Here is a 72,089-nt window from a genome sequence, read left to right as displayed (position 1 = left end):
GAATTCGGGTGTGGTGCTTTCTTTGCAATTGAAGGTCGTTCTGTAGATCAGCACCGGTTTCATTTTTGAAGGGGGGGGGGGCACTGTTTACCCCAAGAAACCCAAATTATTCTTGTCAGTACATTTTTTGTCCCCCGCTTTCGCGAAAGCATGAATTAAATTCAAAAAACTTTAACCTTGATATGATTTTCATATTTCATATGTGTATTCCTTGTGAAAGATTAAGAATTGGGTCCAACTTTTACTTTCCAAACTGGATTTTTGAATTGAATATTTCAAATATCAAGTTTTTGATCAGTGTGTTTCATTTAATTTTTGAACAGCTATTTTTAACTTCAAATAAGTTTTCTTGTAAAAAGACCTTTCATTGGATACCAAGAACTTTGACCTTTTGACCTTGACCTTGGAGCTACTTTTTAAGAATTATAACCTTGGTCAATTATATATTCTTTGTGGCAAGGATACAACAATTTTGACCTTTTAACCTTGACCTTGGTTTTTTTAACATCTTTCATTGCATACCAAGAACTTTGACCCTTTGAAAAACTTCTTTCTAAAAACTTATTCTTTTGAAAGGTCTTAGAAATACATATTTTAAATATTTATATTCATTACATTGACCAATAAGACCTTTTGAAAAAAAATAATATTTCGTTCTTTGAATTTGACAAAGTCTTAGAAATCTTAGAAATATCCATATTAATGAGATTTTATTTGAACTTCAGTTTTGATCAGTGTGTTTCATTCAAATCAGCATTTTTAACTATGTTTCTATAACAGATTGAGAACACGTTTGCAATTTCGAAGACCTTCTTTGAGAAACCAGTGGAGATAAAACAGAAGTATGAAAGGCCAGCAGACGACAATCACGGATGGGTGGCCCTAGAGAGAGAAAAGTAACATAAAATTTTAAATTGAGTGAAACAGAACCAGAATACTAAGTTAATTCCTTTCCCCAGGGTATAATTGACGTTTGGTGATTTTTAGTTTGAATCCAGAGAGACCGGTGGCTGATTTGAAAGAGGCGTACAATATGACGTTGATGGATGACCAAGGAGTAAGTATACTATACACATTTACGGGTACAACGTAATCGCAACTTCTTGGGCCTTTCCGACTAATGAAAAAGCAAGTTGTTTTCCGGCCTCTGAAGGAAAAACCCAAGATGATGCGATTGAGATACAAATATTCAGGTCCATGAATGAGCATATACGCAGATACATCAGACGCGGATGTTTTAAAACAAACAAACAAATCAGATTTTTGAAAGAGACGTTGAGCGTAATTTCTTAATATTTCTGAAGTAAATTGGCAATTGCTTATAATTCATAACAATTTTAGTTTTAATTTTCTTTTTATTTATGCACTGTCTGTGAAGATATTCAATTATATAGTGATACATATGAATTCAACAAAAAAAACCCACTTATCTTAGTTAATTTTTATTACATACATAAATGTTCATCAATGCTATTAAGGAAATCGGTATTCAAAACATCAAGCGAAATTGACTGACATCCTCTGCCAAAAATTATATTTAAACCAAATTTAATCTGACTATGCACATTAAATTTTACAAATATTTTCAGACCATGCCTTTGGATATACTCCCAGACTTCTACAAAGTGTTCAAAGAAATGTTTTCATTATCACAAGAACTGGGGAGTCGAGTCCTGGATTTAATGTCCATTGGTCTGGACATAGTATGTAAATTACTTTTTAGAACTCTGTTGGGAATGAATGTAGAAAAATGTAGTAAAATTGTCTAGTTAATTTAATACTTTATATGTTTAATATCAATAGGACCAAACTTACTTAAGGCAGTGCCATCAGAGGATGGGAAACAGTGGAAACGCCACAACTTTACGATCCTTGTACTATCCGCCAATTACTAAAGGTAAATACAATGTATAGTCGTCCAATGCCAAAATTGTTATTGACGTATCATATTGTGAATTTACATAATTTTCAAAAAAAAATATTTCTTTTGATTATTTTTATCAGTTTAAATAATTTTAACAGGGTATCGATTTTTAAACCTAGTATGCAAATAAAATTCCCATTGCTGTTACTTTTATTTTAATTCTCCTCCTTGACATTACCCTTCCAGGTGTTAAACCGGGACAGGTGCGTTGTGGGGAACATTCAGACTACGGGTCCATCACACTGCTTTTCCAGGATGATATCGGAGGCTTAGAGGTGAGGACTTTTTTCTTCACACATACATGTATGTATATCACAGTATATAAAATATGAGTGGCATGTTTGACATCGGAAAATTTTGTTGCAAATTTGTGATTATCTATTTCAATGACAGAAAAGAAGACCATCTGTAAACCTCTGTTGTTCATATTTATGATGGAAGAACTTTTTATAAGCTTTAATTGAAGCAAAATTACATCATTGTCGTCCTGTACAATAATGATTACTTATTTAATACAATATATTCGATCGTACAGAAACATATATTTAAACTTTATTTTAGTCTAATCGATCATAAGAGTTTAAATAATATACAAATTAATCATAATATCACATTTTACCAGCAAAATAGAATTATCAAAAATGCAGCCCATATTACTTAAAAATGACTTTACGTAGAAATGGAAGGAAAATAGCCAATTTTCAGGAAGTTAAAAACGTTTTAACTGCATCAATGCATTTTTAAAAAAAAATAAATTCAGTGTCTGTAGTTTTCCATAATATAGGCATATGGGAATCAGATAAGCATGAAATATAATTCTGTTTTTAGTATAAATCTACTTAAAAGTATTAATGGTTATATTGAATTTAAACGTGAAATGGATGACATTGTGGTGGTTTTAATTTTGCAATGTTTGCGATCAAAGAATTTCTTTGACCAATCAGCCATCGTGAATATTTTCGAAAAAGATTATGCATTTATATACATGTACAATGCATCTTTACACTTTATTTTCCCTTTTTCTATTTGGTGATATGTTTTCATATGTAGCATGCAACAAGAGCAATGCGTTTATTTCAGGTAAAACCAACGGGGTTTGATTACGTCCCAGCTTCCCCAATACATGGTACAGTGTTAGTCAATCTAGGGGACCTGATGCAGCGATGGACGGCAGACAAACTTATTGCAACTGTATGTTAACTTACTATTAAACAGAAAACACAGGATGAATCTTTGCCATTTAGTCAACTTATAATTACATTTGACTGAAACTAAAAGTTTACTGATATGTGACTGAATGGATCTGCCATTCAGTGACAAAGCCATTCAATGACCATTCAGATTTTTAATTAAGTGACTATTCAGTTAATTTATTGGTGAATTTTCATCCTCTGCAAACCGACGTTAAATATTAAATGATAAGTTGTGGATTTATGGAGAAATGTAGCCTTATAAAACATTATCATTAAACGTTAATGCCTTTTACAGAAACACCGAGTCCTCATTCCTGAGAAGGAAGTCACGCAAAAGAAGGGGAGGCAATCCTTGGCATTTTTTGTTCAACCTGACGATGACGTCATGATAAAGTGTTTGGACGGTTCCGGGAAATACGAGGAAATTTCCAGCATTGATTATCTGAACATGAGGTTTGCTGCGACCTATTCACAACGACAGACTTAGAGAGGAACCGATTAACGTTCCCTGATTCTTGTGCAATACTCTAGTATATGTTCAGATGATACATGTAAAAAGTTATGCATGTGTGCAGACAAAAAGGACTATATGTCACATATTTTACATAACATTATAGGTGAAAAAGTTTTATAAACAGTAAAGCTATATTAAAATCTAAAAAGTGGAAAAATACGATATAATAGCGTTTTATTGTAATTTTTTTTTATAACTTTTTATTCACCGTTACTACAAATACCGATCGAGTGTAGTTTTACATTTTTTTTCTAGATTATTCCACTGAAATGAAACGTTACTGTGTCCTAAAAGAATGTTTCACATAAATATCTTCACTTCGCTACCAATAATACGATTTATCTAAAATGGACTTATAAATATTCTTATATAAAAAATATCCTATACCAAAAATACGCTTGTGTGCTAATAGGTATGAAGTTATTATTTATTTTTTATATAAGATACAATTGTAGTGTCAAGAGCCTTTACTGATTTAAAAAAATAAACAATCTGTCGAACAACAGTTCAGATTTGGCTTTTAATTCTCGATTGGAATTATTGTTACCAGTTTCTGTTATCTCCTCCTTTCTTTCGCTGCAATTCTTGCTCTTCCTTCTGTATCTTTCCGCTCTCTTTCGCTGCAATTCTTACTCTTCCTTCTGTATCTCCTCTGCTCTCTTGTGCTGAAATTCTTGCTCTACCCTCTGTATCTCTTTCGCTCTCTTGCGCTGCGATTCTTGCTCTTCCTTCTGTATTTCCTCCGACCTCCGCTCTCTTTCGCTGCCTCCGCTCTCTTGCACTGCTATTCTTACTCTTCCTTCTGTATCTCCTCCGCTCTCTTGAACTGCAATTCTTGCTTTTTCTTCTGTATCTCCTCCGCTCTCTTGAACTGCAGTTCTTGGTAGTTCTTGCTCTTCCTTCTGTATCTCCTCCGCTCTCTTTCACTGCAGTTCTTGTCCTTCCTTCTGCATCTCCTTCGCTCTCTTGCGCTGCAATTCTTGCTTTTGCTTCTGTATCTTCTCTGCTCTTCTCTTTTTGTTATTTGCCATTTTCGCCACCATTTCTTTCTCTTTTGTTTTCTTTCCTGTTTCAGAATTTACCATCTGTTCTTCTGTAGCTTCCTTTTTTATCTTTTTTTTTTCTCTGTCTTCTCCTTTCCTTGGTGTTCCTATCTTTCTTTAATATCTTCTGTACTTAAATTCTACTTTAACCTTTCAACCTGCCTTTTCAATATTTTTTCCTTCATGTTTTCCTTCATTCTTATCTTCGTCCTTTTTGTTCTCGGATTATTTTCTTTAAGATATGCCCTTTGGTTTGATTTTCTCTTTATTTTATCGTCCTTCTTTTTAATCATCCCATCTTTTGAAGTCAGAAAGCCCATATGTTCTTCCTTAAAATTAACTCATTTAAAATAAAGATAACTAATTGTCATATCGATATGTTATAATTATAAAGGTATAACGCTTTTGTTTGTGCCAAGCAAAGTGTTCTTCAGAATAGTGATATAAAGAATTCAAGATGGAGAGGAAAAACAGCTGCACGAGGAACAAGCTAGTTTCAGAATAGGATGGAGTACAACACAACAACTTTTTACCCTCCGTAACAGCATATAGCAATGTATCGAATGGAATTCAACATTGTTTATAAATGATTTTAACTTTGAAAAGGTATTTGATTCCATTCACAGAGAGAGCCTTTGGTCTATCATGAAGTTTTTTGGCATCCCAGACAAACTGGTCCGAATGGTGAAACTCCTATATAAATCATTCCAATGTGCAGTCCTAGAAGATGAGGAAGAAACGGACTGGTTCCGGGTAACAACAGGGGTGAATCAGGAATGCACAATGTCTGGATTCCTATTTCTGTTGGTCATAGTTTACGTAATGAAAAGAATTACAGAAGGAAAAAACCAGGAATAAGGGGGAATTTCACAACAAAACTCGAAGATCTAGACTTCGCAGATGATCTTGCCTTGCTTTCCTCAAAATTTCAAGACATCCAGCAAAAGACACAAAGACTCAAAGAAATTGCTGGACAACCTGGCCTCAGAATATTAAAACATCAAGAAAACCAAAGTGATGAAGGTCAACACTGACTTAAAAGAGGCAGTAAAGACTGATGGACAAGACCTGGAGGATGTAGAGACATTTATTAGTACTTACCTTGAACTTGTGATAAAGACAAGGGGAGGATCTGATGAGGACAATACCAACAGACTGGGAAAAGCTATAAGTCTCAATTTGGAAAGCTCAGAAAAATCTGGAAACAAAAGTAAAGTTATTTAACAGCTTGGTCCTGTCAATTCTAATGTATGCAAGTAAAACATGGAAAACAACGGAGACAGACAAAAGGAAAATTGACACCTTCCAGAATAGATGCCTTAGAAAGATCTTGAGAGTAAGATGGCCTGAGAAAATGTCAAATGAAGAACTCTATCGGAGAGAGACAAAAGAAAAATTGACATCTTCCAGAATAGATGCCTTAGAAAGATCATGAGAGTAAAATGGCCTGAGAAAATGTCAAATGAAGAACCCTATCATAGAACAAAGACAGCTAGAGCAAGTAAAATAATAACTATGAAGAAGTGGAATTGGATTGGCCATGTACTGAGGATAGATAACACCAGGATATATACCACGGCATTAAAGGTGCATGGAAACAGATTTGACGTTAATACTTTCTGTATATTATCACGACTTATCTATTCTAATAGCATTTCACACAAAAATTTATTAAAAATCTTATTTCATCTAAAAGTTACTAGAACTTCAAATTTTTAGACGGTTTGATTGACACATCCTTGCACTTTCACAAATTTTAATTTTATTCTTAGTACTTAAGAAACGTGGCAATCTTGTCGTGTATTAATGGAAATATTAATGTATATGAGAGAGCAAGGATGTGTCAATCAAATCCATCCAAAAATTTGAAGTTTCAACAACTTTTAGATGAAACAAAATTTTAAAAATATTTTTGTGTGAAATGCTATTAAAATATGTAAGTTGTGATATTATACAGAAAATCTGTGTCCATGCACCTTTAACATGGCATCCAGAAGGAAAGAAAAAAGTAAGCAGGCCAAAAACAACGTGGCGAAGGACCACGGAGCAAGAAAGTTACAACTGGGATAGAATGGCTGGGCGTCAGCGAGGGCAGCAGCCAAGGAGAGAGGCAGGTGGAGGCAATGTATTAGGGCAGAGTACATGTGAGGATTGTCATGGTGCAAGTGTCATGCAGTGTGAAGCTTTTGTGTAATGTTTGTATTACTAAATTTTATAATTATAAAATAATTATAATTATAAAGTTTACTGTCACCAAATTTTAGGTGTGTTACTGCACATGCATTCACAATGATACCAAATGTAGTTAGGAAAAAAATATCATGTACCCACCACAGTATTTTAGTGTGTGCACAATGACACTATATAAGAAAGAGTCCGTGAAAGTCTCATTCAATTTCATTTAGTGGTAAAAGGGGAGTTGTGGATAAGAGATGGGTACCTCAAAGCGTAACGGACGGACATCCTGATTACTATATAACCTCCCGATTTTCAAGCGAGGTTATAAAAGGTCAAATGCGCGATAAGACAGATTTGTTTTTTTGGAAGGGGGGGGTTAATATCATTTGTCATAGATGTCAGATAGAAAATTTTCTGATAAGCCAATTGCGAAAAAATGAACTATTCCAAACCTAATAAAAACCCTTTTCAATGAGTAAGATACATGACTTCTTACATTTTTAAGATTTCATTTAATTGTGGTACATGTACTAAATAACGCGTATATAAAGTGATAAGTCCAGATCGCGAAGGGATTACAAAAGTAGCCGGACAATAAATAAAAAGTTCAATGTTAATATCGTGGTAAAAATAAATGAAAGACTTTTTGAATATACTCTAAGTATTTTTTTTATGTGGCCTTTAAGTTTGATCTACTTTGGACAGAAATTAGTTTACACGACTTAATATACATGTGGCATTATTCTCCAGAAATAATAAGAGGTACTTTGAGCATGAGCTCGATCACTAAATGATACCCCCGCCTCCCATATTAATATATTGGCAAAGTCCATGTTTTGCTCTGGGAAACACGAAATAAGTGTCCGATCAGAAAGTAAAATTGGAGGTGAAAATGATATTATGTAATAAAGAATCTGTGAAAGTTTCATTCAAGTTTATTCAGTGTTAAAGGTGGAGTGCAGATAAGTGATGGGTACCCTTCAATATTATAGAAAGAATGGCAGTGTCAATGTTTTGGTTTGGAAAACCAAAATGTGTCCGATCAAAAAGTAAAATAGAAGGTGCAAAAAGGAAGTATGTAATAAAAAATCTGTGAAATATCATTCAATTTTATTCAGTGGTAAAAGAGGAGTTGTAGATAAGAGATGGGCACCCTTTATTATTTAGAAAAAAAACAGATTCCATATTTTGCTATGGAAACCAAAAATATGTGTCAGATCAAAAAGTAAAACTAGAGGTACAGTGAGCAATGAGCTCACTAAATGATACTCCCGCCTCCCATATGATTATAATGACAAAGGCCCTTTTTTGCTCTTTGAGATCCGAAATAAGTGTCAGATCAAAAAGTAAATAGGAGGTGCACAATAGCATCATGTAAAAAAGAATGTGTGAAATTATCATTAAATTTTGTCCATTGGTATAGGAGGAGTTGCGGATAAGAGATGGGTACTCTTCAATACTATAGAAAAAATGGCAGTGTCAATGTTTCGCTCTGGAAAACCCAAAATATGTGTCCCTTCAAAAAGTAAAATAGGAGGTGCACAATGGCATTATACAAAACGATTATGTGAAAGTCTCATCAAATTTCATTCAGCGGTATAAGAGGAGTTGCGGATAAGAGATGGGTACCCCAAAGCGTAACAGACGGACGGACGTACAGACGGAAGGACGGACATACCGATTACTACATACCCTCCCGCTTTTCAAGCGGAGGGCATAATAAGAGATGCACAATGGCACTATGTAACAAAAATTCTGTGAAAGTCATTCAGTGGTTTAAGGGGAGTTGCAGATAAGAGTACCCCAAAGCGTAACGGACGGACGGACTTCCTGATCACTATATGCCCTCCCGCTTTTCAAGCGGGGGGATAATAATTATACCCCCGCTCCGAAGAAGAGGGGGGTATACTGTTTTACCCTTGTGTGTCTGTCTGTCTGTACGTGTGTCGCAGTTTTCTCAGCAACTACCCGGTACTCATCGCAGATGCTTGAAATTTTAACTCAATCTTCTCTGAGGCATGCCATACGGTGGGATACATTTCTTTTGAAATTTGATGTCAACTTCCTGTTTGTCTGTGCGTCTGTCCGTTTCATACATAACACATTTTCACCGCAGTTTTCTCAGCAACGCAGTTTTCTCAGCAACTACTGCCCCGTGGGGATCCGGGTTAGAATAGGTCCTCAGTACCCCCTTGCTTGTCGTAAAAGGCGATTAAATGGGGCGGTCCTTCGGATGAGACCGTATAAACCGAGGCCCCGTGTCACAGCAGGTGTGGCATGATAAAGATCCCTCCCTGCTCAAAGGCCGTAAGTGCCGAGCAAAGGCCTAAATTTGCAGCCCTTCACCGGCGATGGTGACGTCTCCATATCAGTGAAATATCCTGGAGAGGGACGTTAAACAGTATACAATCAATCAATCTCAGCAACTACTCATCGCACATGCTTGAAATTATTAACACAATCTTCTCTGAGGCATGCCATACGGTGGGATACATTTCTGTTCAAATCCGACGTCAACTTCCTGTTTGTCTGTGCGTCTGTCCGTTTCATACTTATCAAATTTTCGTCGCAGTTTTCTTAGCATTTACTCATCGCAGATGCTTGAAATTTTAGTACACCCTCTGTTGAGGCATGCCATATGGTGGGATTAATTTTGAGATGAATCTGATGTCAACTTCATATTTTTCTGTGCATTTGCCCGTAATTAAATTTCTGTATATTGACATGATAGAGTTTATTCACATCAGAGCGGGGGTATTACTAGTGAGCACTGGCTCACAGATTTCTTGTTAAGACTAAGGAAACTGTAAGTCTCAAGTTTCCTTTTATTTATACATGTACATTGTAGAAACTGGGAAGCCAAAGCTGAATTCTGGATTTAATGTACAGTAGTGTTAAAATACTGTTTATTAAATTTGAGAAATATGTTTATTATATTCATCGTTCGGAGAGAGAGAGAGAGAGAGAGAGAGAGGTGGTAGTAAATCCATTAATGTTTTTTGAAGATACCAAGAACACAAGATGACATGTTTTGACAACAACAACCTATTTGATGCAATCAATACGGATGTTTACTGACTTCGTGTATATCATCCCACAGACATCCTGGTTGGAGTTACAGCTATTGCATGTGGAAAAGGTGAGTCTCCTCTTGCATTGATTCATGTTTTTCTGTAAGATGGTCAACATTTATGATTTTACTTTCATTAATACAGTGTAAATAAATAAATAAATTATCATGATGCTGCTACTAAACTCCCCGCTTGAAAAGCGTAAGCGTATAAAGTAATCGGGATGTCCGTCCGTCTGCACGTCAGTCTGTTACGCTTTGGGGTACCTATCTCTTATCTGCAATTCCTCTTTTGCCACTGAATGAAATTACTTTCACAGAATCTTTGTTATATAATGTCATTGTGCACCTCTTATTTTACTTTTTGATTCGACACATATTTTGGGTTTTTCAGAGGGCAAAAGTTTGACACTGCCATTTTTTTTCTATAATATTGAAGGGTACCCATCTCTTATCCACAACTCCTCCTATACCATTGAATAAAATTTAATGATAATTTCACAGATTCTTAATTACATAATGCCATTGTGCACCTCCTATTTTACGTTTTGATCCGATACATGTTTTGGGTTTCTAAGAGCAAAACAGCGACTTTGTCATTATAATCATATGGGAGGCGAGGGTATCATTTAGTGAGCTCGTTGCTCACAGTACCTCTAGTTTTATTGTTACTCGTTAAAATTCATTCGCAAATGATTAGTATTCTTTTTTCATTGGAAGCTTTGAATTGTTTTATATGCAGTCGTCTTAATTGTGTCGTTGTACGCTTATGTTGGCCTACATGAGATTAACATCATCGAACTGCAGTTTTTGTGTCATTCTAATTAAATCCATCTTCGCTAGCCAAGGGTTTCTGATACGCTACTCTCCTCATAAACCCTTGGCCTACATGAGATTTTTTTCCAACATCATACACCAAGGTCGACCAATCAGCAATTGTTTTTTTGTAAATGACGTATTTGTCATTCTAATTAAATCATGTTTTTCAATTCTATGAATAGCCATGCAATATCTTCTAAATATGTGATTAAGAATCTATATTGAAGCTTCAGATTTGTTCTATAAGTAATGAATAAACATAACTCAATTATTGCTTCTTAATTATAAAAAACTATTTTTTTTTTTTAACACGTGTCTTTATTTCTGGCGATGACTCTGTGCGTACTATATAGCACACGGAAAACAATCCCGTCTTTTGACTTCACCGTATGCCATTTATAAGAGTATTAGAAACCCTTCTGAAGATGAATTAAATCATGTTTTTCTACATTGATTTTGAATACTGCTTTGTATATAGCACAGAATGATATAAAGTATTTTCCATCTAATTGACTGCTTTGTATGTAAAAAAGCATGCATTTTCAGAGTAACCTTGTAAAATCTAAAATCATGAAAGATCCATCACACTACAAAATTTTAAAAGTTTCAAACCGTAAATGTAGAAGATTTTTTTTTAATATAAAGAATTTAGTATTTTAAAAGATCAACAATACTTTATTATTCTACCTATTAGCATGGTTTCTTTCTACAATAGTATCTCTTTTGATGCTACATTTCGACAAAACCAAGAAGAGTATGGTAAATGAGCAAAATATTTCTTAAAATACTCACCTTTAAGAAGCAATTTTAACTATTTCAACTAAAATGAAAACTAGTTTTTTTCTATTTGAAAATACCTATGGTATAATCACATAATAGTAACATCTGACCATTCATTATTAAATTCCCCTTGAAAACATTTAAAGGGCATTTATACTTGATGTCATATAATGTAGGGCTATGTCATCGTACTTAAATTCGAGAATATTAATTTTATTTCAAAAATGTGACCTTAATTTGTATAAAAAAAACCATGTGAGCTTAAAAAGTGCACGGAGCTGTAAATAAATGCAACAATTAAGTATCTTTTTTGTGTTACTAAGCACGAAGAAGAACGAGCGAGTACAAAAATATATGAATTATTTGTAATTATTCTTTCTTCTTACAGTTTGAAAGGATAAAAGCTGAAGAAAGATGGAGTCGTTACCCGTGGTTGATTTTGCTCCATACTCCTTGTCCGTCCCAGAGAGAAAACCGACGCTAAGAAGCTTCGTTACATCGCAGACGAAATCTGTCACGCGTTCACAACCAGTGGATTTGTTTATCTGAAGAATCATGGATTTCCACAAAGTGTTGTAAGTTTTTTATGTGTTTGTTATTGGAATAATTTCCTCTGAAAGTTATCTCTCTTATTAGTACCAGGGGGATATTACACCTTAAATCAGATTGAAAGAAATATTAGAAAAGTAAAAAAGTAGCGTATTGAAAATTTATTTTATTTTAGAAAGGGTTAGATTTTTGTATTGAGGATTGGAGGGCTAATACTCCTTAGGATCTCCGTAATGATGATTTCGGCTCAAATTAACTGTAAATTCTGTTTTTAATTTATATCTCTTACTTAGGCGCAAAAATGTACTGATCGAAAAAATATATCGGTTATTTTTATTTATTTATTTTGTATGTCAATATCACATCTTGAATTTATCCGCCATGTTTACTGCCTTGATTTATTTTACTTTGGACAGCTAAGTGTAATTTTAGTATGCTTGGGTATGTCTTTCACAGATTGAAAATACATTTACAATTTCGAAGGCCTTCTTTGACAAACCAGAAGAGATAAAACATTAATACAAAAGACCAGCAGTCGAGAACCATGGATGGGTATCTCTAGAGAGGGAGAAGTATGAAAAATATTTAAATTAATAAAAACAGAATATCAATGGGAAGTTAATTTCATTTTTCTTGTGCTTAATTTGAAATGCTTTTGACCTTTCAGTTTGAACCCAGAGAGACCTTTGCTGATTTAAAAGAAGCTTATAATATGACGTTGATAGATGACAAAGGAGTAAGTAAAATTGTTAAACATGTCGGATGAACAGAGATACATCCTTTATAAATGTAATAATGAGTAAATGAATAGAAGAATTGTCTAGTTCGAGTGCGCATGACTTTGCGCAGCTTTTTAGTTTTATGCAGTCGTAGATATTTATTACATTATCTGTAACGTTTATGGGTCTTAAAATGTGCAAAGTTCATCAAAATCTGTAAATAACAAATGATCTTTGCAGGCAATGCCTTTGGATATAGTCCCAGACTTCTACAATGCGTTCAAAGAAATGTTTACATTATCACAAGAACTGGGAAGTCGAGTCCTGGATTTAATGTCCATTGGTTTGCAATTACAATGTAGTATCTTATGTTTGGTTGTAATAAAAATGAGATTTTTAAAAATATTTCATTATTTTAACACCCTTCCCCGCAGTCACGCATTTTAACGCATATACCATTTCCTTTTTCTAACGTCACGCATTTACCGTTTTACGCACTGCACTTTAAAAAGTTCATGCCATAATATTTTATACTTGCTTGAATCTCATAAAATAAGAAAAGTTATTTTCTAATTAAAATATTATTTCAAATATTATTTACGCTAAACTTTTTTGTACCCGGCTGTAAAGTGCTTGCGGGGAAATGGTAAAGTAATATTTGTATGACGCGAGGATTCAATGTTTGTTGCACAGCAATTCTGTAAGTTGTAAAGAGTTAAAAATATACAGTTGTTTTAATGCTTTGTATGAAATTATTTGTAGGACCAAGCATTTTTCAGGCGATGTCACCAAAAGATGGGTAAAAAGGGAAGAGGTACAACATTACGGTCCCTGTATTATCCACCTATTACTGAAGGTAGTGATTTGTCTAATCTTTAAAAAAAATCATAGGCATTGAGAAAGAAATGGCGGATCTACAGGTCCCTTTTCCTATATTATAATATATAACAGATTTGACGTTCTAAGGTTGTCATAAGACCATGTGTATTTTATGGTAGTCAGAATTGAAATTCAGGTAAGTTATTTATGGACATCAGTGTAGTATATAGAGTGTGCTTTGTAAAAAAAAAAAAGATAGAAGCAAGTAAAAATATTTTCTAGAATAAATGGGAAATCAATGACAACAACAACAATCATTAATTAATGTCACATTTCCCTATCAAAAAAAGAAAGAAAGAAAGGAGGGGCTTCATTGCCACAACACTTTATTTGTAAGTAAGTAACTCCTATTATTCTCCATAAATTATGAATGAAACTGAATCTGTCCCATCAAAACAAGAGGAACTAGGAGCACTAAGCTCACTAAATGATACCCCTGCCTCCAATATGACTATAATGGCAAAATCCAGACAGATGGTCACAATGGAATTATGTAATAAGAAAAATCTGTGAAATATTATAAAACTCCATTCAGTTGTATAGTAGGAGGTATTGCGGCTAAGAGATTGATACCCTTCAATATAATAGAAAGCATGACATTGTTCATGTTTTGCTATGGAAAACCGAAATATGTGTCTGATCTAAAAGTAAAATCGGAGGTGCACAATGGCATTATTAAAAAGAATCTGTGAAATATCATAGAATTTTATTCAGTGGTAAAAGAGGAGTTGTAGATAAGAGATGAGTACCCTTCATTATAAAAGAAGGAATGGAAGTTTCCATGTTTTGCTATGGTATACCAAAAATATGAATCCGATCCAAAAGTAAAATTGGAGATGCACAATGGCATTATGTGTAACAAAGATTCTGTAAAATATTCATTGAATTTCAATCAGTGGTGTACGAGGAGTTGAGGATAAGACATGGGAACCCCGAAACGTAACAGACGTACGGATGGACAGCTAGACGGACATGGACGGAAAAGTGGAAATGTATATAGGGATCGGGATGTATGTCCATCTGTACGCCCTTCCGTCTGTTATACTTTGGGTTACCCCTCTCTTATCGGCAACTCCTCTTAAACCACTGACTGAAATAATATTGAAGGGTACCCATATATTATCCGCAACTCCTCACATACCCCTAAATAAAATGTGATGGTATTTCACAGATTCTTTTTTACATAATGCTATCGTGCACCTCCTATTTTACTTTTTGATCTGACACTAATTTAGAGTCTCCCTGAGCAAATCATTTACTTTGCCATTTTAATCATATGGGAGGCGGGGGTATCATTTAATGAGCTCAGTGCTCACAGTTCTTCTAGTTGTTGTACAATCGCTTAAAAATAAGTACTTTTCTACTAAGAAAAGATTATATTGTTATATTGAAGACTCTAAAAAGCCTTTGATTCTTTTGATAGAGTCAAATTATGGCAGAAATTATTATACCCCGCTTGAAAAGTAGGTGGGAATATAGTGAACAGGATATCCGTCTGTCTGTCCGTCTGTTACGCTTTGGGGTACCCATCTCTTACCCGCAATTCCTCTTATACCACAGAATTAAATTTTATGAGAATTTCACAGATTGTTTGTTACATAGTATCATTGTGCTTTTTGATCCGACAGATATTTCGGGTTTCCCACAGCGAAACATGGACACAGCCATTTTTTCTATGATATTGCAGGGTACCCATTTCTTATCCGCAGCTCCTCCTACACCAATGAATAAAACTTTAATATTTCACAGACTTTTTACTACATTATGCCATTGTGCACCTCATATTTTACTTTTTGATCTGACACTTATTTCGGGTCTCCCCGAGCAAAACCTAAATTTCGCCATTTTAATAATATGGAAGGCGGGGTATAATTTAGTGAGCTCAGTGCTCACAGTACCTGTAATTTAGGTATGTTTTTGAACATAAAGGGTCGTGTGTGTTCATACAAACATGTTTCTTTTCAATTGGGCACATGAAAAATTTTGTCGATTCTGATTCCAATTTCATCAGGTCTTCATATTTTTCCAGTTTATATTCTAGATAACTTTCAATACCTCTTCAATATATAAAATGTTCTAGTTTTTGTCTTGACCAAATAGATTTTCAACAAGGGTTGTGGATTTTACTTTGGAAGCAATCCTATATATATTCTTTGCCTTTAAGTACATTTTCCGTAAAATTCCTCAAAAATGAAATTGTTTTTTCTTAAAACATAATTTAGCCAACTCTTTGAAATTAAAAAAAATATATACATAATTCTCCTCGTTGGAATTATTCTTTCAGATGTACATGTTAAGCCGGGACAGGTGCGTTGTGGGGAGCATTCAGACTACGGGTCCATCACACTGCTGTTCCAGGATGATATCGGAGGTTTAGAGGTGAGCAAACTGTTAATTCTTATATAAAAGTGGGAATATATTTAATTAAGAATGTTTTTTTTAGTTCTGTGTGATCAACACACTAATATCTCACAATTTTTGCTTACAAGGAACTAAAATACTTCCCCTATATTTATTTAATATTTTGCATCTATGAAAGCAGCAAAAATACAACCAACGCTGTCTTATGCTTTCTTTAACGTCGCTGTAGCCTCATTATTAGTCACTAATAAATTTGGCGATTTTTTTTCTGAAAGACGTAGACAGATTCAACATCAATTTATTAATGTTTTCCAATAAAAATTCAGGTAAAACCAACGGGGCGTGATTATATACCTGCTACTCCAATGCATGGTACGGTGTTGGTCATTCTAGGAGATCTGATTCAGCGATGGACGACAGACAAATTTATTGCAACCGTAGGTTGATTTACATATCAATGCACTTATTTGATTATTTAATTGTTACTAGTACCGGGTATTAGATAGACAAAGAAAAGCACCTCAACCGAACGTGTAAAACATCGGAATATATCAAAAGATTATTTGGTTAATGTCACATTTGTTTAAAAATACAGTCCCCGAAACGTTCTACTTTCCCATTTTTCCGTTCGCTCACCGTTTGTTCACCGTTCGTTCAGCGTTCTTTCACCGTTCGTTCAGCGTGCGTTCACCGTTCGCTCTTCGTTCACAGTATTGCGTTCACCGTTCACCGTGCGCTCGCGTTCACAGTTCACAAAACGTTCACCGTTCGCTCTTCGTTCCGTTTACTTTGCGTTCACCTTGCGTTCACCGTTCACTTTTCGTTCAGTCTTCAACTCCGAAGTGAAAGGACTTATCTTTTTGTTTTTTTAAATTAAATAACTTAGATATCGTGTTTGAAAAAAAAAAGGGCATGTACAAATGCTTCACGCACGGCATCAATTTGTTGTAATTTTAAAATTATTAATGGATGTACCAAGTCTTTTACAGGATTTAAAAAAATTATTTCTACAGTAACACGTATTTTAACTACATGTAGGTTTGAGAATTATGAACAGTACTGCGAATATTCAGTTAATTAAATATCTTTAGAGCTAATTAAATTGATGGTGTGGTTTTAAATTTTAGAAAAGACCAAAATGTTTAAAATAGTCTATTATTAGAGAAGGAAAATTCCTTCCTTCACAGTACCTAAACATATGTTTAAATATATGTTTGCCATTCAGTATAATTCAGAATTTTACCTTTTAATCAATATTTAATTTGTATTGTAACACAAGAAAATCAGTCTTCAAACCAACATCAAACAGTCATTAAACAATAGTATTTTAGAATAAACTTGTGCCGACAGTAGTATTTAAAACTGGCAGGGAATATGTTTCAAATTCAATTTAAAACTCAATCCAATTATTTTTTTCTGCTGGAATGCCAAAATCAAATCTAGAAATGATAAGGAAAAATATTAAAACTTCTTGGAATACTAAGTGACTCTTTGCCTTTGGCATTTTCGGTGAAACGCAATTTCCACACCTCCACTGTGTCGAATTATTTTGATTGACAGGACAGGCACGCTACTTGCACGGACTTCCTGTGAACTGTATGAACTTGATGATGGAAAATAAAAGCTAATGATTACGGTCAAATGGATATGTTAATCTCAAAAAAAGATTAGCTTTACTGCTTGGAATATTTAGGAAAAATAATACGAATTTTTATTTGATACAACAGATATCTGAGAATCGAGGGGGTTATCTCTCTCTCTCTATCTCTCTCTCTCTCTCGTACATTTCTCTGCTCAATAAAAACTATGACAGCAAATTACTTATTTAGTTTTGAAAATTTAATCTATTACAAATAAAACCGAGTACATTAGAATTTAAATAAAACAGATTTTATGCAGTACGATAACAGTCATTGTATTAATTGTGAATTAAAAAAAAATCATTTTACTCAGAATCGCTTTGGCACGGAAATACATGTACATGTATGGTTGTTTCAAATTTGTGAAAGCACATTATTTTATTTGTGAAAAGAATAAGCATATAAGCATATAAAAAACATAGTTCGAATAATAAAATATTAAGGCAGACAACTGAAAAATTTCGAAAAGCCCCGCTTTTTAATTTGCCCTGGACCTGGTTTGCCAATCCATGTACCTTTACCAACACTCGATCATTTAACGTTGGGTTGAGATCCAGTCGTACACAGTTCATCTTGTTTGCTTATATATACACTAGGAATTTTTAACAGTTAAAAATTACGTTAATTTAATTTTTTTTTTCAAATCTGATTTATAATTAAGAACCTTCTCAATAAATATAAATGCTTTAACAGAAACACCGTATTCTGATTCCTGAGAAGGAAGTCACACAGAAGAAGGGGAGACAATCTTTGGCATATTTCTTTCATCCCGACTATGACCTCATGATAAAGTGTTTGGACGGTTCAGGGAAATATGAGAAAATATCCAGTATTGATTATCTGAACATGCGGTTTGCTGCAACCTATTGAGGATTCGTAACACCACACTTAGAGAAGGACAATATTTTCTATGTTATAATGTTTATTATGCCAATAATAAAATTTATTTCAAATTGTCTTATACATGTAACACAGGGAACCAATTAACTGCAGAAATTTTGAAAGAGTGGGCTTGATTCTAACTATTTGCTGATTAATTTTTAAGATATATCTATGACTCTTCTATTTACCAGAGTATATGTATCCATTAAGTCTGTTGAACAACAGTTTCAAATGACTTTTAATTCGCAGTTGCAATTGTTACTGTTCCAATTTTTTACGTCTAGTGTTGACTTTTCTTTTTGACTTCTTCTCAAGAACCGCTAATTTCAACCAAACTTGCCACAAAGTATTCTTGGGTGAAAGGGATTGTACTTTTACTAGGATTGTTTTGTGGCTATTTTAAAAATCTTCTTCTCAGAACCACTGTGCCAGGATAATGTACATACATGTCAGGCAAATACACATGTATATAGGAAAATTCTTTAAAAATCTTCTTCTCAAGAATGACAAAGCCATAATTCATCATATTTATATGGAAGCATGTTGATGTAAGATATAAGTTCACATTCTATTGTATATAGGAAAATTCTTATACATCTTCTTCTCAGAATGACAAAGCCATAATTCATCATATTTATATGGAAGCATGTAGAGTTCACAGGTGTGTATGCTCATATATTTTGATGCAGAAAAATTTACTTTAGTGATTTTACACATTTAAAAAATGTTTTTTAAAACCTGAAAAAAGTGAAATCAGTTTCATCTTATGAAAATACAGTGTCTATATTTTGATGCTCTTTAATTTTACACATTTAAAAAATGTTTTTTAAAACCTGATCTCAAATGGCTAATGTAAAAATGGCTAGAAAGATTCTAAAAATGATTTTAAGTTACAAGAATGGTTATATTCAATAAACAAGAGAGATTCTTTCTATACCAGGTACATGCATCTACATAATTATGTTAAGTTTCATGTTCTCTGCAATGGAAGACTGTTGTTGTAGAGGACAATCGAGATGGTTTCAAAACTTTGTCGTGTCTCTCTATGCCAATTCAAGATACCACAAAACACTGGCTCCAACTTTACAAGCGCAGTACCAGCCTTGAATAGGGAGATCTGCTCCACAAGAGTAGTCAATTCAGAGAGTGTGAACTGCAGCCTTTGTATGTCTTGACTGGATCTTAACCTGCAATAGCGATTCATTCTCTTTGCAGACCAACAAATCAAAATTTCCTTCTTCCGATATATGCTCACGTGCATAGTTTGGTGCTTGCTTGATTTGATAGACTCCAAGGGTAATGGATCTCAAAATATCTAGAGATAGTCTTAGAAAGTCCTGTAATGATTCTCCATCGAGTTTTCCATATGCAGATCTTCGTCTAGCCAAATTGTTTTCTTCCACAAACAGTTTCAAAGGATTTTCCATAAGTGACCGTTCCAGCATCTTCTTTGCCACTTCATCATCCTCTGGCTGGTGAATCAATGCCCCCTTATATTTGTTCAGCAATCCACAAATACTTTTTACAAGGTCTCCAATGCTTGAAATCATGCTGTTGGGAACAATCTTATCAAAAAAACGAAAGTGTTTGATCCTAGCATTTGTACTCTCTACAACCCATCGACATTTTGTTACAAGGCGTGTAAGATTGGCATCTTTGGTGGAAAGTTGTTTCGATCCTTTTGGGAGACAGATGGGCATTTTTACCATGTAACCACTGTCCTCTAAAAACTTCACGGCATCCTTAAATCCTCTGTCAACAAGGAAGACGTCATCTTTCTGAAACCAAGATGCCATGTTTTACACGTTGTTTGTAATAGCATGGTTTGTGATAGTGCATCATTGTTATGGCTATCTGAAAAGTATGGTCCTAATACTGACAATATATATCCATCTGTTCCAACAATGACCATGGGTTTGACCAACGATCTATGCTTGTGCATACTGAAGGACATTCTCTGAAATTATAGTCTTGACTCTTCTGAATAAAGATGTATGTTCCGTCAAGGACTACAACAGCTTGGCCTGGCTGGGTTGTAAACAACTTCTGAGCTATTGGAGTGGTGTGACTGGTGGCCATGTCATCATGGTTGATATGTTGAAAACCCACTGTAAGCGAAACAAATGTTTCCATGAGCGTTCCCCTTACTGCATGTATAATTCTTTGAACGTGAGTTGTCTTTAATCCAAATATTCTGGCCAGAATTTTATTCGCCAGTCCAACCCTTAATTTCATAAGAAATATGCTAAGGCATGTCCTGACTGATCTGTTTCCAGTATTTCTCACGGTTGACAAATACTGAACCATATCATTGAAGTTTTCTTTTGTCAACCCAATTAGATCTTTATAGTTATCCTCTGTCAACGGAGATGACACATCAAAGGTCAAATGGGAAGATGTTGATTTCATTCTTCGCCTAAGATTATTTAAAAGATCCAGTATATCTGTGCGTGAAAAGAATTCAAAATCCTGTGATGACTGTAGTTCTTGCAATGCTGCTGATGTGAAGGATTTATCATTCATGTGCTTTCTGCAACAACGATTTTTCTGTGAAATGAAAATTCCCTTTTCAACAAATACTTGGGTCCTGGCGTCTGAAGTGACTTGTATCAATCGATGGCGATGATTTGCTTCTTTTTTGCGGACAATACAGTAGCGATGCGTCTTTGGTGCTGATTTGATGTGCAGCTTGATAGATTTTGGGGAAGAAAATGTTTGAGAACGATCATTCTCATTATCCTCTAGCATGGTAATTTGTACGGTTCCACTTCTCGTAGAAAGAGTTGACCTTGTTCTCTGGCTGCCCCCTCCGCAAAAGATTCTTAAAAACGATCATTGCATGGATATGTCTTTGAGTAATCAATCAGTCACTTTCGTTGCAAGATGGCTTATAGAACTAAAAGATATCCAATTAAAACTTGGATATTAAATTCATTTTATTATTTTAGCTTTATTTAACACATCAGATGGTATGTGAAGAATACTGGATACAGCAATGGATAATTGTCGTTATAGAAACGTAAAATAAATGTTTAAAAAAATGACTTTTTAACAACGAATAACAATATTTTAATCAACACAGATGTAAAATAGGTAAACAAATACAAAATTTATAATTAACAAATTCACTTTTTAAAAAATATATATTGTTCTGCCTTTGATTATAATTTCTCAAAAGTTAATTCATGAAATGTTTCCTCATTCTCTCAAGATATCCAATTCTCTTTGATCTGTTAATTAATTTCTCTGTTTTCATTCTGAGGTTTCTTCTGATGAAAAGATCTGTGTTAAAAAATTAAACTACAAGTACATAGGGGATATCTATATTGTGTGATTTGATATTGGCTTTATCCAACGAGTTGAAATGGTGTAGGCCTATATATCAGCGAGGCTTGCCTAGCGAATATACACCATTTCAACGAGTTGGATAAAGCCAATATCAAATCACACAATTATAGATGTTCGATTTATCTCATACGAATTTCGTTTTAACAAAACTTTGAGACTTCCCCTGAGAAATTACATGAATGATTGCTAATTCAAATATACTGATGACGTATAACTTGATGACGTAGCACCGTTGATGTTGACATGCCTCGAAAGAAAGTAGATCGTGATCAAAATTTAGAATTTTTGCTATATGCGTCTTTGAAAACATTATGTGACAATTAATGGAGCTTTACATCAAAATAACTTCTGACTGAAAGTTGTAAGGACCATGGGATCGTGAAAATTAACTCTTCGGACGGTGGCAGTACAAAACGTGCCAGGCAAGGCTAGGCTACTTGTAGATTCATTGTTGATCCATAGTAAGTTACACCTACATTACTAGGAAGGCATACGTAGTATAATATAGGAAACATTATTGAAGATGTTAAAGGAATCCTATAATAACAACTTAACTGCTAGGCTTTACTTTCTCCGAAAACAATTTAAAGGGGGGGGGGGTAACATCTGTCTTCAAGTAGCCAATACAGATTCCTTGATAAAATAAGATACTCCTTTGACATATACGGGTATTTTTCTTGCTTTCAATGATTTTAATGCCCTTTATCATTCATTTTATAAGGGCAATAATTTTCACAAATAAAAGTTTCAATAAAATAAAATCTTGAAGCGAGGGATCGTGTCAAAACCGGAAGTGCTATTGATAAAGCATCTATCCGTGGATAAAGCATAAGTTTATCTAATGGGCTGTATCGAGATAAATTTTTGATAACATATGTCACATGTATTATATATAGTAAAAAATGTACTCACGGGTAAATAGGATGTTCCACAGAGGATTTTGTACCAGTAAGGTTGTCTACCCTGGATTAAATTGTCATCTTCCATATCAAAGTTTGTCTCCTCCCTCTCTCCTTTCATTATTTCTTTTGCTCGTTTATTCTTCTCTATCTCCTCTGCCATCTCAATGTTCAATTCCTTCTCTTGCTCTTCTTTCTATATCTCCTCCACTCTCTTTTACTGCAATTCTTGCTCTTTCTTCGGTATCTCCTCCGCTCTGTAATTCTTGCTCTTCCTTCTGTATCTCCCCCGCTCTCTTTTGCTGCAATTCTTGCTCTTCCTTCTGTATCTCCTCCGTTCTCTTTCGCTGCAATTCTTGCTCTTCCTTTTGAATCTCCCCCTTCTCTTTCGCTGCAATTCTTGCTCTTCCATCTGTATGTCCTCCGTTCTCTTTTGCTTCAATTCTTGCTCTTCCATCTGTTTCTCCTCTGCTGTCTTTTGCTGCAATTCTTGCTCTTCCTTCTGTATCTCCTCCGCTCTCTTTCGCTGCAATTCTTGCTCTTCCTTCCGTATCTGCTCTGCTTTCTTTCGCTGCAATTCTTACTCTTCCTTTTGTATCTTCTCCGCTCTCTTTTGCTGCAATTCTTACTCTTCCTTCTGTTTATCCTCCGCTCTCTATCGCTGCAGTTTTTGCTCTTTCTTCTGTATCTCCTACTTTCTCTTTCGCTGCAATTCTTGCTCTTCCTTTTGTATCTCCTCCGCTCTCTATCGCTGCAATTCTTGCTCTTCCTTTTGTATCTCCTCCGCTCTCTATCGCTGCAATTCTTGCTCTTCCTTTTGTATCTCCTCCGCTCTCTTTCGCTGCAATTCTTGCTCTTCCTTCTGTATCTCCTCCGCTCTCTTTCGCTGCAATTCTTGCTCTTCCTTTTGTATCTCCTCCGCTCTCTTTTGCTGCAATTCTTGCTCTTCCTTCTGTATCTCCTCCGCTCTCTTTCACTGCAATTCTTGCTCTTCCTTCTGTATCTCCTCCACTCTCTTTCACTGCAATTCGTGCTCTTCTCTTCTGCAATTCTTGCTCTTCCTTCTGTATCTCCTCCGCTCTCTTTCACTGCAATTCTTGCTCTTCCTTCTGTATCTCCTCTGCTCTCTTTCACTGCAATTCTTGCTCTTCCTTCTGTATCTCCTCTGCTCTCTTTCACTGCAATTCTTGCTCTTCCTTCTGTATCTCCTCTGCTCTCTTTCACTGCAATTCTTGCTCTTCCTTCTGTATCTCCTCCGCTCTCTTTCACTGCAATTCTTTCTCTTCCTTCTGTATCTCCTCCGCTCTCTTTCACTGCAATTCTTGCTCTTCCTTCTGTATCTCCTCCGCTCTCTTTCACTGCAATTCTTGCTCTTCCTTGTGTTCTATATCTTCTTCGCTCTCTTTTGCTGCAATTCTTGCTTTTCTTTCTGTATGTCCTCTGCTCTCTTCCTTCTGCATCTTACCATCTGTTCTTCTACAGCTGTCCCTTTTATCCCTTCTATCTCTGATATCTGTCTTCTCCTTTCCTTGGTGTTCCCATCTGTCTTTTATCTCTTCTCTATTTCTACTTTCGATATTTCAACCTGCCTTTTCAATATCTTTTTCCTCGTGTTTTCCTCCATTCTTATACGTGTCATTTTGGTTCTCGCTTTATTTTCTTTAGGATCTGCCTTTTGGTTTGATTTTGTCTTCATTTTATCATTCTTCTTTTTAATCATCCCATCTTTTGAATTCAGAAAGCCCATATGTTCTTCCTGAAAATTAACCCTTTCAGGATCTGGCCTTTGGTTTGATTTTCTCTTCATTTTATCACTCTTCTTTTTAATCATCCCATCTTTTGAGTTCAGAAAGCCCATATGTTCTTCCTGAAAATTAACCCATTTAAAATATAGATAGCTGATTGTCATGGTGCAAGTCTCATGCAATGTGAAGCTTTGGTCAAACGTTTGTATTACTATATTTTATGATTATAAAGTTTACTGTTACCGAATTTTAGGTGTGCTAAGTAATACTCCTTTACATTTATACCAATTATAGTTAGTAAAAAAAATATCATGAACCTACCACAGTTTTCTTTGTATCTTCTTCGAATTTTAATTGAGTTTCATTCTACAAAAGTAAAAGTGCATTAAGTTGAAACATTTTTACGTGCATAAAGTTTCAATCACAAAATCCACATTTCCAAAAGCCACGTCTAGAATTCAAAAGAAAATCCATTTGGAAATTCTTTTGAACTTAATATATATATTACAAATTTTTTTTTAGAATAATATGAAATGCGGATTCTTTTACTTTATATAATTTAAGAGTAATTAACAAAAATGTTAATATCAAGAGTTACTGTTCTTTGCTGAAAAACGTAATGTATTGCTAATTTCCATATTTAATTCTGTCACCATGTGTGGAAAGTTAATTATAACGGTTTTTATTTAATTTCAACATAATGATCCCTATAGCCGTAATGTCCCGGGGTTTTCCGGTTAACGTATTTTATGAACATTTTCACAATACCTTGGGAAATGTATTTGAAGCTTGAATGATTTCTTGACCCTGTAAGCTATGACCCTAGAGGGCGTATGTTCACTGATGCGTAAACTTCATTACATGAAGCAAAACTATTCAAATCCTTATAAACATAGAGTGATATAAGAAACGGAATACTATCTACTTCAGTAAACTTGTGTTTTGAAAGTAATATATAACGAAAAACTGAAGAAGTTGTAAACGAGTAGGGAATATGGTAGCGAAAATAACGTTTTGTGCAATTTAATGGATTATATGTGACATGATTCATTCATCATCTGATGTTATGGGAGTGTGATTTTTGCAAAGTGTGTAGTTCATAAATAGATGTATTTCTTCGAAAAAATATCAAAAATTATGGAAATTAATTTAAAGGTAAGTAAATTAATTTAAAACAGAACTGAAGTACGAATATGATGTAGGCCATTAAATTAGCTTCCTTGATTTTTAATTTGAAGAAAATGTGCTCACTATATGACAAAGTTCATAATTCATAGAAAACCAGATGCCTTCTTACATATATCGATGATAAATCTCTGAGATGAATGTTCATATTTGTCTCTTTTTGACCCTCTCTCTCTCTCTCTCTCTCTCTCTCTCTCTCTCTCTCTCGTTGTAATATTTAGTTGTTTTATTCTTTTTCTTCGTCTTTGCTCTAAAAAAGTCAGATAATAGTCTCATTATAGAAATGATTCAGTTTATTTGTATCTTTTTGTTCGTGGATTTTTGAGTCGAAATATGTAGAATATGGCTCACAATGGCAATCAATCATAATTTGTCTCTTGTTTTATTGTTAAGGTTATGTATCATAGTGATATTTGCATTATTTGCGCTGTGGTCCTTCAGAAATGATATGTTTAACTGATTAAAAATATAACTTTATTAACTGAGAGTAAATACGTTATATTTAAAAGTTTTGTAGGAATCTTTTGTTTTAGGTTTCAGTATCGTCTTGTATAATTTCTGATTCACCTATAAAAAATGGCGCGCGTGTTCAACATACCTTAAGGCTACGACACGGAAAGCATGTCAACATTTGGTCGGGACAGCAGTATTGATGGTCACACATAGAATATGTTGATGTTGGAGACATAAAATCAAACATATTTATTTAAAATCAACTGAAATAACTCTGTCCTTATCTTATAAATGTTATTTTATTCTTGGTTTGTTAAAACATTTCCAGTACGGTTAAAATATGTTAATTAACCCCTTTCCTAATTATGGTAACTAAAAAAAAAAATATGGCGGCTGAATATTTTCTAGGGAAAAAAAAAATCTTCAAAAATTAGAATACAGCATTATAATTGTTATTAAAGTTTTTTTGTATCTGTTAATACATTTACAGATTGGTTGTAATATGTTAATTAACCTATTTCCTAATTACGGTAGCTAAAAAAGTATGGCGGCTGAATATTTTTTTGGTGAAAATAGAACACAACATATTATAATTGTTATTAAAGAGTTTCATTTTAATTGATAAGCGTGTTTCTTTAAACTAAAATGGTAGCGAACTTTACATATTAACATAGTTGAATGCACTAACTTGTGTTTCTAGTCACATTAATTGGAAATCTTATGTATATAAAAGTGTACGAGACCTTGCATCTTGAATTATAATGTATAAAAATAAACATGCATGCCACTGTTTCAGTTAATTTGAATATTAATAAGATTGAAGAGGCGCATTATGATTCATAATGCAAGGCACTGGTGCATTGGAACTAAATTGATGAATAAAAAATAGTCTTTTTCCATATTTTGTGTTTATACCCAATGACTTTCTATTTCTATGAATGACAACTTTGCTCAAACTTGTAAAGAAAAGATCTTTCAAGTATGAACTCCTATAACTTACAATTTCCGGTAACCAAAAGAAAATTAAGTGTATTAAAATAAAATTCTAAAGAAAAAATATACTTGACTGTTTTATGATATAAAATTAAATTTATGATACATGTACATGTAGGTAAAAATAAGAGAGAGAAAGAGAAAGAGCATTTGCTGAACCAACACTGAATTTCGAACCATTGGCTTATACTAATATTTGTCAAAATTAAAACATATAAACATGCATAATTCTGACGTTTGTTTGTTTGTTTGTTTCATTTTAAATGTGAAAAATTTTGGTATTTTCTTTTGTTCAATGATTCTGACTTTATTTGAAAGAGGATTTTTTTTAATTTGATAAAATAAGAATCTTTTAATTGTAAAATAACTACTCTGTATCATACATTAATAGGACGCATCTCGGCCACTTCATTAATCAATGTGACACATTCTGATTGTGTAAGTACCAGATAATGCACCTGTTGTGCTTGCTACTCCCATGAAAGTTGAGTTATGTGTTTGTCATGAATCCAAAATCGATCAAGAACTTGTTGGGAATAATATAATGATGATTTTGGAGTTGCAAGAGAAATTTGCTCTTGGATACGTGACATTTTGAGGTTGGGCACTAAGTCATTCTCTGTAGTCGTTATGGGTCTAAAGACAAGAAGAAATTCAGAGCAACAGAACAAAATTAAATCATGTGCATCTTCAAAATTGTTCTGAATGTTTAGATATCATTAGTGTATCCCTCAGGAATTCTTCTGGTATTGAAATTCAACAAAAACTACAAGCATTGTGAATTAACCTGTATTTTTTAAGAAAAAAATTAAATTGGATAATTTTAAAATGCATTTATTTTTCTTTCAGATAAAAGTATGGGCGCTTCTTTTATTAAGCACAATAAAGACTGTGAATCTACAGATTTTTGGTAAAAATTTTAACGTTAACTCTATTTTCACTTTATTTTTAAGCAATAAAGATACTCTCTTTATATGTATAACTGTAAATAATTCGGGCGATATCTGAGTATTTAAAAAATCTTGATAACCTTTAACAATAAAAGTGCAATAATGGAAACCTATATAGCTATATACAAGTACTGAGTTGTTTTCTTTTTAACCAAAATGATTTAAACCTGATTTAAAACTTTGGATTTTAGATTGCCCGACTGACTGGTTCACGTCCAATAATATCTGCTATAAGTTTGTTTTTGATCCCAAAGAAACATACGAACAAGCCCGAGGACAGTGCTCGGTAAGAATTCCAGATTCCAATTCAAAAAAAAAAAAGGGAAGCACAGATTCTTAAAAACTGCTGTTTTGGACGAAATTGATTCAGGATTTAAAAAGATAACGAAAATTCAACAGTGTTATTTAATTTTAAAAACTAACTTTTAAACACAAAGAATAAGCTCGATATTTAAATCAAGAATAATAATATTTATTTATTACAGTGACTTGTGTAATACAAAATAATATCAGAATATATCTAAAATATAAGGACTGGAACTTTACACCCGGCCCTTTGGACCTATAAGTCACCTGCATTTAATTAAATTACACAATGTACTAATAAAAGTAATACTTTAACTGGATCTACGGAATCACTTAATATTATCGTATTATAAATTGTTTATATATAGTTCTGAAGATATCTTTTAAAGATTAAAAAAAGAAGTACTATTTGATTTCGTTGCTTTTTTTCTTCACAGATGCTTGGCACAAGTTTATTGTCCGTGAAATCCAGGACTGAACATGATTTCATTGACGGCTGGTTACGAAATAATGATTATTTTAGGTTAGAGATATTTCAGCAATATCAATTTCCTTGACAATCTAACTTTCACTTGACAATATATTTTGCATGAAATTTACCATATACAATGACAAAGCAAAATCACAAGACTATAGAGACATTAAAACTAGAAACACTTCTGTTCAAGATTTTGTTTTAAAAAAAGGAATCCATTCAAAGTGTTTCTTTTATCTCTTGTTATTTACTATGTTATTATCAACAGAATAAAAAAAAAATTCAAACAAACATGAATTAATTTTCCTTAAATTTTGATTTAAAAAAAAATTAATTTGCCTTCAGGAACACGTGGTTTACGACTGGTCAGCGAAGTCGAGAGAATCCCTCCATGTACGCGTGGGACGGGGACTTTACTAACAATCGTATCCCCCTAGACATGCAGTTCTGGCTCCCCAACGACCAGACCCACTTCACCCCCACCGCCCGGCAGGAGGACGTCATTGTCTACAAGTTTGATGGTAACAAAGTTTTTAATTCCATTGAATTATGTATAGTGCTGCTCTTGCAATGCACCAGTATCTTTGCTTACATAAACCAAGTTGCAAAGTTATTTGGCGGAATTACTTACATGACGTTTTAAATAAATCTTACGTACGTGTCTCATTATTAGCTATATTTAAAGTAGACACTTGACAAATTTATATGAATTTCTATGAAATTTTACATTCCTTAAGACTTATACCCTTAACAAATGATGTATTGACAAAGATTGAAGAAAAAAAATAACACAAAAAACTGTTAATAAGGGTTCTGTGACAATACTAATATTCTTGTACTGAATTCTGAACTGAGGTTTCATAATTCCATATTTATTCAAGACACATTTATGAGGAAAAGGTTATTTTTTATAGGCTGCCTGGTGTATATAATAGGTTACATTAATAAACACGGATTTTATTACTTAATAAAATGTCAAACTTTGTTTTTCAGGAATTTCATATGCTTGGACAGTTGGTAGCAAATTAGATAAAATGTCCTATGTTTGTGAAATAAGTCAAACAGAAGCGTACAAACTTACACAAGAAAAACGAGGGTTTGGTAAGAAAAATATCCCACCTTTTAAAATGAATTAGAAGAAAATTGGATAAAAAATATCTATTTAAATGTTTTTTTATCATCAACAACCGCTACAAACAAAAAAGATGCTGTCAATGATTATTTGACCATTACTCCATAAAAAAATAATACATCAATACAAATTTCTAACTTTTTAAAAATGAATTAATATTTTTAATAAATTTTACAGACTATGGTGTTCCTTACAATGAGATGGACAATGTCAGGAAAGGCCCAAAACTGGAGTTACAACCTGAAGACCTGTCCATCATTGGTCGGTCAAAGTTTGTCACCATAGAAACGGTTGCTATAGGAACACCACAACCAACATATGAATGGAAACGATTTCGTGGTTCCAATTCCACCGTCAATTCCATGGAAGATGCTGAAACAGTATGGAAAATGATTTTTTTAAGTTGTAAAGTTTCAATTTTCTACACATAAGACTGTATTGATTTTTTTTTAAAATATATAACTTACTATTTATCAGATATCTTCAAAAACGGAGTCCCGTTATACGCTGACCAATGGAAAATTTACGATAGAAAATCCTGATGAAAATTCGGATGCAGGGATTTATCAATGTTTAGTGGAGAATGAAGTGGGAAAAGTTCTCAGTAATCCCGTCAAAATCACTTTTGGATGTAAGTAGATCATGAAATTTACCATTTTTCTCGTCCAATTGAGTGGAGCATTTAATAAACCACGTGAATACTTGTACTAAAACTTACTTGTACTTTAGGGTGCAAGTTCTGCATGTTCTACTGTGTCTTCTTTATAAAGCTTTATTATAAAAATGATGACAGGTCCTCATCCTCATCAATGATGTCACCTAAAAACCAATTTTCAAATTTTTGCTATAGTGACCTTGACCTCTGTAGTATTTTTGAAATATCTATAAAAGCCTTTTACCTTTTTCATTTTCTACAATGTATTAAAATTAAAGATTTGAAAACCATTTCTATTTCTTCTATCAAGAGCTAAAAGTAAAAGTTCCACCCCAAACTAATTGGCAAACTTTGTAATAGTGACGACCTTTACTTTGGTCCTAAAAGTGAATATCGTATTTTATGGCTTCAAGAATTACACGAACAAATAACCTAACTTTTCCCCTAAAAGGTTAGAACTTCTGGATAACACTACGAAGACCCATATAAATTATCAAAAAATATATACCCAGTTTTTGCTAAGTAAGGAAAAGGCAATAAATTATTTTTTAGTGTTTAATTCAAGTTTTTGTTTATTGCAGTTTTGGGAGAATTTTCAAATGTCAAAGATGCTGATGTAAACGCCAACATGTACGATGGAGCAGTGATGCAGTGCAGCAATATTGCATTTAAACCAGGTAATCCTGAAAATCGAAAAAAAAATTTATATCTAAGATCTAGCCTGCACCTGTTGCTATATTTCAATTTTGTCAAATTATTGTCATAAACTAAAGCTTAGACTAATTTTTAATTCAATGAATTTCAGCTGTCGTGTATAACTGGCAAAGAGAACTCAGTGGCAGGCCTAAGAACATCATCCGAACTATGACGCCTTACGTGTTCATGTCTTACAATGGGAACCTGTACTTTTCGGAAGTGACGGAGGTGGACGCTAATAATTACTACTGTCAGGTGACATTGACCAGTCTAACTAGCGAAAAAGTCAGCGATGTCCAGTCTGTCAGCAAAACCAGTCTCCCTATCAGACTGAATGTATTGGCTCAAGGTCTGTTTTGTTTTGTCGTGTCTTTGACATAAAAGAATTTTCTTCATAAATCTGTTATTGTATCTTATTGTTCTTCTTTCGTCTTTTATAGCTGCAAAAACTGAGTGGGGTCCAGAAATTCAAGATGATTTCATCAATGTTTTCCCTAAACCCCCACTAAAGGGACACAATGTTCGCATGGAATGCTTTGCCTATGGCTCGTGAGTGTTAGATTTATTCCAACTTCAATTTCTCCGAAAATATATTCCTGCACTTGCTCATATTTCATACGATGTGAAGAATAATTTTCGTAATCAGATTGATTTTAGATATTAATTTTGAATTTATATAATCCACAGATCCAATAACTACATAGAAATGTGGCGTTATTGGTGGACAAGAGAAGGAAGGCCGATGCCTGAGAATGCAGAAATGTCGGATTTTAACCGCGTGTTGATCATTAAAAACGCCCGCTTAGAGGATCAGGGGAACTATGTGTGTCATGTCAAGCGTGGACATCAGGCGAGAGACAGCAAGGTTATTGCTCTGCGACTGGAAGGTAAGAAAAAATAATAAATATATAAGAAAAAACTTTATTTTTTTCTTGAAATCCACTCAAATCAATACAATTTGTTCATGGAATTTCCGTGAATGTAAAAAATAGAATGTTTAATGCTAAATAAAACAATAATGATGCATCAAATTGAAAAAGTGAGGTAACTCTGAAATATTCTAGTAACTGCCCTGGGAAAACATACGCTTCAAAATTTCTGATCTGGATATGTTATTGTTTCTCAGCAATATATTGTGACGCTAAATTTAAAAAAAAACAAAAGCCGTTGTCAAAAGCTTAATAATAGGGTAGGAATGCATGAAGAAAAAAAAACTTTTATAAAAAATATTGAAAAAAGAAGAAACTTATTAAAGTATTAAATCTGATTTTAGCGGTGCCTTATTTCATTATTCCTCTTGATGACCAGCACGTAGACAAGGGTTCCCAGCTGACCTGGAGATGTGAAGCCATGGGTTATCCGCAACCTGCCTACACGTATGTTTGTTTAAAATTTTTAAAATATGTCCACTTGATGATCCATTTAAATTTCCATATTAATATCAGAAGTCCGCTTTGAAACAGAATTTATGTTTTTTTTTTCTAAAAGGTGGTTTAAAAACGGAGAAATGCTTCAGTCCGGAAACAACGCAGATTACGTCATTTCCGGGAACGTACTGACAATTCCTGTTTTGGATGAGAAGCACAATGGAATGTACCAATGTGCCGCTACCAATGTTCACGGGACGGCCATGTCTGCTGGCCAGCTGAGGGTTTTACGTAAGTCAGGCTTTAAAAAAAAATTGCATTTGAAGGGAGAAAATTGTAGCATAAAAATGTTATTTTAGATTAGTGCTTTGAGATAACCAATAAGTTTTGCTTTTTTTATATTCAGATTTTGCACCGAGTCTACAAAAACACCCCGTACAATCACACATGGTAGGGGCCTTAAATGGGGAGATCATTATTATTTGTAAACCAGAGGCCGCTCCCTCACCAACTATCACGTGGACTAAGAACAATGTAAACCTTGTACCAGATGGCACCAGGGTTAAAATGATGCCTAATGGTAACCTACAGATAAAGGACCTCACCTACGGGGACGCCGGATTCTACACGTGCGTGGCCGATAATGGAATTCAACCACCGGCTAAAAGCACAGGACAACTGGTTGTACAGTGTATGTTTCATGTTTTCTATAACGTAGATTTATGCTATGCAACCAATGCATTTTAAAAATGTCCTAAATAAAGTTTTTTTCTGGACGAACAAGTATTGTAAATGGAACACTCTGAAAGATATTATATTTAAAATCTTACAGGCTTTAGTAATCATGTTAACAGAATTTCATCATTGTTATTTCCTTCATTACAGCGGCTACTGTGATCACTAATCCCCCCGTAACTGATCCCGTTGTTGTTAACAGGACAACTTTTATCCCCTGTAAGGCCTCTTATGATATGAACCTTGACCTAGTCTACATGTGGAACTTCAATGGGAAACTTATTGATTTTGAGAGAGAATTCCATTACAGATTGGTAAGTTATGAAGACATGATGCTATGTGAAATAAAGAAAAAAAATCGTCACAGAAAGAACTTTGCTATATGTCGATCTTACAAGGATTGAATATCTTTTTTTCTCTTTCTCAGGACACCAGTCCAACCCATTCAGGACTCAATATCATCATGACACAGTTTAAGCATGCGGGGACTTACGAATGTATTGCCAAAACAACTCTAAACCAAGATGCTAGGTCAACAATGCTGGCAGTATATGGTATGCTTATACATAATAAACATGCATGTTGTTTCATTAATTATGATCACTGACAGGTGTGGATTTTCCTGAAAAACGGCACATATATTTTGTTTTCAGCACGATGTGTGAAGTTGAATTTAAGAAATTGATATTTTTGGGCTTTGCAGGAATGTTTCTTTCAAATTGCTTCATTTATGATCTAAAATACTTATTTACAGGGTAATTTTGCCCTGTATTATTTTCCCCATCACGCTTGCAAACGAGTGTGCCTCTTTTTAAATTAGTGCGCCAGAAGAGAGATAACTCTATTTCATTTCTGAATTCGCCCACTGACGATGAGGGTGAAAGTAGCAAAAAATAAAACTTTACAAAAGTAAAACTGCATACAGTTTAACATTTATGGCAAGTGGATTTCTGCCGATAATCTGTTTTTAAATTACCTTGACATGCAATTTTAATTTATATATACATGTAATTAATTTCACACCCTGTAAAACGATTTTCCCTGTAATACCCAGGTCCTCCTGGAGAACCTGCCGGTGTGGTGGGGGTGGACGGGTCAGCCACGGAGACCACCATTCAGTTGATCTTCTTCCCAGGAGCGGAGCACGGTAGCCGCGTCTCTCATTTTGTAGTCGAGAGGGAAATAGAACACGAAAAAGGATGGAAATTGATAGGTCAACGTAAGTAATTAAGACTGTTATTTTCTAGGTTTTCTCATTTTTGTTGCATAGAACCAATTTAATTTTAAATCATTATAAATTTAGTTTCTGGTATAAATGTTCATTTTTAAAAAAAACATTTTCGTTTCCCACGTTTTTCAGATTTCCCAGAACCATTTACGATTATCCCTGGTGCCGTCGGTATGCAGAGTGACATGCGGCAGATAAAGATAGAAGGACTGCATCCTGGAAATGGTTATAGGTTTAGGGTTGCGGGCGTCAACCAGTACGGAGTCGGCACATGGAGCGTAGCTTCACGTGAGTTTGCATTACTTTGCACAAAATAATAAAATGGTTTTAATTTATATTCTATTTTATTTTTTACTTACAAATTAAGGGGCAAAAACTTTTTGAAAATAATTTCTAAATAACACTCAATTTTTACAGCATTTATTGAAACCGACATTGCGGCGCCAGACGTGGCCGTCGATGCGGAGTACATAGTAGGAGGGAATGGCAGTGTGGGGGATCTCAGCATCATCTGGAAGGTATGTAGACGGAAACCTAAATTTGGCAGTATTAACATTTCCGACTTTGTCCACGCTATGAAGTTTTATAATGCGATTTTACGTCTTGTTACAGAGAATGGAGCCTGAGTTCCACGGAGCCCCGGGCTTTGGTTACATCGTGTACTGGAGAAGATACAAACCCGAAAGCATCTACGACTCTCTATGGCGCAAAGTAAGTTTGATACTGAAATAAATACTGTATATAATATAATAGGTATCGGTGGGGAACAAGTCTGTTATAAATACTTACTTTTCAAAGTCATTTTGAGGCATATTATTTGTTATATACCGTACGTATGGTACGTACAGTACATAAAAAAACACGTATTTCTGATCGCCCCAATTACATTTTTCCCTTTATTTTTTTCATTCTGCTTATGGTTTTAAGATGCGCAAATAGATTTTTCCTATATTTCGGCTAAAACATTACTGAAACCGATTAGGGAAATTTCTAGAATACATGTATCTCAAGGTATGCTGTCCCAAAATTCTATAGTTTTTTTCTTTTTTGTAGTCGGGGCCATTCCAAGATTGGACCAAAGAGAGAATGACTGTACAAGTCGGCGAGGACAACTACTATTTAGAGTACGAGATTAAAATTCAGGTGTATAACTCTGAAGGAAAGGGACCTAACTCCACCGAGGCAGTGGTGTACTCTGCGGAAGGAAGTAAGTTCTTAAAACTCTCATACAATGTACACGCAGAACTACTAGTATATTGCGGCCATAGCCTATATAATATCGCGCCTACTGCATCGGAAAAATAAGTCAATTTTTTTTTTCCTTTTCACCTTGATCAACAACTTTTCAACACGCACGTCTTATGTAAAACAATAAATATTTACATATTATTTAGTTTAAACTTTCTCAGATTGCAAATTCATGGTACATGTTAATTACACATGTTACACAGTAGTTAACTTTTTGTTCTTTTAAATTGAGATAATTATAAACTGTGATTGTTTTTTCAAACACTATATGTAGATGAATATGAATGTCAAACAATTCATATCACCTTACAATTGTTAGAGTTGACAAATCATTGATTAACGATTGAAAAAATTAATTAAATCAATTAATGGAAACATCTATCATACACTGTAGACCCAAAGTGAATGACATAATCTATGCATGCAGCAGGTCAAAGAATTTGGGTCCGCTGTCGTAGAGTTTATTTAGAATTATCCTTCTTGGCAAGATTTCAGAAATTCGAAGTTTTGTGCCGAAAATATTTCCGAGTTTTGTCTGTAAATAAATTAATATTGTATGAAATCTAATTACCATAATGATGTCAGTTAGAAAAATTACCAAGTTTTTTTCCTAATATACTACATTAGCCTTACTTGACCCTTACTCTTACAAAAAGGGGGGGGGGGCAACTGGCCTTTCATTGAACATTAGTATGTCTGGAAAAAGAGAAGGGGGTCAGCCCCCCCCCCCCCCCCCCCGTTGCTACGTGCCTGTTATGGTTTACAAATGTAAAGAGATGATTTTGTTTGGTATTTTTAGTGCCTATAGCTGCTCCTCAGGGATTATACTGTGATGCCTATAACTCCACCGCTATGTTAGTTACCTGGGAACCTGTGGAAGACACCCGAGAGACCATGAAAGGCAGAGTGTGGGGATATCAAGTAAGAAATTAGAATGTTAATGGTTTTATTGTACAATAAAAAACGAGGATCAAGACAAATATTTTGTTATATCTCCAATGAAAGGGAATGACGGCATATATATTTACAATGGAGAGTTGTAACTTTAGAGGAAAAAAAAGGGAAAAAATCAAAAAAATGTTTGTTGCATCTTGCCATTTTTTGTGTTTTCCAATATATACAAGTTTTTCAGCGACAAGAAATTTTGTGCTGTCAACTCAAAAATCTCAATTTTAAAAAATCTCAATAACTTCGTCAATAGTACATTATAGTGTGATTTTTGTAGGTTAATTACTGGTTAGATGGGGATGACGAGCCTGTGTATAAACGTTACATCCGGTATCAGGGCCAGATCTCGGAGGCCGTGGCTATAGGACTGTTCCCGGACACTAACTTTTGGTTTGAGGTACAGGTGTTCAATACAGCTGGTCTGGGACCCCTCAGCGAAAAATTCATCCAGGAAACGCTTCACGAAGGTAAAATACTAGCTGTTAGATTCTCCATTCTCCAGTTTTAACGGTTTTCTTAAATTATTTTAAATATTCTTTTCGACTCCTGATACATATAGTATTACACAGTATTTGTCTACTAGTGGAATATATCAGTATTTGTATGTACACATTTCCCCCCTTAATTTTCAGTACCTAAGCTTTACCCCCAGGAGGTATACGTCCATTCTCTCAGTTCTTCCAGTGTCCGAGTCACGTGGAGAGGAATCAGTACCACAAGGGAGGAGGAGACCTTATCTGGGTACATGGTAAGTACTGTCTGGTAATTATCTGTCTGACTGTCTGTATAGCACTTCAGTTCTACCTTATAACATTATTAGTAATAATATTACAAAGGTTCTTAATAGTGCATTAATTATTCCTTTTTGATGACCTTTGAATAGCACTAGTATATGTTTCTGGGTCTGGTTACCACATAAAGTCAAATGAATATTAGAATATTAATATTGTCTCTAAAACTTAGTGATGATCGATTAAATCAGTGCCTTCTTTTTCAGCAATATTTGTCCGTTTTTGGTTGGCAGTGGTGAAATTTGGGCACCCACCTTTTTTTAGGGAAGGGGGGGGGGGGCAAATAAATTGTTATTAACCATTTTATGTAAATTGTGTATGTCTCTTTCTATATGATTTTTTTAAATTTTATTTTGTAAAACATTTATTTCTCTTTCTCAGGTGTATTTCTGGAAAGCCAACGATCATTTTAGAAATGCCGAACAGTATGAGACTGCCAAATTCGCCATTCAGCACGATATTTATGGAATTCAGAAAGGCGTGGTTTATGCCGTAAGAGTAGCGGGGTGCAGCGACGGTGGGGAGGGGCGAAAGTCCCCCACAGTGTACTTTACTTTAGGTACTTCTAACTTGTTTTACAAAATGTTTTTTATCTGATGTAAATAGGTAATTTAATCGTTTGTCTGAACAGAGATTGTGTGTTTATGTGGAGTAAGTGTTGTTGGATATTAAGTTTCATAATAAATAGGCATCTACTTGAAAAATGGTAAATGCCCTTTATTATTGATTCTTTGAAAAGTCAAGAGTTTCTTAAAAGTTTAATGATTTTTTTAGTGAATTATTTAATATTTATAAATCGTTTTATCTTTTAAGGAGGAATGATTCGTCTGGATAACACCACTACTAGTTTGAAGTACGAGGGAATTGATAGCTTCGGACATCAACTCAAACAGTCTCAAACCAGTGTCCTTTTTATGACTCTATTCGCCTTATTAACATCGTTCTTGATTACCGTCTGCTAATCCTCACGCGGGATTACCCTTTTCATGTGCAAATATCCGCCAGAAATTCTATATCAAGTGCATATGTTTTACCTTTCGTGTTCATCATCATTGAGTGCTGAATGTCTATAACATTTTTTTTTATTGATGTATGTAATGAAGTGTGTGAGCGGTCCATTTCTATAAGGTATTCACCCAGAGAGCTTGTTTTGAAATAAGGGAGAAGTTTGAGTTTAATTTTGTGCAAGTCGGAAAAGGTTATTCATCGGTCAATACATCCATAATAGACACAAAAATTGACGTATAAGTCTAGGGTATAAATTTCCTAGTTTATTCAACTTTCTTATCAGGAAAGGTGCGTTACTTTAAAAAAAATCAAGCCAGACTTTAAAAATTTCTTGTGATTCAGTAAGATATATATTGGATTTCACTTTTGTAATAATAAAAAAAAATCGGATTTTTTTCTTGCAGTTGTTAACACTAAAGTGTTATACTTTGATAGGATTTTGATTCAGTTAAAGTGTTTTAAAAGTTCCTTTTCAGTTCTTTTTCTTTTTCCTATATCTCTGGATAAATGGTCATTGAATGGTTTGAACGACATGTATGTATGCGGGGAGATTGGTTTAGACTGTGTTTGTAATATGTATAGGAGTTTTATACATTTTTTATGAAATATAATCAATAAATCTTTTTTGTATATTTGTTGTTGTGTATGTTTAGAAAGAAAGACCCATAATTTTCTGCTTAGAGAAGTGAAGACTACTTTCGAAGTTCATTTCCAATACCACTGGAATCTTTCGCATTGCAGAGCTGTGCTACATCAATTTACTACGTCTGTAGGAATTTACTATAGTAAACTAATATTACCAGTACCCAATTGCAATTTAATATATCAAATTACTTTTCACTATTAGGTTAAGAATTATTTGATTGCATGTCTGGTTTAATTGTTAACTTATTTAAAAACAGAATGCGATCACGTATTTTTTTTTTATTGAAACAAAGGTTCAAAATTTGAAAAGGTCAACCTGAGCTAACAGCAGACGTGTTCTCGTGTATACTGATAAATATAAAATGTTTCCATGTTTGTATGTTGTTTAACGTCCCTCTTGAGATTTTTTTTTCACTCAGATGGAGACACAACCGCTTAATGAAGGTGAAGAGCGAATTTTGACATATACGCAGCACTAAGGTCCTTTGAGCAGTGAGGGATCTTTTTCGTGCCAGCACCAACTGGGACACGGGATCTTGGTTTATACAGTCTCATCCGAAGGACCGGTTTCCACGTCCCACTGTGGGATTCGAACCCGCGACGTAAGGATCAGCTCCTATCTGTAGGTCACATTTAAGCCGACGGTCGGGCGACCAAATTTTTTCTCTTATCGTAGGATGAAAACAGAATCGCCCGACAGTAGTATCGTAGTCACATTTGTGACGGGGGTCCTCCCTGTCACTGGCACTGGTAATGAATGACTATAGTTTTTATTTACATTGTTTATTTACATATTTACATCACAGATATATATATAAGAAATCACAATTGTTCACAATACAAAAACTCATCCACACTCGTTGACTTTCAGACTTGTTCTCCTCTCTCTCACACGCGTTCCTCCAGGGCATGGCCATACCAAATCTCTTTTTCCCCACTTTCTCACACAAATCAATCTAATGCTCACTTTCATCTCTCAGAACTCTATCATGCACAATAAACAATGATAACAGAAATGACAAATAAACAAATTATAAATCCATGCTTGTCCACTCGCTTTCTCTCTAACTAACTCAAAATTACACACTTGGGAAACAGGGCTACAACGCCTGCGCCGCGCACCTGCAACCTATCACTCACTCATTTACAATTAATTAACAATTAATTCGGGCGATTACTCTGTGACATACCTCCCCTCTTAAGTGTGGCGTCCCGACACACTAATAAAATTACATGTAGTAGACTGATAATGACAATTTGATATCGCTTACAAGAATCACACATTCATAGATAAAGAGACATTACTTACACACAGAAATAACAAAATAGTTTAACATGCACACACATTTCATGTTTTATCTTTTTTTTTTTATCTTTAGATTTTTGCGTTTTATCTATACATACATTTTATACAGAGGCGTTTTCAAAACAAATGTTCATTTTAAATCCATTCAATGATATACATTATATACACAACCTGCGTATATATACACTTCAATTATTTATTTCTTTGACTGAATAAAATCTTGTACAATCCTAAAGTCTTTGATTTCATTTTCACCTAACCACTGGGTGTGTCCGTTCTGAAACTGCACAAAATAACGTTTCTCTAACCGCTTGGAGTCGTTTCTTGACCGCATCATATCTAATACTTTGACAATGGGACCGTTGTCATCGGCCGTCTCGTCTTCGTATTCAACGTCCTCGTCCGGGATATAGTCGTGATCAGGGCGGTCATTAGGATCAAGATACGGCTTCATCCTGTTAGCATGCGCTGTCAAAGTTTTCGATTTGTGATCAGGGTCCTGTAGTCTGTATGTAACATTAGATAATCGCTCGATGATCTCGTATGGTCCGTGCCAATTGTGGGTAAGTTTAGGAGAGAGTCCAGGTTTAGTCGTTGGAGTAAATAACCAGATTTTGTCACCTTTAGTATAATGAGTCTCTTTCGCTGCACGGTCATGATGTTCCTTCTGGTTTTGTTGACATTTTTGTAAGTTTTCTTTGACAAGCGTGTAGGCCTCTTGAAGGCGGACTTTTGCCTCTTCCTTATAGTCGTCTGCTACAGCGTAAGAAAATGTTGGCGGACAGAGCACGGCTTCAACGGGTAGAACAGGATCTCGCAAGTGCATTAGGAAGAAGGGTGACTCTTTTGTAGTCTCATGGATGGCGGTCCTATATGCAAACAGTATGTATGGTATAAAGGTGTCCCAGTCACGCTGATGTCCTGACACATACATTGACAACATTGTTGTGAGTGTTCCATTGAAGCGCTCCACTAGGCCATTGGTCTCCGGGTGGTAGGCAGTAGTAAAAGTTTTCCTGGTATTTGTTAATTTGCATATTTCCTTTATCAGGTTTGATCTAAAGTTCTTACCATTATCTGATAGCAGCTCTCTAGGCGCTCCGTGACGACACACTATTTCCTCTACAAAAAGTCGCGCAGTCGTTTCTGCATCTGCATTGTTTACGGCAAATACTTCAGGCCATCGAGTTAGGTAGTCACTGAACACAATAATGTACTTATTGGACTTGTAGGTTGGCGGGAACGGTCCAAGGACATCTACAGCTACTCTGTCGAATGGTCCATTAACTGCCGGTAGCGGGTTCAATGGGCACTTTGTTTTTCGGTGATTTCTTGGTAGCACAGTCTACGCATGATCTACACCAAAACTCTACATCTGAATACATTCCCTTCCAATGAAATCTCTCTTGTACTTTGTCATACGTTTTCTGGAAGGAGAGATGTCCGGCTGTCAGGTCGTCGTGACAGGCATACATGACTTCATCTATCAGGCTCCTTGGAACAGCTATTTGGCGTCTAATAGCTTGACGTCGTCTATGAGATCCAGGCTGCCAAAGATGATATAGCAGACCATTGTGTCCGAGTTCATAATCACCAGATAATATTACCGTCTCACGGGCCTTTGAAGATAATTCAGGCAACTCTCCCTTCTCTAAATAATTCATGATAGCGGCTAGGAGAGGGTCATTTTTCTGACGGTCGCGGATGTCCTGATATGACCTTTTTGGTATCACATCTGCGTCTGCCTTAGCACAGGTGGCTGCTATAGGGGATTCGGCAGGAATTCGAGATAAGGCGTCTGCGTTTTGATGAACCTTTCCCGGTCGATGTTTAATGGTTATGTCATACTCTTGAAGAGTTAATGACCATCGCGCTAGGCGTCCTGCTGGATTCTTAATGTCCATAAGCCACCGTAATGGGTTGTGGTCAGTTATCACAGTAAATTTCCGGCCGAATAGATAGTGTCTAAAGTATTTCACACTCCACACAATGGCTAATGCCTCTTTTTCGATAACTGCATAGTTCTGTTCATTTGATTTTAGACTCCTACTCGCGTACGCTATTGTCCGTTCACCATCTGGACCTTCTTGGGCTAATACGGCACCTACACCAGTGTCACATGCATCCGTGTACAGGATAAACGGAAGCGAGAAATCCGGATACCTAAGAATAGGAAAGCTGGTCAAAGCTGATTTGAAGAATTCAAACGCACTTTTGCAGTTATTGTCCCAAATGAATTCGACACCTTTCCTTAAGAGCTTGTGTAAGGGAGCAGCCTTACTTGCAAAACCCTTTACAAACTTACGGTAGTAAGAGATGAGTCCCAGAAAGCTTCTAAGTTCGCTCACATTTGTTGGCCTCGGAAAGTTGTGAATTGACTTTACTTTCTCCGTGTCAGGTGATATTCCGTCAGCTGAGACTTTGTGTCCAAGGAACGTGACCTCCGTTTTTCCGAAGTAACACTTCTTCGCTTTTAACTTTAATCCTGAATTTTCGAATCGTTTTAGCACTTCCTCAAGTCTTTTGACATGGTCGGAAATAGTTTCCGAAAAGACAATTACGTCATCTATATACACAAGACACGTGTTCCACAGTAATCCTGAAAGCACAGAGTCCATAAGTCTCTGGAATGTTGGCGCACTGTTGCACAGTCCAAATGGCATATAATTATATTCATAATGCCCTCCAAAGAAGGAAAACGCGGTCTTTTCTCTGTCACTTTCCTTAATAGGTACTTGGTGGTATCCTTGACACAAATCTAAGACACTGAAGTACTTGGACTTATTAAGTGCATCCAGCATTTCGTCGATCCTAGGGAGAGGGTAAACGTCCTTTTTGGTGACTTCATTTATTTTACGAAAATCGATGCACATGCGAACTTTGCCATCTTTCTTCGGCACCAAAACAATTGGGGCGGAGTACGGACTCTTAGACGGTCGCACAATTCCATTAGCGCACATTGTTTCTATCTGGGATTCCAGTAACATCCGCTGGCTGTGAGGAATCCTATAAGGCCTCAAGTGAATAGGTTTACTGTCCCCTGTGTCTATAGAATGTTCAACCAAATCTGTCTTCCCTAATTCATTATCACTGAAAGCAAACACTTTTCTATACTTATCTAATACCTTCGTAATAGACTTGCGTTCCGTTTCACCTAAATCACCTGATACATAGAAATCATCTATATCTTGCTCACCAGACTCAACTCTCTCATTTATCTCAATCCCATTCAAGTTCTTGTCATTACATACATCTTGCACACTCTCGCTAGTCGAACTTGCATCAGAAATAAATGAGATACATTCATCATTTATATATACAGAATCATTTGCAACATCAATATAGCATGCACAGTCCTTTAAAATGTCCAAACCTAAAATACAATCATACGGGAAATCACGAGCAACAAATGCATTATATACAACATCGGTTTGTTCACCAATTCTTAACCTAAAGTCACACTTCCCAACAATATCGACACGGTTGCCCGTTGCCGATGTAACACTAACTCCTCCAGCCGGCACCATACCACTCTGGCTTGCGAAAGCTTCATTTATAATCGTGACACTAGATCCGGTGTCGACCAACATCGCAGCACATTTTTCATTCACATATCCTACAATTTTGGCGGTACAAAATTTAGGATTTAATTGACAAGAAACAATATTTTCACATACATTTTTCACATTTTCAACACTTTTTTCACTACTTCCGGAAGAATTATCCTCTTCTCTTTTACGCAACCGGCTGTCTCTAGGAGGGTATTTTAGATCCTCTAGCCCTTTACCTCCACACAAAAGGGCGGACTTTAGTTTTCCGAATTGGCGCTTCTTTGTTGCTCATTGCAACGAACTGCTATGTGTCCTACTCTACGACATTTGTTGCAGATTGGTCTCCCGTCCGTAGTCCTAAGATTTCGGTCTGGTCGGGGGCGGAATCCGAATCCTCGGCCTCTTCCTCCTCGGCTTCCTCCACGGCTTTGTCCTCGAGACGGAGGAACAAATTGCTGTTTCGATGCGAATCTACCGATTTCAGTTGCCATCACTGACACCTTGGCGGTCAGGTCTGCGAGTGACTTTTCCAGTTCTTCCGTTCTCGTAGGAGCGTAAGACATAGATGCCACAGTTCCTCTGGCCATTGGGGCATCTGCCAGGAAGTTGTTACATTCTTCCCTCTTCGCATGCCTGAAAGCTTCCTCAAACGTCTTAGGGTTAGAAAGTAACACATACCTCTTGATTTCAGGCCGCAATCCTTGGACGAAATGCTCTTTAGTGAGGGTTTCCTTTTGCCTCCCAGGCATGTCCATGTAGGCACGCGTAGCAAGCTTCGTTATGTTCGACGCATAATCTTCTACGGTTTGCATCTCTGCCTGTTTGTATCCGAACAAGTTGGAATAATACAGAGATTGCAGTTCTTTAGGAATAAATCTTTCCCGCAGAGCGTCACAAACGGAACGATAGTCATCTTTCACATCGTCGTCTAAAGATTCATAATAATCTGCAGCTTGATCTCGGAGGAATGCAGGTATCGTTATGCATTTTCTTGGTTCGGTCCAGAAATTAGCTCTGGATATTCGATCAAAGTTCTTAATCCATGAATCAAAGTCTTCGTCGAGTTTCCCGTAGAATGGGGTAGGCTTAATCAGGTTGGACGGCTGTCTAACTTCAGGCACAGCTTCGGGAATAATATCCTCAATTGGCTCCTGTCTCTTCTTCCGTGGCATCTTTACAGTATTTGACCAAAAGTTAATTTTCCAAAGTACATGTCGAAATATTTAAGATGATCTCATCCGACCGCTGGCCACCATAATATGTGACGGGGGTCCTCCCTGTCACTGGCACTGGTAATGAATGACTATAGTTTTTATTTACATTGTTTATTTACATATTTACATCACAGATATATATATAAGAAATCACAATTGTTCACAATACAAAAACTCATCCACACTCGTTGACTTTCAGACTTGTTCTCCTCTCTCTCACGCGCGTTCCCAGGGCATGGCCATACCAAATCTCTTTTTCCCCACTTTCTCACACAAATCAATCTAATGCTCACTTTCATCTCTCAGAACTCTATCATGCACAATAAACAACGATAACAGAAATGACAAATAAACAAATTATAAATCCATGCTTGTCCACTCGCTTTCTTTCTAACTAACTCAAATCACACTCTTGGGAAACAGGGCTACAACGCCTGCGCCGCGCACCTGCAACCTATCACTCACTCATTTACAATTAATTAACAATTAATTCGGGCGATTACTCTGTGACACATTAATTCCTGGGAACACCGATGCCTTTAAGAGTTTAAATATTTATTATACCCCCCGCAAACGAAGTTTGGGGGGGGGGGTATATAGGAATCACCTTGTCCGTCTGTCCGTCTGTCTGTCCGTCCGTCTGTCCGTCCGTCTGTCCGTCTGTCCGTCTGTGCATTCGTGTCCGGTCCATATCTTTCTTACAGAGGGACATTAGAATCTACTACTCCACACTAAGATTGCTCATGACCTAAGGGTGTGTCATGACCTTGACTCAAGGTCATTCGGGGAAGTTCAAGGTCACTGGAAGAAAAATTTCATAATTCGTGTCCGGTCCATATCTTTCTTATGGATAAACTTGGTAGGTTTTCATTTCACACAAAGATTGCCCATGACCCGAGGGTGTGTCATGGCCTTGACCCAATGTAATTTGGGAAAGTTCAAGGTCACTGGAAGAAAATTTTCATAAACCCTGTTTGATACATATCTTTTATAGATAAACTTGGTAGGTTCTCATTTCACACAAAGATTGCCCATGACCCAAGGGTGTGTCATGACCTTGACCCAAGGTCAATTGGGAAAGTTCAAAGTCACTAGAAGAAAATTTTTTATATTCCCTGTTCGGTCCATATCTTTCTTATGGATAAACTTGGTAGGTTCTCATTTCACTGAAAGATTGCCCATGACCCAAGGGTGTGTCATGACCTTGACCCAAGGTCATTTTGGGAAGTTCAAGGTCACTGGTAGAAAAATTTCATAATTTATATCCGGTCCATATCTTTCTTATGGACAAATTTGGTAGGTTCTCATTTCAAACAAAGATTGCCCATGACCCAAGGGTGTGTCATGACCTTGACCCAAGGTCATTCGGGGAAGTTCAAGGTCACTGGTAGAAAAATTTCATAATTCATGTTCGGTCCATATCTTTCTTAAGTCTAAACTTGGTAGGTTCTCATTTCACACAAAGATTGCCCATGACCCAAGGGTGTGTCATGACCTTGACCTGAGGTCATTTTGGAAAGTTCAAGGTCACTGGTAGAAAAATTTCATAATTCGTGTCCGGTCCATATCTTTCTTATGGATAAACTTGGTAGGTTTTTATTTCACACAAAGATTGCCCATGACCCAAGGGTGTGTCATGACCTTGACCCAAGGTCATTTGGGGAAGTTCAAGGTCACTGGAAGAAAAATTTCATAATTCGTGTCCAGTCCATATCTTTCTTATGGATAAACTTGGTAGGTTCTCATTTCACTGAAAGATAGCCCATGACCCAACGGTGTGTCATGACCTTGACCCTAGGTTATTTGGGGAAGTTCAAGGTCACTGGAATAAAAATTTCATAATTTGTTTTTGATACATATCTTTATTATGGAAAAACTTACTTCTGAAAAACCCAGCGGGGGGTATTTTGTCCCGTTTGGACAGTTCTAGTTTATATAAGTCGGACAACCGTCGCCTGATCATCATCCGCTGGGCCGCAATTTGTTTTCCAAAGTCGACCGACATTTACGAAAATCCATTTCCGAAATGTCGATAAACCGACGACAGACTTCAAAATTGTCTGCCGATGGCTGGACAATGATCTGAGGTTGGTCGACGGACTGCTTCAATAGAGAGAATCTGCTACCGACGCAGAAAAAAAAAATATCACTTGGACCGACTGACAAAATTTGTCGGCCGACTAAAACATGAGGTCAAAATCAGGCAAGACAACGGTCGATAAAATGTCGACTGTCCCTCGAAGAATTCAATTTTTGACTAAAATGCCGAAGGCTCAAGTGCACTTTTCTGATCAAAATTTGCCCGTTGTCTGTCGTCGTTGTTGTCGTTGTAAACTTTTCACATTTTCATCTTCTCAAGAACCACTGGGCAAATTTCAACCAAACTTGCCGCAAAGTATCCTTAGGTGAAGGGGATTCAAGTTAGTTCAAATGAAGGGCCACGCCCTCTTCCAAGGGGAGATAATTATGAATTTGTGAAAAATTAATGGCATTTTCAAAAAATCCTCTCAAGAACCACTGGACCAGGAAAGATGAAACTCAAGTGGAATCATCCTCTGGTAGTGTAGATTTAATTTTGTAAATTTGTTAAATTCGGTAGGGTGGGGCCACAATGGCCGATCAAAGTTTTACATAGGTATATATAGGAAAAAATCTTTAAAAATCTTCTTCTCAAGAACCATTGAAACAGGAAAGATGAATTTCATGTGAAATCATCCTCAGGTAGTGTAGATTTAAGTTTGTTCAAATCATGACCCCGAGATATGATGGAGCCACAAGGGCCGATCAAAGTTTTACATAGGAATATATAAGAAACTGAAATCTTTAAAAATCTTCTTCTCAAGAACCATAGAGACAGGAAAGATGAAACTTATGTGAAATCATCCTCAGGTAGTGTATATTTTATGTTTGTTCAAATCATGACCCCAGGGGCTAGGGTGGGGCCACAATGGCCGATCAAAGTTTTACATAGGAATATATAGGAAAAATCTTTTTAAAATCTTCTTCTCAAGAACCATAGAGACAGGAAAGATGAAACTCGTGTGAAATCATCCTCAGGTAGTGTAGATTCAAGTTTGTTCAAATCATGACCCCTGGGGTAGGGTGGGGCCACAATGTCCAGTCAAAGTTTTACATAGGAATATGTAGGGAAATCTTTCAAAATCTTCTTCTCAATTATTGCAAAGCCATGATTAGTGATATTCATATGGAAGCATCCTCAGGTGGTGTATATTCTAGTTTGTTCAAATCATAACCCCCAGCGGTAGGGTGGGGCCACAATGGGGGATCCAATTAAAATTCATTTTAAAAAAATGTTCTTCTAAAGAATAGCAAAATCATGATTAGTGATATTTATATAGAAGCTTCCTCAGGTAGTGTAGAATTAAATTTGTTGAAATCATAACCCCCAAGGGTACAGTGGGGTCTCATTGGTGGATTAAAGTTTTACAATAGGAAAATAAAGGGAAAATCCCAAGAACAGAAAAAGCTTTGTTTAGTCATATTGACCTGTAAGCATCTTCATGTATTTAAGATTAAATTTGTTAAAACTATGACCCTTTGGGGTAGGGAGGGAAACAACGGGGAATCAAATTCAGATTATAACGAAGTAATATATATACAAACAAAATGTAAAAAAAATTCTTTAAAAACCTTTTTCTCAAGAAAAGCAAAGTTATATGCTGTATTGATATGGAGGCATTCTCAAGTAGTATTAAAATTCAAGCCCCACCCACACCCACCCCCGTAAACTTTTCAATTCTGATCTGATTTGTGCTTCTTCCTAGCCGATGTGCTCAGGTGAGCGATGTGGCCCCTGGGCCTCTTGTTGGAAATGTGATTGGGGTTTAAATGATAGTCATACTCCGCCTTCCAGTGGCAAAGTCCACGTTTTTCTCTGGGAGACCCGAAATAAGTGTCAGATCAAAAAGTAAAATAAGAGGTGCAGAGTGGCATAAATAATCTATGAACGTTTCATTAAAGTTTATTCTGAGGTATAGGAGTTGCGAATAAGAGATGGGAATCCTTCCATACTAGAGAAAGAATGGCAGTGTCCATGTTTTGCCATGGGATGCCCAAAATATTTGTCAGATCACAAAGTAAAATAGGTTTTCAAGAATGCAAAGCCTCACTGAAAGTCCAAGGATGACTGAGAATTGTACTATGGTTGATATAGTGACCTTATTAGCAAATTCTAGTACACTATAATTAAGTCAAATGCTGATGCTTCAATCTTATTGTTTGGTCACTAATTACACAATGTAATTGTCCTCCGGATTTTCCACGTTTTTTTTCGATCATGGCAAGAAACACATGTCGGGAGTGACGAAATCCAGTCAAAGCGCTCCTTGGACTTTCAGTGAGGCGTGGCGCCGGTCCGACACGTGATGTGGATTTTCGGACCGTTCCTTGATATGGGGTATTGTGACGTATATATATATATATATATATTATCAACTCAAAATATACACTTATATATGCTTATGATTTTCTAACACGCGAATTATTGAATTCCTTCCTTTTTTCCAAAGAAAAAAATCCTTACAATTGATCTGAAATTCGGGTTTTTAAAATTCCTAGTTGTGTCTCGCTACGAAGGTATGTTTCTGCTTCGAGTGCACTGTCGGGCATCGTTCGCAATGATCAATGGTTATCGACCTTCTAACACACTTGATAAATTATTACAAAACGTTGTCACACCGTACGAAAACCTTTAGGATGGGGCAACAAATCACAAAAATCTATATACAATATACAATTGAGAAATTATACAAATCCGATGGAAAGTTATAAAATACAAATAAAAATTAAAATACACTCACGAGGTCATTCAAAAAGTACGTATAGACAATGATCCTCGTTTACATGTACAAATGAAAATTATACAATTTTAGTGAGAGATAAAATTTTTTACAATACCGGTACACTACTGGCAAAGATCGGAACATTCAAACAATATGTTTATCGGAACATTCAAACAATATGTTTCTATTTAATACACAATCAATATAGTGTTTACAGAGTTATTTGGTTTTGTGACTTTTTTTATATGAAATCCTTTGGCGTTACAATTTTATTTTAGCATCTGGATACGAGTTTAACCTTTGGAGCGGATCCAGGAGTTACTACCCCAACCCCACCCAGGGGAATCAATTCTAACAGAACTTTTCAGACATTTGACAAAACAAAAACAAAAAAATCAAAATAATATGAATACATGTAGTTAAACATTGATAAGATAAAAACCTAAAAGACTTGTTATGGTCGTAGTTAAGGAGAGAGAGAAAAAGTTCCCTATATCATATGTATCATAGACCTAAATCATTTTCAGGTCTATATGGCAATATACACGATTCCTTGACCTGTTCCTGCACAAAACTGCAGTACTTTGAGACTACCGCCGTCCGGGGGGGGGGGGGGGGGTGTCACAAAGGAAGGTAATTACTTGAATAATATATTATGATAATATTTAAAAAAAAACACGTCAACAAATCTGAGACATGGTAGGGAATTAAAAGGGTGAACACACACGCTTTCCTAAATATATGTTAGGCCTAAGTCTTTTTGTTCGTGTAAATATCCTCTTATATAAGATTTATTAATACCAATTTGGGGCCCATCAGGGCATACAAGTAATAAGGAAAAAAAAAACATACAAGCAGAAATTCAAAATTGATAGCAGTAACTAACAAAAGATAAATGATGTTACAGCAGTTGGGGATTACAACATACATAATCAATATACTGTAAATAAAAGTTTGTTTCAAGTATTTCTATATATTACTCTTTTGTATTTATTTGTTTCTTTGTTTAACATTGCATAATTTGCTTTTTCTTATTTTAAAGATATTGATTAAAAAATTACCCAGCTTGATAAGCAACATGTCATCTTCATTAGACATAATCCATAAAAATTTTTCTTTATTTGTTAAAGTATAGAAATTTTTATTACTTTAAGCAATAATATTAAAAAAGTCATCTCTATCATGCTTATATAATGGACATTCAATCAGTGAGTGTATCTCATCTTCCACACAGTTCATGTCGCACATTCTACAAATTCTTTCATTTCTTGCAAGGGTGGTTTGCTCTCCAGCAGAGTTTAGTTTTTTTCGTACCTTCCACTTTCTATTCTGAGGTTATGTGAACTCACTCTAAATTTGCATATAATTTTTCTTTGTTCAAAATTTTTTAATAATAAATACTTTTCAATTTCAAAACTTCTTTTTATATAGAAATATGTTGTAAGTTTACCCGATAGACAACCACCATCTCTTTGTTTAAACCAATATTGAAGGAAATCTTCTCTAATAATTTTTTTCAGATGTTTCTTTAAAGTTATTAGTTTCATTGATTTACATCTTGACAAATCTATGCCCATTCTGTTACAGAAATATGTTACATTTGAAAACCAACTATTTACATTACAACTGTCCAAGATAATGCTTTCTTTGTATGCACTGTATAACAAAGAGTTTTCAGGCATGTTTTCCAGTCTGTGCCAGTAAGATATAATTGCTATAATAATAGAATAAAATATTGGTTGTCTACCCAGTTCAGAGAGAACTGCAATATTGGTACTTCTTTTCCCAGACCCTATGATAAATTTGCAAAATTTCATATGAAGATTTTCAATCTCCCAGTCTTTAAATATATCAAATAAACATTTTTCTTTTCTTTGCATTGATGATGACAATACACCCCATATTTCGGATCCATAGGTAGCTATTGGCTTGATCATGTGATCAAATAGATGAAGTAAAGTTTTAATGGGTGGATCTGTTGATTTTATATCTTTGTATATTTTAAATGATGACTTTAAAGCTTTGTTATATAAATTACACCTTGCTTCTTTGAAAGAACCAGAATTTGAGAGTATTATTCCTAGGTATTTATACGTTTTTACACATTCTATATTAATACCATTAATTGAAAATGTTTCGTTTAATAAATGCCCACTTCTGTTGAAAATAATTACTTTTGTTTTGTTAACATTGATTTCCAAACACCATTCTTTACAATATTTGTATAACATATCAAGTTTTTGTTGCAGGGCTAGCTGGTTGTCAGATAATAATACTAAGTCGTCTGCATATAATAAAGCTCCTATTTGCTTTTTGAAAAGTGAGACTGAGTTAACAACATCTTCATTTAGTAAATTTGCGAGATCATTTAAGAATATTTTGAATATATTCGGGCTTAAGACATCACCTTGTCTTACTCCTAGTTCAGGTGAGAAAGGTTGGGTTAATTTATTATCAATTTTAATCGAGATATAACTGTATTTGTACATACTGCATATTATTTTGTAGAATAATCCATTTATATTCAATTGAAGAAGTTTAAGTTTTATGCCTTCGTGTATTATTGTATCAAATGCTTTATGGAAGTCAACGAAGCAAGCATACAAACGTTTATTACCTTTGTTGGTGTATTTGTCGATCAGACATTTCATTACAAATAAATGATCCGAAGTTCTAGCTTTTTTTGAAAATCCTATTTGGCTTTCGTGAATGATGTTATTTAAGGAATGACTCTAATTCTTGGCCAGATTATCGAGTATAATATGGTTTGGGTCAGTTTACGCTTTATAATCCGCGAAGCGGATTATAAAAAAGCGTAAACTGACCCAAACCATATTATACTCGATAATCTGGCCAAGAATTAGAGTCATTCCTTATAATTTAATTTTAAAATAATTAAACAACTGGGGATGTAAAATTGTGTTGTTTTTATTAGTTCAAATTTACCGCGCAATAATACAACCGTAGTAACGGAAGTGATGGGAAGCAAGGGGAGGTAAAAACTGATACATAGATCTAGCAGCCATGATGCTTGTTTACATGAGGTAAGATCGAGCAACTGTTTGAAGTTAAAGGTACATTCATTAAATCTGGAATTTTTCATGAATCCGAAGGACTGGAAATGAGGGGATTGATGGATACAGATGATTCAGCTGGTTGTCAAGGGGGTGTGTCCCCATACCAAACCAGATTATACAAAATGTTATGCGTTCCTTTTTGGAAATCAACCAATGAGAGACAAGAATACAAACAGAATTAAATTATTTTCCGATAAAAAATTATCTAATCTATTGTTAAGTATTATATTGAAAAGTTTGCCAATACTGTTGGTAATGGTTATGCCTCTATAATTTTGGGGTAATCGGGGATTTTCTGATTTAAAAATAGGTGTTATATAACCTTCTACCCATTTTCTGGGATAAATTCCGGAAGTGAAGACATTGTTAAACAATTTTAGAATACAAGGATTCATGTAAATTTGTGCTACTCTCAACATTTCGTTGGTAATATTATCCAGGCCAGGGCTTTTATCAGATTTTATACTAGACAAAGATTTTTGTAATTCCTTTAAAGAGATTTTAAAGTCTAGTTTACTAAACGATATAAAGTTTGGTCCATTTTCAAGTTCCTTAATTTTATTTTGAATAATTTGTAGTCTCTCTGAATGCTTATTAGGCAGTTTAAACAGGGTACTAAAGTAGTTATGCCACATATCTGGTTCAATACATTTCTCAGTTTTTTCCTTATTCCCCTCTTTGGCTTCTCTGATTGATGCGACTAAATTCCAGTATTCTTTAGGATTATTTTCCTTTAGTTGATCTAACTTGTCGAAAATATTTTGAACAAACTGTCGTTTTTTGTATTTATTTAATTTAGCATACACTTTTTTAGCTTTGAAATAAGACCCTCGTATGAAAGGGTTGTTAGGAAATTTAGATATTAAGATAGCCTTTTCACTAAGTTGTTTCTTCATTTTCCAAAGATCTGAATCAAACCATTTTTTCTTATAATTTTACTACTGCCATCGTGCAGGAAGGGGTGGGGGGTTCAAGGTAGTTATTTGTAACTTATTTTTAGCTCTACTGGTCAAAGACCAGGAGAGCTTATGCGATGGTAATGCGTCCGTCGTCCGTCTGCCCGTCTGTCTGTTAACAATTTTTCGAAATGCTACTCCTCCTACAGTTTTGGTCTGATTTCAATAAAACTTGGCACACAAGTAGACTACTTAAGATACATAATTCTGTGTAACGGTTTTTCATTTCGATGAACGATGTTGCCGTGTTTACTAATTAAAAATCGAAATTTCTGTGAAATACTTTTAAAATGCTACTCCGATCCTCCTACAGTTTTAATCTGATTTCAATATAACTTGGCACACAAGTAGACTACACTAAGATACAAAATTCTGTGTATCGGTTTTTGATTTCGATGAACGGTGTTGCGATGGTTACTAAAAATAGAATTTTCTGTGAAATACTTTTAAAATGCTACTCCTCCTACAGTTTTAATCTGATTTCAATATCACTTGGCACATAAGTAGACTACACAAGATACATAATTCTATGGATCGGTTTTTGATTTCGATGAACGGTGTTGCGGTGGTTACTAAAAATCAAAATTTATGTTAAATACTTTTAAAATGCTACTCCTCATACAATTTTAATCTGATTTCAATATAACTTGGCACACAACTGACACAAGTAGACTACACTAAGATACATATTCAGTATATCGCTTTTTGATTTCGATGAATGGTGTTGCTGTGGCTATTAAAAATAGAATTTTCTGTGAAATGCTTTTAAAATGCTACTCCTCCTACGGTTTTGGTCTGATATCAATATAACTTATATAAAAATATTTTATATGGATATTGAGAGTATTTTTTACTCGTGCGGAGTGTCAGTCGGTAATGACACAATTAGTATTAGATCCGCCCTGCGATCAGTTCATCTTTAACCGATTTCTCTGTAATTTGTAAAGTTTAATTTTAAAAATGAAGGATGGATTGAAAAGTAATTGTTTCTATTACTTTAAGAGAAAATGAACAGAGTCTTACTAAAGTAAAATGTCCTTAACGATATTGACAATGTTTATCTACCTCTTGAAGGACTATTTCGAGCATTTAGTTGCCCTCGGTCAAAACCTCGTTCTCAAAAATCGTACTCCAAAGCTTCTCGAAATACGCATGCTCAAACAGCTGAAAAACAAGAAATCTTGATGATAAAGGGAAAATTTCTAGATGCCTTAGTTTTATTAATTTAAGTTTATATCGGTGGATATTGCTGAAACCTTTGAAGATGTAAATCTTGCTTATATAACAGATATGGTAAGTTGTTCAAAGTGTGGTTATAAACAGCTTCCTGACCTATTTTTCTGCTGAAATCGTACGGGTATCGACAGGTCAGCTGTGACATGAATTAAAATAACTGTGATAAATTATATGTTAAACAACGGAGGGTATTCAAAGAAGGAAGCTATAAGGTAGTGTTAGTATGAAAAGGGACATAGGAAGCGTAAAGTTAATGAAGTAAGAACAATTTATTTATGAGCTTCCGGTTGACCTGAAAAGCAGACGAAAATATGTAGGCTAGACTACACGCTTGATATGTTCTTGTGTACACAGTAAATCTCGATTTATGGCAATAAGTGTTTTGCAAACTATTTCAGGATTTCAAATATGGTATGCTAAACTGTGGAAGCTTTAGTACATTAAATTTATTGTTCTGTGTGCAGTATGGTCCCAGAAAACATGACTGAACAAAGAAGATTAATACGGACAGTGTGACATTTATGGTGTTTAAAAGTTTGTTTTACTTTGCTGTAGGCCTATTTTGTTGCATAATAAATGGAAAATCTAGCAAGTAACAGTAATGAGGATCAAGGTGTTAGCAAATGTAATGTATTTACAATAATTATGATAATGAACTATTGAACTTTAAATATGCTGAAATAGGACAAATAATATAAAAGAATCTTTACTTAGGTTTCATACTCATACCATTAAGTACGGCGCAGCAAAATCTTCTCACAAGCATTATAAAAAAATATGTGATTGAGCTTTCATTTCCTCAACATTTTCCCTTGAGTACCTGTGTAGTTTGAGTTACCAGATCTACTTACATCAAAACACCATAAGCTTTCTATTAAACAAGTATATTCTTTTTTTTTTTGTTTTAAAAACCAAAAACTACTTATGAGATATAGTGTGATATTGGTTACTCTCAATCACGTTCTTTACAGTCCGGATAAAGTTAACTTTTCATCTATAATCTTCTTCCCGTCCTCCCGTATAGCCTTTTTATCTAACTGTCTATTTCAATTTGCTATTTGTGGGCGAATGTCACTAGTTTACTACATGTTTTATATATTTTGGACATGTTGCCATATCTCGAGCAATACACATATTTTAACAAAAGTGTGGTGCGCCGTTAGACGTCATTTTCACAGTCATTTTCACGGGAATCGCATCAGAGAAAAATCACTATATTTCTGTTAGTACTTCAAATATTACGTTTCTAAATACATAATAATGATAATTTACAGGTATTAATTGTTGAAAAATATCGAATTTTTAAAAATCAGTGCGTTTTTTTTTTAATCCGCATGCTTTTGCTTCAATTTTTTTTGTCGTGCGCCGTACTTCTCCATCAACGATATCAACATACCGACAATTTTAGTAGAATTTTTTCAAAATACAGAAATTTTGCCCAAAATTTATTGGAATCTTTAAGATACATATGTCTGTGAAATTTTATAACTATATGACGTCTGTAAGAGTAAATAATACACATAATTTTTTAACGGCCCTCGATATAAAATGTTTACAAAGAAAATATCATAAAGCACACATTTGATAGTCATAGCATTTTGACAGTCACTTCGACAAATTTTTAAACCTGTCAACTAAACTAACCACCTGGGAAATTCTGAATTGAAAATAAACTCTTTTTCTCTCTCTAAATTTTCTTTAGTCTCATAGACATCCAGGTATTCTGAATTATCTATATGTACCAATGATTCATTAATGGCTTACATAATGTCATTTTTATTTTTAAAAAAAATATAATCATATATTTTGTTTTATTACAGAATTAGGAAAAGCCAGATTAACTGAACTACATAATTCGGATTCAAAGAATATCTGTTTTGTGGACCTTCAAAAATTGACAATCTGGATCGTGAAGCGTCATCCGCTCCGGAACACTCCGGGAGGATATCCATCTCTGGACGGGTGGCCACGCCCCCTCCTCCAGAGATGACATGTCCAGTGGCTGAGAACTGGTGTTATACACAGGTTAGTCAGGCTGGTTATATAACAGTGTAAGAATTAATATACCGTATAGTGGGTTATTTTTCGCGGGGTGCTAATTTTGGCTTATTTTGGCATTGTGAAGGTATCCTGGTAAAATTTTAATTGCTAAAATCTGCAGTACTCTTCTTATTGTTCATCTGCAAAGAGCTGAAACCCTGTGACCGCTAAAAAAAATGACTCCACAGGGCTCGACATTAACGCTTGTCCGCTTGTCCGGTACCAATGAAAAATAAATACGGACAAGTGAATATTGCTGGGCACTTGTCCGATTGGACAAGTGCATTTTAATGTAAAGGGGTCTCTAAATAATAAAAAGAACGACTGTTGAAAGCTAAATCGGTAGTCTCAACTGAAGACGGAAGCTGTACATAAAATCCAAACTTCGATCCCGATATGTATCGCTATATTAATATTGAGTTCACATTCGATCGGGATCGAAGTTCACTATAATTGCACTGAAAAGTCATGGAAGATACGAACCGAAGTAATGAATATTGTTTGATGTTGACAGTTTCACTTGTGGACATTTATGTTATTGTCAGCACAGAAAGCCTAAATTAAATTTTGTTTTATCTGTCTGTAACAATAACATCAAGAATCAAGCAAGCGCATGACATGTGTAAATAAATGGACTTAATTTTAATTTTCAAGTTGAAACTATTAAACTTTATTGAAAATTTTTGGACAAGTGAAGTTGAAATTTGGACAAGTAAATGTCTTGGTCACTTGTCCGAATGGACAAGTAGGAAAAAAAGTTAATGTCGAGCCCTGCTCCAAATTTATTGGCTTACCTTTAAGCAGGAAAAACGCCAAATTTTACGCTCGCCAAGAAAACCCGCTATACAGTACATAATATAAAAAAAAAACAACAACAAAGGATGTATAATTTGTCATTGTACATAGTAATGGAATCATCCCTGTTTATAAGTTAGATGTAGTTATCACTTTTTTAAATTTCATTAAATGTTTCATGCTTTTTTTTTTTTTTATGTGTATATATAGGTGAAAGTTGTCAAGTTTTCCTACATATGGACAATCAATAACTTCAGCTTCTGTAGAGAAGAGATGGGAGAAGTGTTAAAAAGTTCCACATTCTCAGCAGGAGCAAACGACAAACTCAAATGGTAACATTAAAGTGTTCCTTCATTAATAGCAAAATGACAATATAATAATATATTGAAAACTTAACGTTCATTTAGTGATAGATACCCATTTTCCACTTACGATTGCCAATAAAACAATAAGTGTTGACGTGCCAATCTCAATAGAAACTTTTGATGATATTCGACTTTAGGTGTATTCTATACATTAACATTATTTTTTTTTTGTTTCAGGTGTTTACGAGTGAATCCTAAAGGATTAGATGAAGAAAGCAAAGACTATTTATCTCTTTATTTATTATTAGTGTCATGTAACAAAAGTGAAGTTAGAGCAAAGTTCAAATTTTCAATACTGAATGCCAAAAGAGAAGAAACAAAGGCGATGGGTAATAATTTTAGTTCAATTTCAGATTAGTAATAATCATTCATAAGCATTAACATGCTTTTAAGTTATACTTGTAACTAAGAATTGCAAGATAGATTTTAGATGAATACAAATATATGATGATCAAAGTAAATAAATATTACCCAATGATCAAAGTAAATAAATATTACCCAATGTAATTTCTTTCCACAGAAAGCCAAAGAGCTTACCGCTTTGTACAAGGAAAGGACTGGGGATTTAAAAAGTTTATAAGGAGGGACTTTTTAATGGATGAAGCCAACGGTCTCTTACCAGATGATAAACTAACAATATTTTGTGAGGTTGGTGTCTTTTTCTCTCTCTCTCTTAGTTAATAAGTAACTTCGTTTACATTTCTTTGTGCTCTGGTTCAGACAATGCATGGATAAAATTCTATACTGTATACAGGGAAATTTTCGCCTCCGTTTTATTTTCGTCCCTTTCGCCCTACCCTCGGCGAATTTAAGTCGAGGCGAATTCAAAGAATACAGTACAATTTCTTAAACAGAACTGTGACTGGACTATATTTAAGACATTGCAAAATTGTTTGCAAGTGTAAAAGGGCATAAATAAAGCGGGGCAAAAATAACCCTGTATACAGTATTCATGTATATTCACGTAGAGAGGTAAATTTTCAAACTATTCTTATTATGACAGATTAATTGTATAGAATATGATTATTGACTGTTGTGTGCGTATACAATGTAGTATTGTTGAACATGTTTACAATAAGTCATTCATGCTATACAAGTATATAAATTATTTTCCTATAATTGACACTTTACACACTTCACATAAGTGTGTAGAATTACATCCATGAAAAGTTAAGTATTATACTTCATGTCAGTTTGTATATACATGTATATGAAAAGCTTGCTGTAATTTAAAGGACAACATTTAAAAAAAAAATATGGAAGAAGAATTAGTTATCTTTGATCACTTTGTTGCTAGATATTAAGCAATCATAGAGCTTTTATGCATGCAATGTATTGAATGTACTAGGGAGCTCAGTTATTGATTACTCCAGGTATGTCTGGTGATATTTAAAGGTGTTAGACTACACATGTATTACAAAGGTACTGGCCCTAAAACTAATAGGGCTTTCCTAATGAAAGTGTGGTTGGCAAAGGAAATAATTCCAAAGTGCATCCAATAAACTGGTTAATTTGTGACACACTTTCTCAGACACAAAAAAATATAGTCTGTTCAACAGGCATGTGAGTATAATTTACATGTCTCATCATTTTATAGTGAAAGATTTTTACAGCTATTCATGGAATTGCAGTAGGTATTATACAGTACCAGGTATTAAATGTTTGAATCCATGATTTATTATACAGTAAATACTGTACATGTACAGCACATGTTACACAGAATTTTCGCAACACTAAACAATGATAGCTTGACTCTTTAATAATAAAATATATTTCACAAATAAATTCATGACATTGTACGGTAGTTAATCATTCTTTACACATACACGAGAGGTATAATCACACCTGCATTGATTGATCTGGCTCGGTGATTTCTTCCTCCAGTAGTTGATCATTCCTCACACACACACAAGGTATATAATTACACCTGCATTGATTGATATATCTCTGTGATTTCTCCCTCCAGGTGTCGGTGGTCGGTGACACAGTGAATGTTTCCGGTCAGTCAAACTGTACCCCAGTCAAAGTCCCCGAGTGTAAGCTCAGTGATGACCTGGGGGTCCTGTTTGAGAGATCCTCGTTTAGTGACGTCACTCTCTACTTAGGAGGAAGGGAGTTCTCAGCACACAAAGCAGTGTTGGCAGGTAAGGTTGGACTTGATCCTATTGAAAGGTGTTTATTGTGTTCTTCCTAAGAACTGGCTACCGGTCATATTGACCACTTCAATTGACAAAAATGCCGTTTTGAAAAAAAAATTTGTTACAAAGGTCCACAGAGATTCTGTTCATTAACCTCAACCGCTAGCCTCTTATAACTGATCTCTAACCCTTTACTTTAAAATAAAGGGAAAACACTGGTTTACATACTGTTATTACATGTGTTTTGCTGTTACTTTGATTCTGCTGCTTGTTAATCTCCACTGAGGAAATTTTATCAAGATCGACACTTCGATGTATATAAGAAATACCATAAAAAAGGGTATCACTGTGTCAAAAGATGCCGGTGTTCAAGATATAAAAGTTTACCTGTACATGTCATGTAGGTAATTTCGTGATAATACATATGTATTTAGCAAAGTTATTTTCTATTCCAGCACGATCTCCTGTGTTCAATGCAATGTTCGAACATGAGATGGAAGAGAGCAAAAAAGTATGTGGAAACCAAATAATTTGTTAAGATTTTAAAATCGGTAAAATTTAGCAATATAATCTTTTTAATAATGTCTTTGAAGAGATGGAGAAAAATTTCATATTTATTACAGGTATCTTTCAAAATTTTTTGTTAAAAAAATGTTTATACCCATGCTTCAGAAATGAGGGATTTATGGTGATTGAGGTGTTCATTGTGCATCTGTCCAAATTCCATGGGCGTAGCCATTCTTTATCTTTAACTCCTCTTTTACACACAATTGAATGTAATACATGTATTTATAAATGAAACTTTCACAAAATCTTTATTAAATGGTATCATTTTGCACCTTATACTTTACATGCTGCCAAGAAATGCACTTTACTGTTATACAAATATGGGAGGGGAGGGGGGTCATTGCATTGCTCACATTACTTTTAGTTGAATCAGTTCTCTTTTTTTCATGTACATTCAAAACATTGCTTTCAGAATCGTGTAGATATAACAGATGTAGACCATGAAGTTATGCGAGAGATGCTTCGTTTTATATACACGGGGAGAGCTCCAAACTTAGACAGAATGGCAGATGATCTACTAGCAGCAGCGGATAAGGTAAATAGCTGTGACATGTACATTTAATTCTATTGTCTAAAATCTGTGAAGTTACACTTTAACATCAATAATCAGTATTTTCAAATTTTACCTCTCAATTTTAATTGAATTTTGAATTGAAAGGACACAGAACCTTGTACCAGAAAGGGTCAAGTACATGTAAGCCATGTGTATCACATTTTGTGGAATTGTTCCAAATGTAAAACATGTACAAATGTTCCTGTATGTAAACACCAGTGTAGTAAATTGCTTTCCATGTTTCAGTATTTAGTAAATTGCTTTCTGTGTTTCAGTACGCCTTAGACCGATTGAAGGTGATGTGTGAGGAAGCGTTATGTTCCAGTCTCTGGATTGACAACGTATGTGAGGTCTTAGTGTTAGCAGATTTACACAGCGCTGATCAGCTTAAAACTCATGCCATTGATTTCATCAACAGGTAAAGTGTTCTTATTATTCATACTGGATATGATATGTTGTCCCTATCAAAAATTGAAAAGGTATTTTTGCTCTCAAGATGCATGCATTGTATTTCAAATTGCTTAAGGTAAAATTTTGAAATTGTGTTTAGGAAGTGGATTAGTTAAAAATTACCATGTACAATGAATGTACTTCCAGTTTGAAATGAGAGGTTTGGTGTTTTAACATAATTATTGTTTTTCTTTGCAGTCATGCTACAGATGTAATGGAAACCCCTGGTTGGAAAACTCTGATACGGAATCATCCCCATCTCATTGCCGATGCGTTTCGTGCCCTGGCCAGTCAACAAAGCCCGCCCCTTGGACCCCAACGCAAACGCCTCAAGACATCATAGTCCTAGTCATTCATCGCAACACTTGTGACACAGAAAAGCTTACAAATACAGATCTGTTTTGTACACGAGTAATGGAACAGTGGAAGAAATTGTTGACTTCTGTGTTGTTCCACCTGACCATATCCAGTGTAGATGTTAGTGCTAGTGACCACAGAGACTGGCAGGGCTTTTCTGTGATAGAAGACATTTTTTTCCAGACATTGAGGTTGTGTGGCAGACTGCATAATTGCAAGTGACTTACTTCATGAAGACAAAGTTTGCAAAGTTCTTTCAAAGGACAAACCCCCTTTCATTTTTTAGTGGATTATGAAAAGTGAACTTACTGTAAAATATTGGCAAATAAGGGTCAGTTCAAGCATCATTATAGTAATTTATTGCATGTATCTCCAACTTTTTCGTCGTGTGAACCAGTTATTGTTAAAAAGTACAGTGTAAATACAGTGGCATGCAAAAATGTTTTTTGTATATTTTTTCTATTGGTTTTCCAGGTCTCTTGTTCTTGCTGTATAACCAATAGATTGACTATAATTTAAAATTTATTGTAAAAGTGCTTTCCTCTTTTAATTCTATTTTTGGTATCATTTTGATGTGCCAGTGAATATTTTAATTTGGAACACTCATGTGAATTCTTATCTTTCATTATGTTTCGTTAGAAACAATTATTTAATATACATGTAATAAACGACATTTTTTGTATGTCCAATGCTTTCAGAACTTTGTTTATTTTAAGTATTACAGTGTTTCACATACAGTGTATGTTTTGAACCTTAGATGGTACTGTGGGTACACATACAACTGCCGAGCATGTGACGTAGATGGAGATTGATGAATGAACTTTTCCTGCCCGAGGTTTATACTATCAGAATCTTTTGTTAATATTCAGTCCAACAGGCATTCTGAAAGTATTGCATAAGCAACACACTTATCCTACTAGTAAGTGTGATTTAGTTCCCCTTAATTAAAAAAAAATGAATGATCTATATCTATTCAAGTACACTTACATACCAAAAATTGTTCAACACATGCAAGCATTTAGAAATAAATAGCAGAAAACAAAGTGGGAGAGGAGATACATATAGATGAACAATGAGGAGATCTTTAGCCCTGTTCAATTTCACCATAGGGAACTACTAAGTTCTTGTGACAAATTCTGTTCAGGACAGAGGAGGTATCAGATTGCATGAAATAAAATGCATGGAAGCAAAAAAGTGGAAATGTCTAATAAAATATATATAGAGGTAGGGATTTACAGTAAAAAAGACTACAGAAGTGCTGCATTAGAGAGTTTATACATTAATACACAGATGCTGCTCCGATTCAAACTGAAATATTTTTCACCCATTGTTCAAGGTTATTTCAGCAAATTCAAGGTCAGTGTTAGAAGAGATATAAAATTCTTACCTGGTCCATTTCTTTACATAGAAATGTTGGGAGTTCATACTTCATACAAAGATCAGGTTCAATATGTTATGATCTGAAAAGCAATGGAAGTCTATATTTCAAATACATATAACAATGTCTCGAAGGTGAATCCTTGACCTAATTCATTCTAGCAGTTTCATGGTCACTGACAGAAATTACTTCAGAAATTCATTTTTGGAAATTTTATATGACTATATATTGAATAGGGTTAATTTCAAAACAACGAATTTTCTATTTTTGATGGAGAAAATTTGTGACATTGGATGTTCATAGATCATCAAACATTACTTGCGACCTACGGATGAATATTTTAAACCAAGGTCATTTAGGCAAGTTCAAGGTCACATATTTACAACATTGCAATTGGGCCCTTAATATTGCAGAGAAGAATATCATTTTAAGAGCTCGTCCACATTACATGTACCTCCAATTTCAAAGAGGGTATTAATTTAAACTAGAACTGTCCAAACGGGACAAAATACCCCCCGCTGGGTTTTTCAGAAGTAAGTTTTTCCATAATAAAGATATGTATCACACATGAATTATGAAATTTTTCTTCCAGTGACCTTGAGGTTCCCCAAATGACTTTGGGTCAAGGTCATGACACACCCTTGGGTCATGGGCAATCTTTGTATGGAATGAGAACCTACCAAGTTTATCCATAAGAAAGATATGGACTGGACACAAATTATGAATTTTACTTCCGGTAACTTTGAACTTCCCCAACAGTAGTAGATTCTAATGTCCCTCCATAAGAAAGATATGGACCGGACACGTTTGCACAGACAGACGGACAAGGCGATTCCTATATACCCCCCCCCCCCCAAACTTCGTTTGCAGGGGGTATAATCACAAAGATCAAATATAAGCCTCTAAACATTATCTATAAACATTATTATGACTTTTAGTCTTTAATAGAAGACCACTTAAATTTGTCCAAGTTGGTTCTGCAACAAATTACTTGAGGTCGGTGTGTTTTGCTTCGCCTCACCAGGTAGGAAATTAACTAACCAGATATCAGCCTGTACTCTGTCACTATAAAACTATGTAACTAATAACTTCCTGAAACAAGATGACAAACAAATGACTCTTATTTTGACATTTAATCAAGCATAGACAAAAACTTTACATATTTAACAGACATCAGTCACTTCTGTCAGTTTACAGTCTTCTTCATTGTCAGTGACATCCGAGTCCTTTCTTTCCCGCGCCGACTCCGATGCAGTCTCAGTCGATGCCGAGCTCTGTGATGCCGCAGCCTCCGAATTCTTACTACTACTCCTGCTGTGAGAAAATTCAAATGTTCCTTGTAACTGCTGCAGAAGAAGAGGTCCAAATTTCTGGTCTGAATTTAACCCATCCTCTGCACCAACTGATAATTCGGATTTCTCTTCACTGAGAAACATCCTTTCACTTGAATCCACCGGGAGATTTGATTGGTCACTTGTGTCCATGGATTCATGATTGTCTGCTTCTGTGATGGAGAATATGGAGTCTGGCATTTCTGGATTTTCTGACAGAAGCTGTCTACTCATGATTTCTTGAGCAGAAAAGTCCAGTTGAGGAAGTAGCAAGTCCAGGGCTTCCTTTGTTAACTCTGTAGACTTCATTTCCACTGAGTCTGCATTCTCCTTCAAAAAAATACATTGGAAAATAGAAATTAAAACACAAATGACTGACACAATAAGAAATGAATGTTGGCAGAAATGACATTACAGTAAAACTCGTTTAGTACGAACACTGATGTTGCAAATTCATGGATATAGCAAAATTATCATGTTTCCCCAGCTATATAGATTTTACGAATTTCTCATAAAGATATAACGAATTACTGTTACACGTATAGCGAAGTAATTTCATAGGTCCCAGTGACTTCGTCAAAACCGAGTTTTACTGTATCTGTAAAACATCCAAAAAGAATTATTATGTTGGTTTCCTTCGTCTAAGCAACCTTTTGAAACCCCTGTACACAATGGTCTTACCTCAATCTTCAAGGACACCCTGGTTTCCTGGTTTTTTAGGGGTAGATGTGTTGGACACGTGCAGCACTCGTCTAAACTGAACACCTGCTTTCCACAGGCCCCTCCCCCAAACTGACAGGCCCGGAACAAAACTTGGTATTGGTCTTCTCCAATGTCTAATAAGGCGTTAAGGAAGACAAGAGATGTTTGTAAAACACTTATGCCCCCCTCCCCCCAATTGGAATTTTTTTGCAAGTCCAAGGGGGCACAACTCTATCAAAAATGGCACGATTGTACCCAAAGCAGAACTTGACCTAGATATTCATCTGATTAATCTGTATTTTAAATTTCATCTCAGTATGTGCAACGGTTGCAAAGAAAATGAGCGGAAACTGCAAATAATTGACATTTTTTCAAACTCCAAGGGGCATCACTCTGTCAAAAATGGTGCGATCATACCCAAAACAGAACTTGACCTAGATATTCATGTGAAATATCTGTATACCAATTTTGATTTCAGTATTTGCAATGGTTGCAAAGAAAATGAGCGGAAACTGCAAATAATTGACATTTTTTCAAACTCCAAGGGGCATCACTCTGTCAAAAATGGTGCGATCATACCCAAAACAGAACTTGACCTAGATATTCATGTGATATATCTGTATACCAAATTTGATTTCAGTATTTGCAATGGTTGCAAAGAAAATGAGCGGAAACTGCAAATAATTGACATTTTTTCAAACTCCAAGGGGCATAACTGTGTCAAAAATGGTGCGATCATACCCAAAACAGAACTTAAACTAGATATTCATGTGATATATCTGTATACCAAATTTGATTTCAGTATGTGCAATGGTTGCAAAGAAAATGAGAGGAAACTGCTAATAATTGAAATTTTTCTAAGTCCAAGGGGAATAACTCTGTCAAAAATGGTGCAATCGTACCTAAAACAGAACTTGGCCTAGATATTCATGTGATATATCTGTATACCAAATTTGAATTCAGTATGTGCAACGGTTGCAAAGAAAATGAGCGGAAATTGCAAATAAGTGAAATTTTTCCAAGTCCAAGGGGCATAACTCTGTCAAAAATGGTGCGATCGTACCCAAAACAGAACTTGGCCTAGATATTCATGTGATATATCTGTATACCAAATTTCATTTCAGTATGGGCAACGGTTATGAAGAAAATGAACGGAAACTGAATGGACCGACAGACCGACGGACCGACAGACCGACGGACCGACAGACAGCAGCAAAGCAATATGCCCTCCCTTCTTCGAAGGGGGGCATAAAAATGGCATTATTGAGGAGATGCTTAAAGAACTATATGCGGTATATTGCATATATTTGCCCCCACAAAAGTCAAATTTTGAAAACTTCCTGAAATGTGCTGAATTCAATAAATTGTATGAGAAATATAAATGAACAGAAAATATTATAGTGTCAAAGCAATGTATTCACAATTTTTGTTTTTATGACGTCACAAACTAGTCCGATTTTATATCCTTTTTCAGAAAGAGGACAAAATGGACAAAATTTCAACAATTTTAGCTTTAAAATTTATAGAGCGCAAGTTTGTTCAGGAACAATATTGACATATTTCATTGATATTATCATTCTACATATTATATCAAAATATTGATCCTGAACACACATGCGCTCGGTGACTTTTACTCAAAATATCGGGGAAATATGTACATTTTTCTGTAAAATTCATAAAAAACTGAAATTTACGTCATGTTTGTGACGTCATTACATACATATGACGTCATTACTTATGAAAATATAACTTAATTAAATATATCTCCATCAAAGTTTGATTTGGGGGGCAAATATTGGTTATTACCGAATAAAGTTCTTTAATGATTTTCATGGATTATGAGTAAAAAATTTATGTTTAAATTTTATATTCAAGTACTGAAATGAAGCTTATGCCACTGCAAGGAGATTGGAACTGCTAGTGCAGTTTAATTTTGTGTTTCTATATTTTTTTGAAAATGATTAAATGCATATAAATTTTTGATTTTGTGACAATGCAAGTGTCCTTTTTAAAGCAGGTTTGCTTTGATTTTTAAATTTTCATTTGATTTTTTTTAAAAGTATATTTTTGAGAAGGATACGTTTTTTGCAGTATTTGGACAATGGAATGGCTCTCTCGGAACATTTGGCTGAATTTTCATTTATGAAGATACATCTTGGATAAGCTGGAGGTCTGTAATGGTACCCCTCAGATACTGCTATCCGTCTCTGTTTGGACTGTCTATGTAATAGGGCCTCCTACAACAAACGGAATAAGTATATCTCTATCATCGCATAAGAAATACAGTTGATTGTCTGACAGCCATGCATGAAGTTATTATTGTGTGTGATGACATCCTTGAATTAAACACAATTTTATTTGAGTAATTTTAGTCACCAGAAAATTATTTATTGATTAGCTTTATGAAAATAATAGTCTGTTAAGGGAAAATTTGGATCCCCCTGACTGAATTTGTTGAATTATTAAATGTATAATGTATACTGAAGCAAATGAAATACATGTATGTCAATATGCATATAAGATTTGATTGCTTATTCTTTATTATGTGTATAAAGGATTCTTTTTATATGGAATATTTATCACACTGTAATGATGATTTTATGAGTTTGTACAAGCCAGACCTCATAATTTTTTCATTTCACATGCTGAATACTAATTACCTTCCCATGTCTCTTGTGATATCGCTTCAGCCCCTTGAGCTGGCTGTACTTATCTCGGGAATGTACTTTGTTCTTGTAATACTTTATACTTCCTGCAAAACAAACCAAAACAGACACATGTATTATTACTATAAGACAATCATTTGTACATATGACAAGGGCAACATTTGATTCCACAAAACTCTACCATTTCCTGCACAGTATTAGCAAAAATTTATTTTTTGGTTTACAATATTTTCTTTACAACCCTTTTCACATGTAGAGTACTTTCCTTTTTACATAAGGACTATTTCCCTTTTTCACAACCAATTGCTTCCCATCTTGATAGTGGTTTCCTTTTTTAATACTTTCTTTCATGAATGCTTCTCTTTATTACATAACCAGTGCCTCCCTTTTTACAGACCAATAACTTCCCTACTTTATGTACCAAGTGCCTTCTTTCTTTATGTACCGAGTGTTTCCTTAATTTGCATACCCAGTGCCTCCTTATTTAACGTACCTTTTTAAATAACCAGTGCCTCCCTATTTTACATATTGAATGCCTCCTTATTTAACATAATCAGCACTTCCCTATTTTACATCCTGACTGCCTCTCTATTTTGTATACTGACATTACTGTCTCTATATTTTTCATAAAGAGTGCCTCCTATTTCCGGAATGTCTCTCTTTGTTATGTACTGAGTGCCTCCCTGTTTACCTACCCAGTGCCTCCCTTTCCTGCTTATTTGTCTGGAGATATTTCCTCCGCTTCTCCTTCATTACGTGCTGAAGCCTCTTGAACTGATCAATATACAGGGACTGAAGACGGATAAGTTTGTCTCTCATGATGAGGGCCACCTCCTCTGCTGTGTAAACTCCAGCATGTCTGCAAAACGATAACAAGAGGCCCATGGGCCACATCGCTCACCTGAGAAGCTTTGACCATTCTGTTCTTTACCAGATTTCCTCCTTGTAATTAAATATGAACAAGTTAATTGATAACTAAAACATTTTAAACTCTTGTAGAAATAAAACCACATGATCATAGGTTTACAGACATGTTTTGTAACAATTATGACACTACCCCGATGAAATTTAATCTTCATTTTTTAAAGTGTGCATTTATCAGTTTCAGCTTTTCATAAATGGTTCACAGTGTTTTTTTTTAAAAAAATAATACATATTGTAATGCAACTCTTTGGTTGCGTTTGACGTCCAAGTGATCAGTCATCAGAGCTACATGTACAGTATCAACTTGATCAAGTTCTCCTTTAACAGAGCAGATTTACGATCTTCGTGCACTTTTGGATTCTAGATTTCATAAAATTATGAGACGGTATGTTATAGATTGGTGCAACGATGGACTTAAGATTTTTAAAGCCTTAAATTTGTATTCCCAGTGGTTCATTGAAAGAAGATTTTTTCAAAAACATCCATATCAACAACCGCACGTGCAATTTCGTCTGTCTCTTTTCCCGAGAATTTAATGCTTCTGGAGAATTGAAAAAATTATCTAATTTATTTAAACATAATAGACCTTAAACGATGTTCAATGAAAACAAATAATTAGAGCAAACTAAATATAAGGGTGCTTTGGTAGAAAAGCCAAGTTGCTTGGTCACGGTAATTACTGTATAAACACTGCCAAAAGTAACGGTCATTGAGAGGCGCAGGAAACCCTAAAAATGTACAAAATGTATTTTAGGGTTTAAAACGGTTTTAATGCACTAATAAATAAGCTTAGAAATATTTTAATGTGAGTAACCGAATACCGATTTTAGTATTCTCACTTGAGCCTTTGGCTCAGGTGAGCCCTACTGTAAAATGATTAATACTCTACAGCCTTGTTCATTAAAGGGCCACGACAACTTTGAAGTAACATAAATTTTTGTGTAGCCCCTCCTAAAGTACCCGAAGCTTACTTGAGTAGATCCTCCTGGTCACTGTCTATACTCTCGGCATCACTGTCCCCATCCCCCCTCCAGGCCTGGTCCACTAGGGGGGACTCCAGATCAGAGTCACTGGAGCTCGCATAATCTACAACAAATCAAAGCGCAATCAGCATGAATGTTGAACATGGGTAGTACTATGACATGTCATGTATTATGAAACAACAGTTAAAAAAGGCCGCTTCCTTTAATAATGAATGTTGAATATGTGTACTGTAAGTTACTGTGGAACCATTAGTATTTGTGGTCGATCAACGAGGATTTCTTATTCGCCATTAACATTAAAATTAACATTCTCAGTAACAACCTTTTCATTAAAATGTCAGATCATTGAATCTTTACACAAGTATTACCAAAGAAATGGCTTTCTTATTAACCAATCAAAATTATTCACCCATGAACATTCCCCCTTTTTGTAATGATTCCACAGTACATCAGAATTATTTCTACTTGGACAAGTTGGTACAGCCTGAGAGTGATTATTACCCAGGGCCTTGTTGGCTATGTTGTCCCCTATAGAGTGTTGTCTCTGATGTTCTAGTACTCCATCAGGTCCAGTTACCAGTTTATAGTGATCCAAATCCTCCAGAAGACTATCAGCAGTTTCTACTGGCCTGCGCTTGTGATGGGCTTTCTGTCGTAGAATTATGGCTTTCCTTGCATGTTCCATGCAATATCTACAAAGTCAAATACATTAACTTTATAAAAAATTTACCTTATTTATTCATTCCCAAGTACTGGAAATCACTTTTTATTCCTAAGAACTTTATTTTCATCACATAGTGTGTTTGTAAATGTATCATTCATAGTATATAAGTATTCTTTAACATTATAAATTATAGAGCATTTGCCTTCATTCTTGAGAAGTTTGTCAAGCTAATAAAAAGTAAATGTCTTTATCACAAAAATAAGGTGTCATGAAAGTAAAGTGATCTGCAGTAATGCTAAATATGATAAATATTAGTATTATTCAAATTGTAATACCTATGAACCCCTTTCTTGTCAGACTTTGTTGCTGCACTTCCACATCTTTTCCCGTTTTTGGCCGAGTTGAACTCGCACTGCTTAAATGGAGCATTTTTATCTTCTAGGATATGCTTGCTGCAGAAGTCGTACCCTGGCAGTTTGTTGTGTGTACATGTACGATGACTGTACAAACAAAACTGCCCCTCAGGAGGTGAACGAGGTTTTCGAATGTTAATGTGAGGTGGTATTTTTGGTTGCCGTTGAGCCATCACTGAAACAAAAAAAAAATGTTGTTCAGCAATAGGAAAAAAATTATATTATGATGTTGAATCTGACTAAAATATTTTTTTTCTCCTGAG

General features: G+C 35.0%; 5 protein-coding genes and 1 pseudogene across 5 annotated transcripts in view; 4 read left to right on the top strand and 2 right to left on the bottom strand.

Annotated features, from left to right (window-relative positions):
- LOC134232418 (uncharacterized) overlaps positions 1-3,640 on the top strand; it is a 4,280-nt gene extending 640 nt beyond the window's left edge. Inside the window, exons 2-8 of the mRNA XM_062714367.1 lie at positions 781-896; positions 988-1,057; positions 1,590-1,703; positions 1,804-1,897; positions 2,111-2,199; positions 3,005-3,115; positions 3,413-3,640. Coding sequence (XP_062570351.1) covers positions 781-896; positions 988-1,057; positions 1,590-1,703; positions 1,804-1,897; positions 2,111-2,199; positions 3,005-3,115; positions 3,413-3,604 — 786 coding nt within the window. The 3' untranslated portion in view covers positions 3,605-3,640. The remainder of the gene's footprint in view (positions 1-780; positions 897-987; positions 1,058-1,589; positions 1,704-1,803; positions 1,898-2,110; positions 2,200-3,004; positions 3,116-3,412) is intronic.
- Positions 3,641-4,421: 781 nt separating this feature from the next.
- On the bottom strand, positions 4,422-4,994 carry LOC134232440 (uncharacterized). The gene is made up of 2 exons (XM_062714406.1): positions 4,833-4,994; positions 4,422-4,697 (listed from the first exon to the last, which is right to left on the bottom strand). Exons 1-2 carry the CDS (start codon positions 4,992-4,994, stop codon positions 4,422-4,424), a joined length of 438 nt encoding a protein of 145 aa, XP_062570390.1.
- A 6,941-nt stretch (positions 4,995-11,935) lies between these two features.
- Positions 11,936-18,797, top strand: LOC134232419 (uncharacterized; annotated as a pseudogene).
- A 6,642-nt stretch (positions 18,798-25,439) lies between these two features.
- On the top strand, positions 25,440-39,306 carry LOC134232416 (contactin-like). The gene is made up of 27 exons (XM_062714365.1): positions 25,440-25,698; positions 28,024-28,084; positions 28,316-28,410; positions 28,868-28,953; positions 29,251-29,426; positions 29,899-30,006; positions 30,215-30,417; positions 30,515-30,668; positions 31,274-31,369; positions 31,498-31,737; positions 31,829-31,937; positions 32,076-32,275; positions 32,662-32,764; positions 32,877-33,046; positions 33,162-33,446; positions 33,641-33,804; positions 33,918-34,044; positions 34,545-34,709; positions 34,851-35,006; positions 35,136-35,236; positions 35,331-35,429; positions 35,772-35,925; positions 36,766-36,887; positions 37,192-37,381; positions 37,547-37,662; positions 38,087-38,264; positions 38,519-39,306. The coding sequence occupies exons 1-27, from the start codon at positions 25,651-25,653 to the stop codon at positions 38,665-38,667; spliced, it is 3,855 nt and encodes a 1,284-aa protein (XP_062570349.1). The 5' UTR covers positions 25,440-25,650; the 3' UTR covers positions 38,668-39,306.
- Positions 39,307-55,394: 16,088 nt separating this feature from the next.
- On the top strand, positions 55,395-63,456 carry LOC134232417 (speckle-type POZ protein-like). The gene is made up of 10 exons (XM_062714366.1): positions 55,395-55,557; positions 57,321-57,525; positions 58,546-58,667; positions 58,878-59,029; positions 59,221-59,348; positions 60,667-60,844; positions 61,294-61,349; positions 61,818-61,940; positions 62,234-62,376; positions 62,607-63,456. Exons 2-10 carry the CDS (start codon positions 57,487-57,489, stop codon positions 62,749-62,751), a joined length of 1,086 nt encoding a protein of 361 aa, XP_062570350.1. The 5' UTR covers positions 55,395-55,557; positions 57,321-57,486; the 3' UTR covers positions 62,752-63,456.
- A 1,805-nt stretch (positions 63,457-65,261) lies between these two features.
- LOC134232415 (KAT8 regulatory NSL complex subunit 2-like) lies at positions 65,262-72,035 on the bottom strand. The gene is made up of 8 exons (XM_062714364.1): positions 71,749-72,035; positions 71,251-71,441; positions 70,738-70,852; positions 69,538-69,701; positions 68,837-68,928; positions 68,257-68,413; positions 66,156-66,310; positions 65,262-65,804 (listed from the first exon to the last, which is right to left on the bottom strand). Exons 1-8 carry the CDS (start codon positions 71,997-71,999, stop codon positions 65,307-65,309), a joined length of 1,623 nt encoding a protein of 540 aa, XP_062570348.1. The 5' UTR covers positions 72,000-72,035; the 3' UTR covers positions 65,262-65,306.
- Between the last annotated feature and the right edge of the window lie 54 nt (positions 72,036-72,089).

Source organism: Saccostrea cucullata, unplaced genomic scaffold (genome assembly GCF_032062105.1).
Source record: "Saccostrea cucullata isolate Sc308-1 unplaced genomic scaffold, CSIRO_AGI_Scuc_v1 ctg21, whole genome shotgun sequence".
Classification (NCBI taxonomy): domain Eukaryota; kingdom Metazoa; phylum Mollusca; class Bivalvia; order Ostreida; family Ostreidae; genus Saccostrea; species Saccostrea cuccullata.
The sequence above is the reverse complement of the archived record's forward strand: the minus strand, read 5'-3'. Positions and strand labels throughout refer to the sequence as shown.

What these genes read in the sequence shown, in the direction of transcription:
- LOC134232416 (XM_062714365.1), top strand. Translation starts at nt 25,651, where the DNA reads ATGTATTTCTTCGAAAAAATATCAAAAATTATGGAAATTAATTTAAAG. An exon ending in AAGCCCGAGGACAGTGCTCG is followed by an intron (nt 28,411 to 28,867) that starts GTAAGAATTCCA and finishes TTTTCTTCACAG; the next exon opens with ATGCTTGGCACAAGTTTATT. An exon ending in CAATATTGCATTTAAACCAG is followed by an intron (nt 31,370 to 31,497) that starts GTAATCCTGAAA and finishes AATGAATTTCAG; the next exon opens with CTGTCGTGTATAACTGGCAA.
- LOC134232415 (XM_062714364.1), bottom strand. Translation starts at nt 71,999, where the DNA reads ATGGCTCAACGGCAACCAAAAATACCACCTCACATTAACATTCGAAAA. An exon ending in CATAGCCAACAAGGCCCTGG is followed by an intron (nt 70,853 to 71,250) that starts GTAATAATCACT and finishes GATTTGTTGTAG; the next exon opens with ATTATGCGAGCTCCAGTGAC. An exon ending in ATCACAAGAGACATGGGAAG is followed by an intron (nt 68,414 to 68,836) that starts GTAATTAGTATT and finishes CGTTTGTTGTAG; the next exon opens with GAGGCCCTATTACATAGACA.
- LOC134232417 (XM_062714366.1), top strand. Translation starts at nt 57,487, where the DNA reads ATGACATGTCCAGTGGCTGAGAACTGGTGTTATACACAG. An exon ending in ACACAAAGCAGTGTTGGCAG is followed by an intron (nt 60,845 to 61,293) that starts GTAAGGTTGGAC and finishes TTTCTATTCCAG; the next exon opens with CACGATCTCCTGTGTTCAAT. An exon ending in TACTAGCAGCAGCGGATAAG is followed by an intron (nt 61,941 to 62,233) that starts GTAAATAGCTGT and finishes TCTGTGTTTCAG; the next exon opens with TACGCCTTAGACCGATTGAA.
- LOC134232440 (XM_062714406.1), bottom strand. Translation starts at nt 4,994, where the DNA reads ATGGGCTTTCTGACTTCAAAAGATGGGATGATTAAAAAGAAGGACGAT. An exon ending in AAAAAATATTGAAAAGGCAG is followed by an intron (nt 4,698 to 4,832) that starts GTTGAAAGGTTA and finishes ATTCTGAAACAG; the next exon opens with GAAAGAAAACAAAAGAGAAA.